Source organism: Malus domestica, chromosome 07, assembly GCF_042453785.1.
Source record: "Malus domestica chromosome 07, GDT2T_hap1".
Taxonomy (NCBI): domain Eukaryota; kingdom Viridiplantae; phylum Streptophyta; class Magnoliopsida; order Rosales; family Rosaceae; genus Malus; species Malus domestica.
Genome location: NC_091667.1, coordinates 11,449,424 through 11,521,512, shown reverse-complemented (window position 1 = coordinate 11,521,512; position 72,089 = coordinate 11,449,424). Strand labels below are relative to the sequence as shown.

Sequence of the window (72,089 nt, the reverse complement as noted above, 5' to 3'; positions counted from 1 at the left end):
ATTCTAGGATTGAGTTTTTGCAACATAAGAGAGTTTCCATCTTTCTTACAATATCAGAAACGTTTGGAGCGTTTGGACCTTTCTAGAAACAAAATCCGAGGCCAAGTACCAAAATGGATGTGGAACACAAGCATAGAAACTTTGCTATTGTTAGACATTTCTAGTAACTTCATTTCAGACCAACCTCCACTTGTCCTTCCTTGGGTGAAACTGTTATGTATAAGGTTTTCGGCCAACATGTTTCATGGATCACTACCGATACCTCCACCAACCATGCGAGAATATGCAGCTGCAGACAACAACTTTACTGGAGAAATCTCACCGTTGCTTTGCAATGTGAAAAATCTTCAGTATCTTGACTTGTCGAAAAATAACTTGAGTGGCATGCTTCCTCAATGTCTCGGAAACTTTAGTGATGATCTGATTCTTTTACTTCTTGGAAACAACTCTTTTCACGGAATTATTCCTCAGACATACAACAAAGGAAGCAAGTTGAGAATGATTGATGTGAGTCATAACAAGTTGCAGGGGCAGTTGCCGAGGTCATTGGTCAATTGTATAATGCTTGAGTATCTTGTTTTGTCAAACAATCGATTCAATGATGTTTTCCCCATTTGGTTGGGGACTCTTCTAGAGTTAAAACTTTTGGCAATGCGCCATAATGGATTCCACGGTGTGATTGGAAAGTCTAGAAAGAATGTCGATTTCCCTAAGTTACGCATTCTTGATTTGGCTTACAATGATTTTACTGGTGCGGTTCCATCTGTGTTTCCAGATATTACTGTAAACAAGTCAACATATATGTACACAGACGTAGTTTATGATGTCAATGGATTCACGATTGTTAACAGTGTTGATTACCAACTCACTATAGCAACAAAAGGTTTGGAGCAATACTACCCAAAGATTCGAGAAGAATTCGCATCCTTCGATATCTCATGCAACAAATTTGAAGGGAAAATTCCAGAATTCATCGGGAATCTTAAGGAGCTTCGTTCGCTGAATCTATCCCACAACTTTCTCACTGGTTCTATCCCATCATCCTTTGGAAACTTGATGAAGCTTGAATCGTTGGACCTTTCACAAAACAAGCTCTCAGGACGTATCCCCCAACAGCTGGTGCAACTTAATTTTCTTTCCAGTTTCAATGTGTCTCACAACAATCTCACAGGTTCTATACCACAAGGAACCCAGCTTACTTCTTTGAATGTCACTTCATACGAGGGGAACCCAGGGTTGTGTGGAGATCCATTGCCAAAGAAATGTGGAGATCCCAAGGCCCCTGAACTTCCACCTTCAACCATCGACGAAGGTGATTCTAGCTCAGAAGGCATATTTGAATTGGATTGGAAAATTGTTTCGGCCGGATGTGGAAGTGGGTTGGTAGTGGGAGTAGTTCTTGCGGATGTTGTGATCACAAGGAGGCCCGACTTGTTTCTTAAGATTGTTGGAATGATCAGGCAAATGATAAGGAAAATTTAGAGTACTAGTGGGGGAAGTAGAAATTCAGTTTGTTACCGTTACGCATTTCTTGTTGTCGTTTGTTTTCTCTGTTGTGGTTTCTTTTCTTCACTTTCTATATGTTTAGTTATAAGTTTGTGTCAGGTTATGTAAGTGTATGTCCCTCCTATTTTCTTGTACTTTCGGTTTCTTTATTTTGAAGGGTAAGGTTTATGTCCCCCAGACTAGGTGTAACTTTTTTTTTTATTCAATAAATTTTCCCTCGTACCGTCGAGGTTTCTTTAAAGAAAAAAAGATAGAATGTATTGGTGCTTTTTAGCTTTTAGTTGATTGTGTTGTTCAAGTTCAAGACTCAGCCCTATATATCATATTGTTTTTAAGTTATATCAGTTTGCTTGTGAGTCGTGAGTGAGTGAGTGAGTGAGTCTTACAGACTCTGAAAGTGAGACAGCGCGGGGGAGAAAATACGAAGAATGAAAGGAATGAAGGGGAAGGCTGCCAAAACGAAGAAGGGAAGGAAGTAGGACGTCGCGCACAACTTAGGGGTAAAAAGGATGTTTTCTTCTCTGTGTTGGTCTCATTCTCCCGTTTTCTTTTTCTCATTGCTTCTGAAGAAACCAAATTGCAGATTACTTTTCAATTTCTTATTTACATGTTTTAAATTATCTCTGTAAATTTAGGTGTTTTTTATCCCCTTTTTTTTTTTGTTAAGCTTTCATTTTGAAAAAAATGTGAGGTTTTACTATAAAATCAATTGGTAATACGAGGAATAACTTAACTTCCTATAAGCTCATGCAAGGTCCCTCCTCCCATTGACGTGGAACTCATTCTCAACACACTATTTCATGTGTGGTGAATTTTCAAGCCTAACACGTGAACAACACAACAGGATAACGTGAAATGCGTGTGGCCATTTGGCTTCACACGTGGGACGACATGCTCTGTACCATGAAAAAAATTAGAATTCCACCCTAAAACCAATCATTCTAAATTTAGGTGTTTCGTCTCTTTGTTTGTTGGTTCTTCTTATGCAAATATTGATATGCTTAAAAGCCTGCTGCATACGTGCAGTGGAGCACCACAAATTTCTATGTATTATGGTTGTTAGGACAATAGATTAGGGTGCACAATACATTACCTGCTTCCTCATGAAGAATGGTTGTTTCTTATCAATCATTATTTGAAGGAAAAGACCCATTAGAAGCTTTTTAGTTGCTTGGTATCCATTCACACATCCTTAATTCCTATTTATCTCTTTTATACATGGTCCATATTAGCTTATGATGATCTTCCCCATTCAGGTTCATTTTTTGTGATATGTGCTTTGCTTAAATGTTTTAGAAGGTTATTGGAGCTCTCTTTGTTAAAGTGAAATCTTACAAAGGCCTGTGAAATTTCTCCGAACATGGGTAAATTAGTCAAATTACATGCTACATATGTTCTTTCACTAACTGCTTAAATCATTTAGTCCACTTATTAGATTGTGAGAAAAGATAGGCGAGAGAAACATTAGCTGTGTTATAGTTTTACTAAACAACCATAATTATATAACACATATTTTGTATCCTTCAGCTCATCACACTAATCATAGTTGGTCAGTTTAATAATTAGCAGCTGATAAGTGTTTGTAAAGAATTTGGTTTAGCCATGGGAATTTAGATTCAAATTTATAGATTCCAATGGGTCAAGGTTGATGTGGTAAGGAATTTATGGACACACACATATATATTTTATATATATTAGTCCACCCTATACGTATTCCTTTGTCAAGCATTACCCGTCTATAAATAGTTGTGTCACTTTGTACTTCCATACATAGCTAAGAGTGCAAAAATTCAAAAGATTATTGTTGTGGAGTTACTTGATATCACTACAAGAAAACACCATTTTAGACGAAACCGTTTCGTCAGGTAAAAGTAAGTTTTCAATGCTTAAGCTTTTACCTAACGAAATTTACAATTTTCGATTATGATACGCAAGTTGGGAGTTGTGGATCTTCACTCTCTAACTTGAGACGGAATGTTAGTTAATTAGGTTCAATGAACAATTAGGCTTATTAAATCTTCTACATGGATTCATTAACGTTTCAGCATTAGGCTCATTATATAAAAGAGTAAATACGTTTTTCTACAGTTTGAGAATGAATGAAAAGTACAATTGAGTCAAATACGTTTTTCTACAGTTTTCCTATGTTTGGGGCCTCAACTCCAACTCGAAGTATTTCTCCTCTTCCTTGCTTTCTCTTGAGTTAATGAGATATTCCTTTTCTCAAGAAAAGGACTTGTAGTTTGAAAAATGCAACATAGACTAAATCCAACATGATAAATTTCGTTACACCGCACTCTTGACTTAATAGATATTAGGAGTTTGAAAGTCCTAAAATGATGAAGAAATTGGGTATCGAATAAAAATTTCGGGCCTCAAATCCATTGCACTTCAAGCCAATGCAGGAATTGAAACTGATGACTAATAATTTGATGCTGAGAGTCTGAAACTCTCATCCCCTTTACTATCTACTGGTAACCTGTAAACGGGTTCGGTTTATTGGGTTTAGGTCATGTTTCACCTGACCCGTTAAGCTAATGAGTCACCCCCGACTCGTTAAGCTAATAAGTCATCCAAACTTAACCTGTTAAGCTCATGAGTCACCCATTAACATTGTTTTTTTTTTTTTTGTTTAATTTTTCATTCCAATACAAATTACATATTTTTGAATCAAGATTTCAAGCATGAAGGTCCAACACATTTAGAAGTACCCAAATGTGAAGTTGATAAGTCTTGCAATTAGCCATATAAATATGATAAAACCTTACAAGAGTGTCAATACAAATATCATAAACCCTTACGGAAGGAACTCATGAGATCAACTATAAATGTGTTACATATATGCAAAAATTAACTTTTTTTTTTTTTTCTGTTTTTTGCGGAAAAAATTTCAAGCTTAACATGTGGACAAACAACGGAGCTACGTGGAGTGCATGTGACTACTACGATATTATGGTGGAACCTCAACTTCTTAAACAGAAATCCATTAAGTGTAGAAGAATCGGGTGTACCAAGTGTCGAAGAGTCATATCAACCAAGTAAGACTAGTGAATGCCGTTTCTCTCCTATTTGACGTCAACAAGAATACCTACACTTCCTAGAGACATCTGTAGTTGGGGATGAGTAATGAGATATTTCTTTTCTGATGACAAAAGAACTTGCAGTTTGAAAAAATCAACATAGACCAAAAACAAAGCACAAGTTCCACACATAGACCAGTATCCACTCCACCGGTCGAATTAAAACCTAATTACTATATTTGGTTGCATTCATTATTTGTTCAGTCTTGTCGACTTTAAGAAAAGGAGTACTATTCAGTCAATCTACACTACTCTCAAATCCTTCTGTGCCACATGATCTTAGGTTACTTTCCTATTTAGGAGGGTTTACGATTGCTTTCATGTTTGTTAAGAATTGGGTCTTTATAAATACACCATGTAACTTGGCTGGTGTTAAGTTTTTGATAAGATGTAGTCATTTTGCGTTATGTAGCAATTTTAGCAGAGTTTTGTAACCGGTTTGTACTTCTTTTTCTCTTCCCTTTATTTATTTATTTTTTACACACTCCATTATTCTGGATCTTGAGGTCGAAGATCAAATGGTTGAGGTCAAGTCAAGTGATGTAAGACAAGATATGAGTCACTTCCTATCAAGAAATATAAATAAAATAAAATGTTTCAAGAGAAGAAGAAATAAAATTGGAAAATATTGAATTCAATAAATATGACGACAGAAACGACAACAAGAAATATTCCGGTGTCATAATTAGGCATATAATATATCGTTTTGAAGAGAATCGCGAGTAGAACAAGAGGAATGATATCATGAGCCAGTCGTGTTTAAGAGGAATTAGGCTTCCAAAACCAAAAATTAAAGTTTGTAATAAGTTTCAGACTTTTCAATTGTCGTCGGATTAATGTCATTTACTTTCGTTTTAATTCTCTAAGCCTTTTGAGTTGTCCAAAAATGTTGTAAATGACTTATTTAAGTCATGGGTGTGTAATCACCAACTCATCAATTAATCAAATTATCTTTTTAGAGTTTCTATCAAACTGGTGGGTTCCAAAAACTTTGTTTCTTCAAGGATTTATATTTTTAATCCTTCTACACTAGTGCTGCGTCATCAAGCCTTGTTTCTTGTACGGTGCTGCTCATTTTTCTAACTTCTGATTTCACACAATTTCAAAAGTTGAAGACGACTTCAAAAGTTAACTCATGAATCAATTAGTCAAGAGCATCTCTTCTTACGCATGTAGAAGAAATGCGATGCACTTGTTCCCTTTACACTCGTCTCTATCACTTTTTAGAAATTATATTGCAGAATAATTTTATATTGATGCCAGTCTACAAATAGTTATGTCATAAAACATAAAACATAAATATAACATATGTAATTTTTTCTACGAAACTTTAACGAAAAGCTTCCGGTACTGTTCACTTTAACGAAAAACCATATTTTTACACTAAAAAGTCAATTATGATATTATTCGTTTTACCCTTTATTTTGTCCTTATCGTTAAAACTCAAAGTTTTCAAACCATTTTCATTAATTTTCCTTTTTTTCTATCATTGATTAATTATACAATGTCACATGATGGTAAACAAATGGACACAAATACAAATAAAGCTTTAAAAAATATGGGCACAAAAAGAAATTAATATATGAGTACAAATTAAAACTGAAAAGAAAATTGGTACAAATTGAAAAAGGTTTGCAAATTAAAAATGGTTACAAACTAAAAATAAAAATATATGATAAAAATTTTAACCATAAATATAAATATATTAATTGTAAAATTTTTAACACTAAAGGAATATATTTAAAAAAAATTATTATTGAAATAATTAATGATATTATTAATATCCAAAGACCTTGATTAAAAATTGAAAAGGAATAATGTTTTAACCAATGGAGTAGCAAAAAGAAGGATGTGAATCTAATTTCTTCCAATGTAATTCACACATCCCACTTTACTTCCTACACACACTTGTTAATTTTTATCAAGATTCTAAAAAACGCTAGGCGCTAGTCGAGATGTGGGCTAGCGCCTAGCGCCTAGGCGGCTAGGCGGCCTATGCGGATTTAGGTAATTTTCTTGTATATCTTGTAAATAAGTGCATATTGACACTTACAAAAAATTATACTTGTATGAAATCTATGGATAAGATAATAAAAGAATGATAAAATGCAAAAAGAGTATCCAACAAGTCCAAAATTTAAAAACACATTAAGCATATATGCCTGTAAACACGAAATTTTCCTAAAACGAAAGCGACAAGAACAACGTGCACAAAATAATATTTGTATTTGATGATTTTGGGTTACAATCTCTCTCTATTTTGATCCTCTGATTCGATCTCCGTAAGGTGTTGATTTGTGGATGTTTCGTTGATCCAAGGACCGTCGAGGCTTGATTTTGGATGAACTGTTAGAAGTTTCTTCAAGGAGTCGTTGGGGCTTGATCTTGAGGATGAGTGTTTCTTCAAGGGCCGTTAAGGCTTGATCTTAAATAACAGTGATGAACGGATCTTTCAAGGGGCTTTTGGGCTTGATCTTGAAGAACAATGATGAACGGATCTTCAAAGGCTTTTGGGCTTGATCTTGAAGAACGGTGGCTTGTTGATCCAAGGACCGTCGATGCTTGATTTTGGATGAACTATTGGAAGTTTCTTCAAGGAGCCGTTGGGGCTTGATCTTGAGGATGAGTGTTTCTTCAAGGGCCGTTGAGGCTTGATCTTGAATAACGGTGATGAGTGGATCTTCAAGGGCTTTTGGGCTTGATCTTGAATAACAGTGATGAACGGATCTTTCAAGGGGCTTTTGGGCTTGATCTTGAAGAACAGTGATGAACGGATCTTCAAGGGCTTTTGGGCTTGATCCTGAAGAACGGTGGCTTGTTGATCCAAGGGCCGTCGGGGCTTGATCTTGGAAGAAGGATGAACGAAGAACGAAGAACACTTTCTTCAAGGGCCGTCGGGGCTTGATCTTGGAAGAAGGATGAACGAAGAACGAAGAACACTTTCTTCAAGGGCCGTCGGGGCTTGATCTTGAATTGGTGGATGATTGTTGATCCAAAGGGCCGTTGGGGCTTGATCTTAGGATGAACGATGAACGAAGAACGAAGAACGAAGAGAGCTTTCTTGATTCTTCGGGAACCTGGATACTTGAGAGCTTCGGAGTTTCAGAGCTTCAGAGCTTCAAGAATTTTGCCTAATGATTTTTTGGTCCCCTCAAATGAATGAAATTGGCTTTTATTTATAAAATTTTCCAAGGCCTAATTTTGAATATAATATTCCAGATGAAATAAGTCGTTTCTGCCAGGTGTTGACATGTGTCATGTTTGATGACTTTTCCGATGATTCTCGATTTTTTGTTTAGACACACGCTACGTGTAAAATTTATGTAATACATGAGCGTTGAAACTTTGATTTATCGGTCAACATTTATTTACCGAAATTTCGATGTCTTTGGCGAGTTGACGACGTCGTACGGCACCAGCATGAGCAAGTGCATAACGCCAATCAAGTGCAGCATGCAAGGTCAGAGCATAGGTGGGAGTGGCGTTGTAAAACTCTTGCGATACGTTGAAAGCGGCGGGACAAGATTGTTGAACATGGGCGTGCACACCATGTGTAGCAGGTGGAGTTTGGGTTTATGGTTTCGAATGGCTGAGAGAAACGATGCCGAATCATCGAATTGCTTCTGTTGAGAAAACCATCCATGGGGACCTTCTGGTTTGAAACCCTTTAAACCACCAGCAACCTCGATGCATCCATTGCTTCTTTATACAAACTGCTTAGCCCCTCCTTTTGCTCTAGAATCTGAACGATCATCGACTTCGGATCGCGGCCGGAGTTGGCGAGAGGTTGGAGTTGGCTAAGGAGACTATGGATCCAAAGCCCCGACTGCGGTGGGAGACGGAGCTTCATGAAAGGTTTTACAGGTGCGAAATCACAGGAGAGTCCAAATCGTCGTTGGACTTCAACGCCTCTGGCGGCGGCATGGCTGCTGCTTCTTCAATGGAGGGGATGAAGAAAATTGAAAGGAAGGTCGAGTATGAAGCAGACTTTGAGTCGGAAGCCATCGTCTCTTGGGTCGACGAGCGGCTTCGCGGTGCTACGGGAGATGGTAGAGAGACTGGGCGATGAGTAAGGGAACTACGAAGGATCTCGATGCCGACTTGAAAGAAAACCGGATTGATGGAATGGGTGCGAGAGTGAAAGCAGGGATGGAAGCGGTTGTGAGTGATGAGGTCGAGCTTCGAATCTCTCTGCACACCCATTTTCAAAAGCTTCATCTGGCATGGACTCTGTGAAATGGAGGAAGGCTTGGGCTTGGATTTGGGCTGCTTCTTTCTGTGGACTCCAACTTGTGTTTCTTTGATTTGGCACGGGTCTTAAGTGCAAGAAGACCCACTTTATCATGTATACATACATATATATATATATATATATATATATATATATTTTAATACAAAGAATATTGTTTTTTTTTTTAATTTGTAATAAAATTGACTCTCAATAGTCAATCATTTAATAAGACCTTAATTAATTAATTTTTTTTTTTTTTGTTTTGACATGACTGTACTCGAAGTTGAACGTTCGAGTTGCCTACGTACCCTTCCAAAGAAGAGATCAAGTCATAACGTAGTTCAAATGCATACATATTTTTTTGGGTATTTTCTTTTCGTGCCGTTTGCAGTTTTAACTCGTGCAGGCAAGGAGAATTTGGTGCCGTTTGCAGTTTTAGCTCGTGCAGGCAATGAGCGTTGGTTATCACCTTTTATGCTCATGCAGACCAGGAGCATTTGTTGTCGCTTTTTATGCTCGTGCGAACAAGGAGCGTTGTGCCATGCAGTTTAGGCTCGTGCAGGCGAGGAGCTTCGTGTCCTACAGTTTAGGCTCGTGCGGACAAGGAGCATTGTGAATTTGTCAAACGATCCTGGAGAGGCTTTCCTTGTAATTTTCATAGCAAGGAGTCTTGACAGAGTGATTGAAGAAGTCTTCAGGAAAGAAATCGCGCATCGTGATGGGGATAGACGATCTATGTGTCGAAATTTCATCATCTTCAACACGTTCATGTTGCTTTGAAGGTTGACAAGAGCTGCTTTGCCCCCTTTACGATTGGCGGACTTGTGGAGGAGACGTATGCTTCTTGTGCAATTTTTTAGGAGTGACTTGAGTCCATCCTTTAACTTTGCTTGTCTTGGAGGATGCCCCCAGTGGTTGAGGTAAAAACCTTGAGTTGGAAGAGCCAGAAGTGATGGTGGTATAGTTTGACTTCACAACATCGTCAAGATCTAGCTCGATGATTCCTTTCTGAGCCAGCTTCATGATGAGATCTTTCAGCACGAAGCATTTTTCTGTCGGATGACTGATGAAGCGGTGGAATTTACAGTATCTTAGACTGTCGGTACGATTCATCTCTTCCGGCCGTCTGCACTCAGGCAAACCGATCACCTTCTTGTCCAACAAGTCATCCAGCATGGCAACCACATCAGAGTCGAGGAATGGATAAGTCTTCTCCTCAAGCTCCTTCAAACTGCGTCTACGCATCTTTTGATCATGAAAAGCTTCGGTTTGAATCGCCTTGCCTCGTGTAAGGATTTTGACGGGAGTTGTGTTGACCGTCATTGCTTCCTTGGTGGATTTACACGCAGCCTTCTCCACCTTTGTCTAAAGAACTTTGTCAATCTTGTAGTCAGAGATCGGTTATTTCTTCCCATGATGAGCGATGTTTAACTCCATGTCATGGGCGCGGGTGGCTAGCTCTTCGAAGGTTCGTGGTTTAATGCCTTGAAGGATGTATTGCAAACCCCATTGCATACCTTGGACACACATCTCGATTGAAGAAGTCTCCGAGAGCCTGTCTTTGCAGTCGAGGCTTAGAGTGCGCCATCTGTTGATGTAGTCAATACCGGCTCATCTTTCCATTGCTTTGTGCTCGTTAGCTCTAGCATGCTCACAGTGCGGCGAGTGTTGTAGAAGCGGTTGAGGAATTCCTGCTCCAATTGCTCCCAGCTGTTGATGGACTCAAGCTCTAGGTCCGTGTACCACTCAAAGGCGTTTCCTTTCAGCGAGCGCACAAACTGCTTGACGAGGTAGTCCCCTTCGGTCCCTGCGTTGTTGCAAGTTTCAACAAAGTGGGCAACGTTTTGTTTCGGGTTTCCTTTTCCATCAAATTGCATGAACTTTGGCGGTTGATAACCCCTCGGCATCCTTAAGGCGTCGATCTTCTTTGAATACGGCTTCGAGTACAACCCGGAGGTATTTGAGCTCCCTTCGTACTGTGTCTTGATGGTGTTGGTGATCATCTCTTGCAGCTGTTGGATAGAAAGAGATCCCATGAGTGCCGCTGCTTGGTCTGGCTCTGGCTTCGCATCGATTCTCTCCACCGTAGGCTCATCTTCTAGGTTAGGCTTCTCGCCGTCCTGTGGCTCCAGTCGGCTGACGAGTGCAGTGATTTGCAAGTCTTTTTCTTCCACAGTTCGGGTTAGCCTTGCGATTGCTTCATTCATTTGAGCCAACTGCTCATCGATTGAAGTTGCTCCAATGGTCATGACTTGCATGGCTGAACTGCCGCTCGAATCGGCATCGGAGAGCATGGATTCGGAGTATTTCCTTGGACTTTCGCCCCTTGGTGCCCTTGGTGAGGCTAAGGTGATCAAAGGCTCGTGCCTTGGGTGCTCTTGTTCCCTTTGCAGAGTTGATGCAGAGGTGAAAGAGGCGGCAGAAGTAGCTCTTGCCTTGCTTCGAGTCGTGATGCCTAAAGTGACACCACTTGCGACGAGGACACTCTTGTTCTTTGCGCCAGTTGCGGGAACAGTTTGAGCCTTCCTTGATGCCATTAATTTTGGAAGTGTGCTCGAATTTCTTGAACGGAGAAAGAGATGAGAGGTAGAGATTGTCCCACTGGGCGTGCCAATTTGTAAACACGAAATTTTCCTGAAACGAAAGAGACAAGAACAACGTGCACAAAATAATATTTGTATTTGATGATTTTGGGTTACAATCTCTCTCTATTTTGATCCTCTGATTCGATCTCCGTAAGGTGTTGATTTGTGGATGTTTCGTTTAGGGCTGGTTCGGGTCGAGATCCCGAACCGAAACCCCGAACCCGATTCCCAAACCAAAACATTTCGGGATGGGATTTTATATCCCGAAACCGAACCAAAATTATTGGAATCCCGAAATTCGGGATTCCCGAAAGTGTTTCGGGATTTTCGGGAAACTTCGGGATTGGGCCTTGAAGCCCAAAATGGTGGGCTTTTATAACTTTTTACAATTTTAAGCTTTTTACAATTTGAAGCCCAAAATGTTGGGCTTTTAAAGAGTAAGCCCACCCTTTAAAGGGAAAGCCCACCCTTTTTTCATAAATAAAAAAAAAAAAGGTTACAATTGGCAGTTGTAACCAGCCACTGCCCACACAAGCACAGGCTGCAGAGCCCACCTGTTTCAAATTCATCACAATATCACAGATTCACAATACCATACCTATTTCAATTTTCATACCAAGGAAGCAACAACTAACAAGTTAAGCTTAAGTTCACAATTGTCTAACAAACTAGTTAATTAAAAGTGCATGCAACCAAAATGAAATAAGTTAAGTTTTACAAACCAAACTTCCGAATGAATTTAGATTAAATTACAAACCAAAAGCAAAACATAGTTAAATAGTTTATAAGCAAGAAAGTGCATGCAACCAAAACATAGTTTATAAACGTAGTTCCTTTCCTTTAGCCCCTTCGGCCTCTTCCACTTGTTGATGAATGGCCTCTTCCTTTAGTTCCTTTCCTTTATCCTGACAATGCACAATAATATATCACAACACAGTTCAGCATATATATAATATTCATATACTGATCCATAAATAAACTGATCCATAAACTGATCCATAAATTAATCCATAAACACATGTATATCAGATTACATATATTGACAGAGTGCACATATATAAAAGTGTATATAAACTTAGCTGGCATCGTTATTCATTTGTGGGGAAATATACAGGATATTTTGTGACCTTGAAATTAATCCCAGATGGCAGATGCTTCCCCCAGTGTTTGTTAATCATTCAAATATGGTGCAATGTTTATGTGCCACTACTACTTATATTTACAATTAGGTTATTTTCATCCACTTAAATAAAATCAAGTCATTGAGATGTAATATTTTTCAATACAAACAATATATCACAAAGTGCACATATATATCAGATTACATATATTGACAGAGAGTGCACATATATACCGCATTATATATATCACATTACATATATTGACAGAGAGTGCACATATATACCACATTATATATATCACATTACATATATTGACAGAGTGCAAAATCTGACCTGTTTGTTATTGAGCTCTTGTTTAAACTTAGAAGTTAGAACCTACCTGCTAGTTATCTCTGATAGCTGTTTTAAAATCTGACCTGAATACAAAATCAAATTGCCAAAATTAAGTATCACACACACTAACCAAGTCTTCACAATCGTTGCAGGGCATGGAAAGGGAAAAATATTTGCTGCCAAATAGCAGGGCATGCAAAAATGAAAATATTTGCTGGATTGAAAAATGAAAAATGGCAGGGCATCCAAATAGCAGGGCATGCCAAATGAAAAATGGACCGGAGAAAGCAAAAACAAATTAAAACTTAACATCCATATGAATGAGTAAAACGTGTTCGAAATTGAAGCCCAATTGCTTTTCAATCCAAACGGTGACAAATTCCAATAGATTTAATGCAAAAAACTAAAGAATCTGAAAATGGTACACCCAATTACTGGTAAAGTTTCAACATTTACCTTGGACTTGAAGTTGGAAGGAGTTAGCTGAAGAACTGGCAATGATGGTCCGTATAGAGCCCTAAACAGATACTGAAGACGAAGAAAAACAAGAAGATGATTAGGAGGAATGCTCGAAATTGATTCATTCTCATTCTCTCTCTCTCTCTCTTACACACTCCCACTCTTTCTCTCTCTCTGTGAGATTTGTTATGCTAATCAGTGAAGAAATTTCTCGAGGCACAGAGATGAAGCATTGCATGCAACTGGGAAAGCTTCTAGGCCTACTAACCTGGATTTTGGGACTCGATTGGTGTCGGATTCGAGTGTGTGAGTCGATGGAGAAGCGTCAGTCCATGGAGAAGCGGCGTGAGTCAATGGACGACGAGGACCGGCATGGATTCGACGGAGGAGTGGAGCAGCGTAGAGTGATGGACGATGATGAGCGGCGTGGATTCGACGGAGGAGTGGAGCGGGGGGACTGTGGTGAGAGTGACTGTGAGAGTGAGAGTGTGTGTGAGTGAGCCAGTGAAGTGAGAGAGCGAGAGCGACTGAGAGAGTCTGATAACCTAACAAACAAATGACCTAACTATGGACGGTTGGATTAGATTTTAACAAATCCAACGGTTCAAGTAATTTCTAATTAAAAATTAAAAATAAATAAATAAATATATATATATAATATTCGGTTCGGTTCGGGATTCCCGAAAGCTTTCAAAGCTGTGGCCGAATCCCAAACCGAAACTTTCGGGTCGGGATCGGTTTCGGGTACCGAATGTTTCCAGAAATTCGGTTTGGGAATTTTTCGGGTTAATTTCGGGACGGGATCGGGACGGTTCGGGATTTTCGGGAAAAAAATTCCACCCCTAGTTTTGTTGATACAAGGACCGTCGAGGCTTGATTTTGGATGAACTGTTGGAAGTTTCTTCAAGGAGCCGTTGGGGCTTGATCTTGAGGATGAGTGTTTCTTCAAGGACCATTGAGGCTTGATCTTGAATAACGGTGATGAGCGGATCTTCAAGGGCTTTTGGGCTTGATCTTGAATAACAGTGATGAACGGATCTTTCAAGGGGCTTTTGGGCTTGATCTTGAAGAACAGTGATGAACGGATCTTCAAGGGCTTTTGGGCTTGATCCTGAAGAACGGTGGCTTGTTGATCCAAGGGTCGTCGGGGCTTGATCTTGGAAGAAGGATGAACGAAGAACGAAGAACACTTTCTTCAAGGGCCGTCGGGGCTTGATCTTGAATTGGTGGATGATTGTTGATCCAAAGGGCCGTTGGGGCTTGATCTTAGGATGAACGATGAACGAAGAACGAAGAACGAAGAGAGCTTTCTTGATTCTTCGGGAACCTGGATACTTGAGAGCTTCGGAGTTTCAGAGCTTCAGAGCTTCAAGAATTTTGCCTAATGATTTTTTGGTCCCCTCAAATGAATGAAATTGGCTTTTATTTATAGAATTTTCCAAGGCCTAATTTTGAATATAATATTCCAGATGAAATAAGTCGTTTCTGCCAGGTGTTGACATGTGTCATGTTTGATGACTTTTCTGATGATTCTCGATTTTTTGTTTAGACACACGCTACGTGTAAAATTTATGTAATACATGAGCGTTGAAACTTTGATTTATCGGTCAACATTTATTTACCGAAATTTCGATGTCTACAATGCCATATAACTATATTGAGGAGTATTGTAGTATGACACATGTACAATAAGTTCACATTTTAAAATAACATAAAATGGAAAATAGGAGGAAAATACGGAAATTTAGTAATGTAAGATACTTATCTTTAGCATCCCGGAATTTAAGTTGGTACACAACACACCTATTCTATAAAATTAATAAAATTTCAAGGTATAATTAGAACTTAGACTTTAACATTTAAAAAAAAAAAAAATCATCCAGCCACCTAGCCTGCCTAGAGCCACCCCAATTTTTCTAGCCTTTTTGCACAAAATCGCCTCGGTTCCAAGGCACCTAGCGCCTAGGTGGCTGCTTATGGCGTTTTTTAGAACAATGATTTTTATACATTGATCTTCTACCATTCACACGATTTGACTTCTAATATTGGACTTGGCTATATATATATATATATATATATATATATATATTGTACATTTGAGAATGAATGAAAAGTAGAATTGAGCCAAATACGTTTTTCTACAGTTTTCCTATGGTTGGGGCCTCACCTCCAAGTGGAAGTATCTCTCTTCCTTGCTTTCTCTTGAGTTAATGAGATATTTCTTTTCTGATGAAAAAAGGGCTTGCAGTTTGGAAAATGCAACATAGACCAAATCCAACATGAAAAATTTCGTTACACCCGCAATCTTGACTTAATATATGCTAGGAGTTTGAAAGTCCTAATGATGAAGAAATTGGATATCGAATGAAAAGTTCTTGCTTCAAATCCATTCCACTTCAAGCCAATGCAGGAATTGAATCTGATGACTCTAGTGTCTTAATTTGCTGTTGAGAGTTCGAAACTTTCATCCCCCTTACTATCTGCTAGTAACCTATAAACGGATCGGGTTTATTTAGTTTGGATCGGATTTCACTTGACCATTTAGACTAACGAGCCATCCACACCCAACTCGTTAAGCTAATAGTTACTCAAACTCAATCTGTTAAACTCATGAGTCACCCATTAACATTTATTTATTTTTGTTTAATTTTACATTCGAATACAAATTACACATATTTTAATGAAGATTTCAAGCATGAAGGTCCAACACATTTAGAAGTACCCAAATACAAAGTTTTGATTAGTCTTGCAATTGGCCATACAAATATGATAAAACCTTACAAGAGTGTCAATACAAATATCATAAACCCTTACAGAAGGAACTCATGAGATAAACTATATGTGTGTATGCAATTTTTTCTTTTCTTTTATGGTGCTGCTCATTTGTCTAATTTCTAATTTCACGCCATCTCAAAAGTTGAAGATTTGACTTCAAAAATTAACTCACGAATCAATTAGTCAAGAGCCTCTTTTACGCATGTAGAAGATACGATGCACTTGACTTCAAAAAGTTCTTGCCCCGTTACACCTATCTCTATCACTCTTTAGAGATCAACTAGTAAGAGATGCCCGTTACACCTATCTCTACCAAAAAATAACGGAAGGGCATGCCATGATCTCTAGAAAATGATAATCGCATTTTTTTTTTTCTGAAATTGCTCACCTTCCTTAATCTTTTCTAAAGAAGCAATGATTTGCATCCTGTAACCAAATCAGAAAATAATACATGATTACCCAAAACCCATCTCAGGTAAACTAATCGCAAAAAAATTATAAAACTCATGCATTCAAATTTCGAAGAGCAAACAAAATTAATAATAATAAAATTAAGAAGCGAAAGCTGACAGACTTTGAGATTGAATCTGTCCTTCCTTTTGGGTCTCTTGTTCAATAATGCGTCAACACAGTGAATACAATCTTTTTACTTGCTCTCCCTGCATATCCTCGACAACTAAAAAGCAGCAGAAGCACAACAACTACTGAGCATTAAACCTTAAACCCACTCGGTCCTTGGGCCGCTTCAACTTTGCAAATACACGACCTTCTGTCCTTGCATTTGACAATAATTCTCATGTCTCATAGTTTTTAACTACCCATACCTATACCCAACTGTCAATTTCCTAGTCAGTGCACCAAATTGTGAGGCTGTTATAGGTTTTTGTTCTTGATATTTACAAAAATGTGAAACCTTATAAGTAAATTGAAAAATAAGGTATGATATTGTTGCTAAGTTCTTTTGGCTTTATATTTCTTGCACTTATGACTATAACTTTTTCTTGTTTGCACTTATGACTATAACTCACATCAGGTAGCATTTTCCAGATGCAGAAAAAAAGAAGAATAAATGAATTCCCACGAATGTAACTCTTTAAAAAATAAAAAATAAAAAAAAAACTTAATTCTACAACAAAACCCAAAAGCGGGCAACCAAAGTTTCTCACCTTAAGCATAAATGTCTTCCAAAGCTGCATACAAAAGTTCCAAAAAAATTAAAAACCTGAATCCCCTGAAATTCAAAAGAAAACCTGATTATACACCCACATGCAAAAACCCGATGGCACAAAAAATAAAAAATAAAAAATAAAAAAAATAAAAAAAACCAAAAATGAGAAGAGAAACAATTTCAACAAAAAATCCATTTGTCAGGACCCACAACACAACTTAACTAAAACTCACGGATTAAAAGTTTTTCCCCAAAAACCCCCATCTCTGTCATCAAACGAAAACTCCGAAAGCAACAACCCATTTAAAATTGAACCCAAAAAAATTAAAAGCTTCTAACATTTGGGCAAGACAACCAAAAATGAAATCAAACTGCAAAGGAAAACTTAAGTTTAGAAATCACTAACCTTAATACGTAAAAATTCTCTCAAAAGAGAGGCTTGAAACAAAACGGTGAAAAAGGCGAAATCGATCCAAAGTACGGATGGCAGCCAAAAACAGAGAAGAACGGCCAACAATGGTTGCAAAAATCAAAGATCATGTCTCGCCGGACATAATTTCGCAAAACGAAAAGGAATAAATTGAGAGAAATCAGAGCGCACACCGACGACGAAGGAAAACCCAGTTGAGGAAAGCAGAAAATGGAGAGCTGAAAGGTAAAGTGAAAGAGATGAATGGAAAGAGAGAAAGAAACGACACAGAACCCTTGGGATCAATGGGTAAAACCGGCAATTGACTGCACACATGAGGGCAAAGCTAGGAAAACCCGAGGCCATTACCGTCTTTTCACTGTTCACGAACAGTGAAAAACGGTGCTTGGGGGAACTGGGTTTTAGTATATGTATAATTTGCGGAAGAATTTTATACTGATGCCAGTCTATAAATAGTTGTGTCACTTTGCACTCCATACTCTGTACTTTTCCAGATAGTGGGATAATGGGTATATATTATACTCTGTATTTGTCCCCTGCCATGAATGATTAAAGTTCATCTTGATCTTATTTTATTAGACAATGGAGTGGGCAGCCGTGCTCTCCACTTTCTCCTCTCGGCTTTTCTCCACCTCCAGACACCCTTTTTCTTTCTATATTCTTTTTCTCCATTTTCTACTTTTGTTTTCTGCTGCATTGCTGGTTGTAACTCCACTTGCATACATGAAACCGTGGGTGGCTGGTCCCCGTGGTTGAGGTGGCTACACATTGAAGGTAGTGGTGGATTGAGGGTTGTAGACTTGTGGGATGCCAGGTGGTGTTCGAAGAAAATGTGGTGCTGCCATTCTGTTCGTTGAATTGATTGAGACTGAGAAATTTTGGAATGATTGATTTGGTGGGTCGGGAACTGTTGTGCCAGCCATCCCCGCTGCTGGTGCAAGTGAGATTAAAGTCAGTAAAAAGAGGGGGAGGAATGAGGTGACAACTGAAATAATTGAGGTTAAGCAGGAGGAGTTGATGGAGAATCGACCAAGAGAAGACCAGGCTAAGTTAACAGGAATAGCCTTTGGACATTCTTATGGTATCAACGCTAGGTCCTTGTTTTTTTTTGTGATCTTTTAGTTCTATCAATTGAAAGTGATTTATATATTTTGACTTCTGCATTAACACCTGTTTTCTTTCATTAATAAATTTATAATGTTGAGAGCTCAAGGAATTGTGTTGATAAATTTTAATGCATAGTGAAATTGTTTGCAGTATGTTTTTATTACTATGCTATGAATTTGAGATAGATAAAGAGAAGTTAAGGAAGGCTTTTGAGACCGAAGATGAAGACAACATAGTAGGCCGTAGGATAAAAAAAATAAAATATCATACACAAACATGACATATTCGTTCAGACAGGTCCTATACCAGAAGGAACCCAGCTTACTTCATACGAGGGAAACCCAGGGTTGTGTGGAGATCCATTGCCAAAGAAATGTGGAAATCCTAGGGCCCCTCAACTTCCACCTCCAACCGTAGACGAAGGTGATTCTAGCTCAGCAGGAATATTTGAATTTGATTGGAAAATTGTTTCGGCCGGATGTGGAAGTGGGTTGGTAGTGGGAGTAGTTCTTGCAGATGTTGTGATCACAAGGAGGCCCGATTTGTTTCTTAAGATTGTTGGAATGATCAGACAAAAGATATGGAAAATTTAGAGTACTAGTGTGGGGGGGGGGGGGGGGGGGGATGTTATGCATCTGTTGTTGTCGTTTGGTTTCTCTATTGTGGTTTCTTTCCTTCTCTATATGTTTAGTTATAAGTTTGTTTTATGTTATGTAAGTGTATGTCCCCCTACTTTCTTGTATTTTCGCCTTCTTTTCTTTATCCTGTCTTTATTTTGAGGAGTAAAATTTATGTCCCCTCGACTAGGTGTAACTTCTTCTTTTTTACTCAATAAAATTTTCTCTCATACCGTCGAGGTTTCTTTAAAAAGAAAGAAAGCTTCATAGCTTTTAGTTGATTTTGTTATTCAAGTTCAAGACTCTGCCCTATATATCCTACTGTTTTAAGTTATATCAATGTTTGTTCGTATCCTTTAACAAACAAAATGGAGATGAAAGTGATATCAATAAAGATAGTAGAGTGCTGCATATGTTTTCATGGATTTGGATTTTCTGAAATTAGAATGAAAGCAGCTATGTTTGTTTAAAAGGATTCTTGTTCATTCGATTAATTGGAGACACTCTTTTCAATCAAATCAAATCAAAACTTTCCTATGCCTAAGTAACTAAGAATACTTGTACAACAGTTACATATTCAAGAGTAATGTGTATAACTAGAGTTGTATAAATTCTAAAACCAAAGCTACGAAATTTGTAAAACATTTCGTAGACTACAAGGGAACTGGTTTAGTAGGAACTGCTTGTAAACTGAATATTAACATCCATCAGTTGTGCAGTGCAATAGGCAACAAATGCAAAAAGATTGGCGGACTTTAAGTGCAAACACAGAAAACATCAATGTCGTTCACCCTAAAACTTGCGTTATCGTTGATGAATAGTAGTGTTATCATTTGTACAAATATTTACCTTACAAATTCTCCTCAATAGTTTCCATGCTTATCGTGACTTAATTCTCTTTTATTGTATGAGGACCGCCTAGTAGATATTGTTTTCTATTTTTATCCTAATCTTTGGTATAATTATTTGTTATTTTGAGAGAATTTTGATACTTTCTTCTATGCTTTAATTGGAGGACAAGCAGAATCTAGTTTGCTTAAAAAGTGACGAAACGATGGAATTTTGGAGTGATTCCAATTAGAACTAATTCATCAAGGAGTAAAGAGGATTGTGCTGCTAGATTGACGTTTTGAGCTTGTTTTGATCACAAGTCTTTGAAAATTATGTATTTTTTTTAGAAAAGTTCATTCTACAAAGTTGAAAGGAACGTTTTCATCTTTCCAACACCACTTCTTAAGCCTGATTTGGTGCAAATTTGACTAGGAAATGTGTGGAATTTATGGCTGCCTAGTTTACCAAATTAGAATAGGGATATGTGTTTTCTAGTTTTATTATTTTATTTTGTTTTCTAGTTTTATTATTTTATTTGGTTTTCCATATTTGAGGGATGTTATAAGAGTACTTTTATGTACCATTTTCATAATTATTGACATATTTTAACAAGAAAATTAATGGGAAAAAACAAGTTATTGGAACATTAGGTGAAGGTGTGAAGGTGTGAAGGCTAAAGTCCCATTTCGACGAATAACAAAACCTTGCATGGACTTATAATAAGTTAAATCACTTTTTATATTGTTTCATTTTGTGGTCATATTTTTTTGGAATGTCAGAACAGATTGGTCCACATGTAAAGCCCAACACCGAATTGGCCAAAGTACTCAACGTCAAGTTTTGTGCTGTGCTGTCCATCTGATAGCTCCGGATCCGTGATTATTGCCTCTTGGTGACTTCCATTTGATCGTTTTGTTCCGTATGCTAGTTGTAGGTTTTGAAGAAAAATTAATCTGTTCTTTAAACAATTGTTGGCATTACACTTGACTGACTAAAATTTGAGAAAGCTTCCATGACTGAAGGAGATATTACATGTGTCATGCAACCACCAAATTAATCAATCCCTCTCTCTACAGACACGCCTCGATAATCGCCTAAGATCAATTACACCCGCCTAAGATCAATTCGACGGTTGTTATCGAGCCACGTCATATAGAGTCGTTTGGCTCCTCTATTGGGGCTGCTGCAGAGGGTCTCACGCCAGCAGGCACTATTGGCACCAGGGGTTTTGATTAGGTGCGATCACCAGGTCTGTTGACCTGGTTAGGTGTCACGACCCGGGCTTGGGATCGGTAGAAATTTTATATAACTTAGCACTCAGGACCAAGTGGTATAAGTACGGAATGAGACGTACGAGGTCTGTGTGTTTTGTTATACGAATTAACAAGTATAGGTAAAGTGCTTTACGTTGAATTCATGCATTGTTATCAATAATGATTTGATACCTGATGTGTATGATGCCATGACATCTAATTTAGCTTGGTTATTTTACTATTTAAGATTATGTCCCTAGTGAGTTGTTGAAGTTCACCCCTTTATTGTTATGCAGGTTTTCGAACTAGACAGTCATGAGTGTAGGCGGAATGAGATTGAATTAGATTTGAGATCTCTAGAAGTTTAATTTATTTATTTTCTTTGTAGCCTTGTAAAGAATTCTTGTGAAATCCCGTCCTCGGAATTTCACTATTAATTACGTATCTCGTTATTCAAATTCATATTTCACGTTTACGTTATTTTTATTAGTTAATTTTAATTTCATTGATTTTTGGAATTAAATCAAATAATTATCGGGGTTGAATTTTCGTAATCAATCTTTGAAATCCATAGACCTTTCGAGGTTACAATTTATATTTTTGAATAGAGCTTGATATCACAAACGTGTAGGAGCAAACCGTTCGTGAAACATAGTTATAATGAAAGAGTTATTAACATTTAAAGTTAAAGACATTTTGGTAATTTTCTTTAATTTGGAAGGCTCCAGATTTCTGGAGCAAAGATTTGTGAAGCCACTTGTGTGGCTGGGATGGAAGGAAAGAAGAGAAAGGAGAGAGCTGGATGGTTTAGATGAAAGGGGAGGAAATGAGGAAAATGAGGGAGAGGGGAAAGGCACGGGAGGATGGACCCGTTCCCTTTATCCCGATCCGGCCGGTTCCGTTTGTCTTCTCCGATGGTTTTTGTCGGTTTTTCCAGAGAACCACATGATTTAATCACCTAGAAAACATTCCTTATTGTTCCATCTTTCCTTTACACTCCAAATTTGATGGAAATTAGGCCGATTTCGTGATAACCGCACCAGTGGGTGTGAGGGAAGTTTGTCGGCGATCCACCATTTGTGGAACAATCTCCACCAGTTACCACCACCAAAGCACTTCTCTAGAGGCCAGGAACAAAGCCCAAACAGTTCTGGGGGCGGCGGAGCATCGGTGGTGACAGATCGAGGCACACCCATTTCTAGGGTTCCGGGCGGGTTTGGGTGAAATTGGAGCTTTTCTAGGCCAAATTGGACTTGGCCACATGTATGAAACTTACTCCACTCATTGAGATCTACATTTCTGTGAAATTTGATAAATTTTGGAAATAGTTGAATTTTCCGACGAATCGAGACGGTCGACCGCCACCAGCGGCGGCGCGTGGCCAGTGGGCCGACGATATTTTTTTAAGTACTATTAGATGCCCTGAGTTCATGTTTGATATCCGTATGACATAATTTGATTGTTTGAACTTAGTTTCATTACCATACCTTACTTGATCAAAATATGAATCGACGATCCGACCGTTAGATTGTCACCAAACCTTAATGCATTATAGAACATAATATTTGAGGATAGCTGGAATTGACGGATCAGGAATCCGAAGTATGGATCATCCCGACAAGACTTTTAAGTTAGAAAAATTAATTATTGACCCCACTTGAATTTGTGATTAGCGGAGATCTGACCGTTGGATCGCGATGAGATTTTAGCATGTTGTTCTTTGAGCATAATGTGGACCTTAGGAAGTTACGGATCTAGATTATAATGTGCGGATCTTCCGGATTAAATTGCTAGGGTGTGGATCCCACCGTTGACTTTTGGTCAACAGGTCTTGAACCATTTGAATTACTAAAATTAGTATTACTAGAGACTCAGTGAAGCTTTGCGGATTTGTCTCGGTGAGTGACTTTAATATATGTGATATGGTGGTTACCCGATTCTTTGTATTAATATCCTTTGTGGATATGACATGGTTTTATAAATGTGTTTTTTGTTAAAATGTGATTCTTTTATAATTGGCCATCAATCTATTTTTATTAAATGTGATTTGATTCATGGATTGGTAATATTTGTGAAAAAGTGATTCAAATTTTATATTGAAATGTTTTGTAAATTGAGGGCTAGTAGGGGACTAAGACCCTGCTTGGTTAATCCGCATTGGGGGGTCACTAGTGGTCTTGCTTGGTTAATCCGCATTAGGGGATCATACTATATATGGATCACGCTTGGTTAATCCGCGTTGAGCGATCCTTATGGCCATTTATACTTAGGGGTGATCATGCTTGGTTAATCCGCATTGGGTGATCACTACCTAACAGTTATGTAGGTGTGACTCTGCTTGGTTAATCTTTGTTAGGGGGTCACTACCTACTTGGTTATCTTGACCCTGCTTGGTTAATCAGCGTTGGGGGGTCACTAGTGGTCCTGCTTGGTTAATCCGCGTTGGGGGACCATACTATATATGGGTTGCTCTTGGTTAAACCGTGTTGGGTGATCCTTATGGCCATGTATACTTAGGAATGATCATGCTTGGTTAATCCGTATGAGGTGATCACTTCCTAACAGCTGTAGGAGTGACTCCACTTGGTTAATCTGCATTGGGGGGATCATTGCCTACTTGGTTACTTTCTTAGGGGTGGCTTTGCTTGGTTAATCCGCTTTAGGGGGCCATTTCCTATTTGGTTACTTATGTAGGCTTTGGCCGAACTGCATCCCTCTAGCCCTAGTTTTTAATGTACATATGAACGATGGTTTTTAAGAATCTTGGTGGTTTGAATGGGAAAAACCGTTGGATATCTGGGTGACTCATTAGGAGTTGTTAGAGAATTGACTATGTTTTCATATTTATGCACTTATATTTGAGGTTTATAAACTGTGATCGAGGGTCTTTCTTTTTATTGAATATCACATACTTGTATTATTGTCACTCACCCGAGCTCCGTTTGGATGGTGCACCATTTCCATGATGTAGGCACTGATTTTACCTATGACAGGTTTGGGTAGATTATGAGAAACCGCTTAATACTCTGGTTCCGTTGAGTGGTCCAGAACCCGGTGTTGTTGGATTCCGTTGAATGGTCCGGAATTCTTGCTCTCGCTCATTCCCATAAGGTTAGTCTATAACCCTATATTCGAGTGAATGAGAATTACCCACAATAGACCTTGTGAATATCAAATAGATTTACCATGTTATTGCTCATAATACAAGTAGGAAATTATATAGAGTTCCTTGGTTAAATTTGTGAAATGATATGTTACTGCATTCATTGATTAACATAATTAAATGCTAAGATCATGTATCTTTGATTCATGAATTGATTAATAGACGGGATTGTGGAATGTGGCTTGAGAATAATATGTGTATCGTTGGCTATTTGATATGTTACATGTTGTGGATGGAAGTATCGTGTTGAAAACATGGAATTTATATGATGGATGGAATGAGAATCTTGAACTACCTGTTGGTTTGTTTTGTAGCCTTGAACTTGGTATTGTCATGCATGTCAAGTTCTAATAATTAATTACAAAATGCTATGTATTCCTGTTAGAACTCATTGGAATAAATGTCTAAATTAGTGAACGACGAACTACGAATGGCTTGATCCCTAATGAGGGTATGTAGGCAGTCTAACGAGGAGGTTAGATGCAGCCATAAAGTATAAGATAAATTACTATGTGATTTGATTATCGAGTTCTGGTATGCCATATCCCGAAGGCGGGGTATGTTGAGATACGAGTATTTGGTGACGTCACGTGTCGATCCTGGACGTATGTCGGGATCGGGGCGTGACAATTCTTAAGTTTCTTTCCAAGAGGAATTTATTTTCATCAGGTTTTAGTTTATTTTTATTTATTTAATTTTTAGCTCGTGTTCCAGATTTGGGTTTGAATTTTCTACTGACCCGAGTTTGGAGCATGGTAGAATGGTATCAAAGCATTTGGTGCCTACCACCCAGATTCGGTCCCTTGCCTCCTCCCGAGGTATTTTCCTTAAATGGAGGCTTGATTCATGATTTTGGATTTGGATTCGTGGTTGTTGGTGGGTCGAATCCACCTGTGGTGACACTCTCGTGTGGCTGCGCTGCCTGAGGCACCCAGATTTGTGGCGGTTCTGCTTGCTTGTCTCGTAGAAGCTACGAATCTCACTTATGTGGTGAAGTTGCAAGTGGTCTTCGATTGTGTGTCATTGTCCTCCACCAAGATTAGGGGACCGGTGGATTCTATTACTGGATTAGTGTAGATTTTGTTTGTGCCGCATTTGGCGGAATATGTGGACCTGCTATGAGCGTATTGATGTGGTCTCGCCTTCGAGCAATGATTTTTTGGTTTCGTCTTTCAGTTGTGACTTTAGGTGGTCTCGCTCTCCTGTGATGACTTTGTGTGGCCTCGCTCATCAGTGAACATCGATGAGTGCACTAGTATTGGTTTGTTGCGTGTATCGTTCTTGTGACAAATTTGTATTGGTGCACCTTGCTTGTGATAGCCGTGTAAGGGTTTTTAATTAATTGCTTCTTTGTGCAAATTCACTCCAGATCAATGTATTGGTCATTGGAGAAATGTACCCAATTGACATCTATGTATTTGTTTGTAATGATTAATGAAATACCGCCATCGCTCTTGTAAAAAAAAATTACAGCCTGAAAAATCTACTTCTCAATTTTGTGGGCCCAATACCAAAGAGTTGGACTATTGCAGAGACTCCATTTTTCAATATCTCTATCAATGGAAAACCGAATTGTTGATCTTTCCGTGCAAAGTTTTGCAAAGATGAAATTTTTGCGATCGAATTAATATGTTGTTGCATGTCGTTATTGATCAAGACTTCTTGACTTGACTTTAGAACACAAAATAGTCAATCTGCAGTTTTTAACACTTGGCCTCAAATCTTGGAGCTCTCCAAACCATTGATCTTCATCATTTTTAATGGACTGTACTATATGTTTCAGAACATGGTGCATACCATCAAAGATCAGATGGAACTGGTCAACTTTATTTATTTATAGGAAAGAGATCCTCTCCGAATCTCTTCCATCAAAATCACCAAATCAAGTGATCCGAACCCTTAAAATTTGATCCAATGGCTAAAATTATTATAACTTTTAAAAGGGATCTCTGTTTTTAGTTGTTGGATCAAATTTTAAGGGCTCAAATCACTTGATTTGATGGTTTTAGAGGAAGAGATCCGGAGATGATATCTTTCCTTATTGTATGATTGACATTGGGAAGGGTGGAATGAATCATGGATCTCAAGTGCAGAACTAAATGCTCTTAACTACTTGAGTTATAATCTGCTAATCAAACTGTCTTTGGATGAATGTTTACTTATGTATGATCAAAGTACATACAAAACAGATAAAACCAAACACAATTAAATATTTGCAACTGCACAAGATCAACAATAGTACTTTAGGGGCAAGCATGAGGGCAATTTTTATTCAATTACTATGCCAATGCTAAAAGTCGTCATTCTTTATCTAAAAAAAATGACTTAATCCATGACCAGGCATTAAATCGTGTATTCTTACATGAAATTATATTCTTAATCTAACATACAATTAATAAGCGTAGAAGAATCCTCCAAGTGTAGAAGAGTCCTATTAAACAAGTACGATTATAGTGGATGGCGTTTCTCTCCTACTTGACGTCAACAAGAATATCTACACTTCCTAGAGACATATGTAGTTAGAGGAGGTGTCCCCATTGTTAGGGCCTCATCTCCAAGCCGAAGTATTATCTCCTCCTTGCTTTCCCTTGAGTTAATGAGTTAATGAGATATTTCTTTTCTAATGAGAAATGAACTTGCAGTTTGAAAAAACCAACATAGACCAAAACCAAAGCACAAGTTCCACGCAAATAGGCCAGTATCCACTACACCGGTTAATTATTATGGATGGTTCTTTCTTTGCAAGTTGCAAAAACATGACATGACAACGATGATTGATTGATGTTTAGCTGCATTCATTATTTGTTCATAAGAATACTTTAGATTAGTTTAGACTTTATATTAGAAGAGAATGCTTTTGGAATAGTATTGTGTGTCTATTCATCTCTCAAGGAGGAATTTATAGGATGTTACAATCATTTCAATAAGGAAAGAAATAATTACATGCAATCATACTATGCTAAGAATTCCAAGATTACAGAAATATACACAAAAGTCAACACTCCCGCTCAAGTTGGTGCATATATGTCGCTGTTGACCCTAAAAACTACCAAATCTATGTGGCGTGCATGCCGAGTAACTAGTGAGCTAACTACGTCATTTGGTTGATGCGGGGCATGCCAACTCGTCGGCCAAGCTCGGCCGAGGAGTAAAATATGTTGATGTTGTGTCGGGTGCGCTGCTGACTTCTCAATCTTGCGATTGCGATCGAGGAAGGTACACTCTCAGCCTTCGGGTTCTAGAGCTTGAAGACAAGGCTACTAGTTCTGCGAAGTTCACAAATCATCGGCGTCGGATTCGGTCACAGTGATTATATTCGTAAGAGTATAAGCACGCCAAATCAACACCAATGTATAGGGGCACAGATACTCAAAACAAATATATGTCTTGATGGTGAACATGGTTCGGCCGTCAGAATGCCGAACTCTAAAACCTACTTGTGAGTATCCAATCATAAAGCAACTCGGCGTTCAATGTGCCGAGCCTTAGTAAACTGTAACACCTCACCCTGCCAAAAAGGCTAATGAGATGACCTCTGCCAATAAAGACCCGAAAGTATTTTTCGACCAAGACTTGGATAGATAACCAGTCGACCTCGACGCAGTGCTGTTTATCCAAACTTAAGGTGTTTCGTGGTCGACTGGTTCTACAACGACAGTGTTGTTTATCCAAACTGAAGGTACCACCGGTTGCCTTCACAGTGCTGTTTATCCAAACTGTAGATGTGTCCACGGAAAAAGAAAATAAAAATCTTAAGGTTGTTGAGAGGTTTCGCGAAAGCGAAGGTTTGCGCAGGGCAGTTTGTGTGTTGAATTGGAGAGAGCCTTAATGATGTCCTTCTCCCTCTATTTATAGTAGTCAACCTGCTTTCGATCAAATCACAATCATACTCGGATTAGAACTCCTTCCCTCGATCCAACCTTATCTCGGCAAGTCCTACTCATACTGGGACTTTGAACTCAACCCCCTTATCAGGCCGCATTCAATCCCAAAATTCAACATCCTGATCTTGTTGAAACTCCTTCTCGTATCAGGATTCAACTACCCATGGATTCCTAATAGGACACGGCCGGCCTTGGCTATGTGGACCATAAGTCGAATGACCCCCAGCTACTCCTAAGTATGACCTCTAGGCCGAGAACAATTCTAAACTCGGTCCAAACCAATATTTTGGGCCCAAACATTGCCCCCTCGCTTCTGAGGTCGTCGACCTACCCTCCTTGGTTCGAGCCTCGACCTTGAAGAAGTGAAACCGACCTAAAGACAAACATTGAATCCTCTTAAGAAATACCACCATACGCATTTATGAGACATAAACCCACGATCTCGATTCTCCCAACCGTCCTGCCACATGTCGGTCCCCTGGTTAACCTAGCAGCCCTTAATCATGACCCTCAAAAACATGCGACTGCCTAAATGTCTCTCTTCCACTAAACCCGCCACAACACGCAATCGTGCGTCCTTGAACAGCGAAAACCTTGGTCTTTTCGCCTAGATTCTCTGAATATCTACAATGATTAGCAACTTTCCCGCTCGATTCTATCTTAATTTTGAAAATCAAACGTTTAGCCTTCCTTCCCAAATGCCTATAAATACCTGAATCCTTTCCATTCGTACCTTACGCTTTCCAAAACCCTTGAAACTTCCTTGCCACTTTGCTTTCAAAACTTTCAAAACCGAGAAAATCCCAAGCTTTCATCTCATAAATCTTTAAGCCTTCATCTCAGAAATCTTTAAGTCTTCATCAATGGCCTCCTTCATCTCCCATCTCTCCAACGAGAGCAACAAGTGCAAGGACTTCATCGATCGGAACGCCATCAAGACTATACACTTCGAGAGTGACCTAAACACTAGGCCTGGCAAACGGGTTGTGTCTGTCATGTTCGTGTTGTTTTCGTGTAACACCTATTATCTTAACGGGTTGTGTCGTGTCACACCCGTTATCTTAATGGGTTCTTAACAGGTCGGGTCACTTTACCCAATGGGTAAAGTGACCCGACCTGTTATGACCCATTAAGACCTATTAAGAAAAATATTTTTTTTCTTCTCAAATTTGCACATACCAGACATTGCCACATAAATATTGCTTCAAAACATTAAAACACATTTGTCGTTTAAGTACTACATCTACACTCGAAAATAAGAGCCTAATAAACAAACATCCATACACTACTAGTCTATTACAAAATATTAAATGTGCAAGGATACGCAAAATGAAAAAGTTTTTGCTTTCAAGGTTGTGAAGCCTTTCTCAAAAGTTTAAACCTTGCCAATGGAACTCAAACCTTGCATGTTATTTCTTTTACAAAATCCTCAATTTTCATCAATCATCATGGCATAAGATTTTGTGGTATCCACTAGTGTAAATATTTTAAATTGAAGATCAAATTCATTCATTGTATTCATGTAGGGTTAAGGAGTGTAGCTATAAAACATCATCAAAATCAGAGTTAAAATAACCGTTAAATCGTGATTTTTAGTTGATAACTGTCAAAAAGTTTTGTCCCGTTACTTTATCTTTGAATGTTTGTTTTTTGCAATTTTTGGCGTATGCGATCTTGAAGCATATACAAACAAGTTTGATGGTTGGATCGTTGAAATTAGTTTCGTAGAATGCGTATCCCATCAAAACAATAGATTCACTAACACTTAGAGTTTATTTATACTTTCATTAAGTATAACATAAGATTTTGTGGTATCCACTAGTGTAAATATCTTAAATTGAAGATCGAATTATTCATTGTATTCTTATAGGGTCAAGAAGTGTAGTTGTAAAAAATCATCAAAATCGGAGTTAAAATAACCGTTAAATCATGATTTTTCGTTGATAACCGTCAAATTTTTTTGTCCCATTACTTGATATCTGAATGTTTATTTTTTGCAATTTTTGGCGTATTCGATCTCAAAGTATATACAATCATGTTTGACGGTTGGATCGTTGAAACTAGTTTCGTAAAATGTGTATCCCATCAAAACAATAGATTCACTAAAACTTAAGAGTTTATTTATACTTTCATTAAGTATAACATAAGATTTTGTGGTATCCACTAGTGTGAATATTTTAAATTGAAGATCAAGTTCATTCATTGTATTCATATAGGGTCAAGGAGTGTAGCTATAAAAAATCATCAAAATCGGAGTTAAAATAACCGTTAAATCGTGATTTTTCATTGATAACTGTCGAAACGTTTTGTCCCGTTACTTAATCTCTGAATGTTTGTTTTCTGCAATTTTTGGCGTATGCGATCTCGAAGTATATAAAAACATGTTTGACAGTTTGATCGTTGAAACTAGTTTCGTAGAATGCGTATCCCATCAAAACAATAGATTCACTAACACTTAAGAGTTTATTCATACTTTCATTAAGTATAACATAAGATTTTGTGGTATCCACTAGTGTAAATATTTTAAATTGAAGATCAAGTTCATTCATTGTATTCGTATAGGGTCAAGGAGTGTAGCTATAAAAAAAATCATCAAAATCGGAGTTAAAATAACCTTTAAATCATAATTTTTCATCGATAACCGTTGAAAAGTTTTGTTCTGTTACTTGATCTGTGAATGTTTATTTTTTGTGACTTTTAGCTTATGCAATCTTGAAGCATACACAAACAAGTTTGACGGTTGGTTTCATATAATGCGTATCCCATCAAAACGATAGATTCACTAACATTTAGAATTTAGGGTTAAACTCTGTTTACTACCCTCATGTTTCGTGGTTTTCAACATTTGGTACATCAAGTTTTTTTCGTCCTAGAGTCATACCTAAAGTGTAAATTTTGGGACAATCTTATACATCCGTTAGTCAAACTGTTAAGTTTTCCGTTAATTGATGACGTGGCACCCACGTGGACAATGACTGGGCGCCACGTGTCATTAAAAATATTAATTAAAAAAAAATTCTTTCCTGCAACCCGCACCCTCCCTAGCTTCTTTTCTTTTTTTTTCCTCTCTCTTCTTCTTCTTCTTCCCATATTCAGTTTTTTTCTTCTTTTCTTCTTCTTCTTCTTCTTCTTCTTCCTCCTTCTTCTTCTTCCGGGTTTCCTTCTTCTTCCCAGATTCGTTTTTTTTCTTTTCTTCTTCTTCTCTTCTTCTGCCGGGTTTCCTTCTTCCCATATTCGTTTTTTTTTTCTTCTTCTTCCCAGATTTGGTTTTTTTTTTTCTTCTTCTTCTTTTTATTTTCTTTTTCTTCTTCTTCTTCTTTTTCTTCTTCTTCCCAGATTCGTGTTTTTTTTCTTCTTCTTCTTCTTCTTCTTCCCAGATTCGGGTTTTTTTTCTTCTTCTTCATCTTCTTCCCAGATTCGGTTTTTTTTTATATTAATATTTTTAATGACACGTGGCGCCCAGTCATTGTCCACCTGGGCGCCACGTCATTAGTTAATAGAAAACTAAACAGTTTGACTAACGGATGTATGAGACTGTCCCAAAATTTACACTTTAAATATGACTCTGGGATGAAAAAAAACTTGATGTACTAAATGTTGAAAACCACGAAACATGAGGGTAGTAAACAGTCTTTTACTCTAGAATTTATTTATCTTTCATTAAGTATCACATGAGATTTTGTAGTATCCTCTGGTGTCAATATTTTAAATTGAAAATCGAATTCATTCATTGTATTCATATAGGGTTAAGGAGTGTAGCTATAAAAAATCATCAAAATCAGAGTTAAAATAACTGTTAAATTGTGATTTTTTGTTTATAATCGTCGAAAAGTTTTGTCCCGTTACTTGATATCTGAATGTTTATTTTTTGCAATTTTTGGCGTATTCGATCTCAAAGTATATACAATCATGTTTGACGGTTGGATCGTTGAAACTAGTTTCGTAAAATGTGTATCCCATCAAAACAATAGATTCACTAACACTTAAGAGTTTATTCATACTTTCATTAAGTATAACATAAGATTTTGTACTAGTGTGAATATTTTAAATTGAAGATCAAGTTCATTTATTGTATTCATATAGGGTCAAGGAGTGTAGCTGTAAAAAATCATCAAAATCGGAGTTAAAAAATCGTTAAATCGTGATTTTTCGTTGGTAACCGTCGAACAATTTTGTCCCGTTACTTGATCTCTGAATGTTTGTTTTCTGCAATTTTTCGCATATGTGATCTCGAAGTATATATAAACATGTTTGACGATTGGATCGTTGAAACTAGTTTCGTAGAATGCGTATTGCATCAAAACAATAGATTCATTAACACTTAAGAGTTTATTCTTACTTTCATTAAGTATAACATAAGATTTAGTGATATCCACTAGTGTAATATATTTTAAATTGAAGATCGAGTTCATTCATTGTATTCGTATAGGGTCAAGGAATGTAGCAATAAAAAATCATCAAAATCGGAGTTAAAATAATCGTTAAATCATGATTTTTCGTTAATAACCGTCGAAATTTTTTCTCCTGTTACTTGATCTCTGAATGTTTATTTTTTGTGACTTTTAGCGTATGCAATCTTGAATCATACACGAACAAGTTTGACGGTTGGATCGTTGAAATTAGTTTCGTAGAATGCGTATCCCATCAAAATGATAGATTCACTAACACTTAGAGTTTATTTATACTTTCATTAAATATAATATAAGATTTTGTGGTATCCACTAGTGTCGATATTTTAAATTGAAGATCGAATTCATTCATTGTATTCATATAGGGTCAAGGAGTGTAGCTGTAAAAAATCATCAAAATCGGAGTTAAAATAACCGTTAAATTGTGATTTTTCGTTTATAACCGTCGGAAAGTTTTGTCCCTTTACTTGATTTCTGATTGTTTATTTTTTGCAATTTTTGGCGCATGCGATCTCAAAGTATATACAAATATGTTTGACGATTGGATCGTTGAAACTAGTTTCGTATAATGCATATCTCATCAAAACAATGGATCAACTAACACTTAAGAGTTTATTCAAACTTTCATTAAGTATAACATAAGATTTTGTGGTATCCACTAGTGTAAATATTTTAAATTGAAGATCGAGTTCATTCATTGTATTCATATAGGGTCAACGAGTGTAGCTGTAAAACATCATCAAAATCAGAGTTAAAATAACCATTAAATTGTGATTTTTCATTGATAACCGTCGAAAAGTTTTGTCCCGTTACTTGATCTCTGAATGTTTTTTTTTTTGCAATTTTTTATTGATGCGATCTCGAAGCATAGACAAACAAGTTTGATGGTTGGATCGTTGAAATTAGTTTCGTAGAATTCGTATCCCATCAATAAATGGTATATATATATATATTTATTAAGTAGATTTAAATTTATTTATTTTGTACATATAATACTTAATAAATTGAATGATATGTATATTTAAGCCGATCCAATGGTCACCAATTTTTAATATTTAATTTAATATATATATATATATATAATTATAGTTCTAAGGGTATAAAATTGTTAATTTAATATATATAATTATTATAGTATTTTTTTAGGGTTATAAAATTAATATTTTGCATATCGTGTATCATGTTACTCATGTGTATACCCGAACCAACCCATTATCTTAACAGGTTCTTATCAAGTTACCCGATAACGACCCGATTCATTATCGTGTCGACCTGAACACATGTTAATTTCGTGTCGTGTCATGTCGGGTTATCGGGTCGTGTCAGCAATTGCCAGGCCTACTAAACACTACTCATCAAATCCTGGGACCACTCTTTAAAGACGCAGTGCCATTGTCCATCACCAACCTATTCAAAGAACATTGCCTGGCACATTTGCTGCAAGGATTTGATTGGTCGAAGTGGTGCTTGACAAAGCCTCAATAAGTCTGGCCTTCGACCAAAGCGAACTAGGCGGCCTGGGTAGTACGAATGGAAAAATTCTTTGGTAAAGAGTGGGAGGCTCTCGGCATCCACAACGCCATTAAGGTTTCGACCATGAAGATTACCATGGATAAAGAACTCCTTATGTCAGCTCTAAGCCTCTGGTGCTTGGCCACCAACACCATGGTCCTTCTGTTCGGCCCTATCACCCCCACCATCCTCGACATCTCGGCTATCCTCAGGACTCCTCATTCTGGCATTCCAATAGACGCCGCCTTTATTGGATGCTCATCAAACCTCGACCTCAAGGTACTATTTAACGAATGGGCAGTCGAGACGTTGAGCCAAGAAGGTCAAGAGCCTTCAAAAGAGGAAGTTCAGAAGTTGCATAAGAATTTTCTTAACTACAACACCCTTATCCTCCATTTTGCTGGCCGAGGGGAGGTGAGTCTGCAGAGGGGCGAGCACGAGGCTTTCTTATTTTACTGGTACAACAAGTTTATCTGTTGTACCAAGTCGAATAAGTGTTTGGTCAAAAAAATGTCGTGGCGGAAACCCTGGCTAGTGGTCATTCTCTGGCGCTCAGTCCGGCTATCTTTGCCAACCTTCTGCGCTACCTGGCTGAAACGACCGCCGCCACCAAGATCGACCTGTACCAGAATGGACCTCTCTGGGTATTCTAACTCTGGCTGCAGGTTTATTTCTCCACACTTCGGCCAGAAATCCCCAACCTCCAGTCCACTGTAGCACTCGGCCTTCAGTTGGCTCCTTGACCATTGCCTCCTCACCGAGCTGACGAAGTCTTCAAACACTTCTTCGGCCTAGACGTCTTCTCTGACGACGAATTTTTCATATGTCGTTGTCAGGAATACCTTCACTCCATCAGACTTCCCACATCAACCTGGAATGAAAGCGAAGATACTGGTTTTCGTCAAAACTGGGGTTCGTTCGTGTTAACTCATGACCTTCCGCTCAGTTGCGATGCTCGCCGAGCAAGTTGGGAAGTCTACCATCGCCACTTTGCTGCCCGACAGCTTAGCTACCTCTAAGGTTGCCCGGTGCCTCTACTTACTTCCCACTCTCTTCTAAGCCAATGACGCCTTTCTGGTTTCTCAGAAAGGGAGTGCAAAGACACCGAGAAGGAGTTTCAGGAAAGGTGCAAGAAATTCCGCCTTCGACCAACTGTTCTTGAATCTCTCGGCATCGACACCTTCGGCGACTGGTGGGAAAAATATACCCATAACTTTTTTGGCGTTTCGGTCGAAAACATAGTCAACAAAATTTATGGTGACCGACCCAAAAAAACTATTGCCCCTCAATCCAAAGAGACGCCCCAGGGTATACAATTATCTTTACCTTTATTCTTCAAACACTTAATTGATTTTACTAATTAGATTTCGCTTTCTCAGGCGGTCGAGTATTGAAACAGGCAGACGTGATCACCCCAGCTGTGGCCAAGAAAAAACTGGCCATTTCCTCCAAGAAATCTAAAATCGCTGCGCAAAACGCACCGAGCAAACGGCCTCACCCTGACACCAAGACGGCAGGTGAAGCCCATCGCCCCACAAAACGCATCAAGAAAGTGGCGAAGAAAGAAGCACGGGAGATTCACGTTATCTCCAACCACACTTCCGAAGCGACCGCTCCTAGTGCCTCTCCTCCTGTTCCTGTTGTCCAAGCCTCAACGGAGAAATGGCCAACTCCAACTAGCCTGACACCCCAAGCTCACCTGGCCCCTGAGGTCATCGAGGTCGTGGTCGAACCAGTTGCTGTACTGCTAATCGATACGCCTGCAACTCCGGGACAGACTGTAGCACCCGTCCTGGGGGAGGCAACCCTTTCGATCGGGAATAATCTCCCCAAGAATCCAAAATAATCAGCGATCATTTTAGAAAAGGTATGATTATACTAGCAACTCCCTTCACTCTTTAAATTCAAAAGTACTAACAACTTTTTTGTTTCAGGATGACGAGAGTGACGAGATTCCGCTGGCGAGTCGCTCTCGACCAACCAAACCTCCTTCCATTGATCTTCCCCTTATGGTTGAGGCGACCGATCAGGTCAATCATCCTGCAGCCGATCGTGGAAAAAGGCCTTTCATTGAGCCTGAAGCGATGTCAGAAACTCTAATTCACCCGCAGGACCAAGACCTTGGCATTCCCTTTCAAGAAACGACTTCAGCTTTTGTAAGGCTCGACTACTTTCTCTTGTCAATTGTATTATAATGAGTCTGAATCGAGAAAAATATTAAATGTCAGGTGCCCAGTTATTCATTTCATCAAAAATTCTATGCGCCGAAGGGTGTTATCTATATTTCCTGGCCACCTTAGTGGCCGTCGAACGTAGATAACCTTCATCGGCCGCGTGAATTAAGAAGCAGTCTAAAACACTAAGCTCGACCATTAAGCTCTCTAGGTTCGAGCAACGAACCAGGAGACATGGCCAAAGTTTCATCTCGGCATGTCTAAAACAGACTCTCTCTGCTACATTCTTTTATGATTTTCTTTTCGCCTAAATTCTTTTCGTGTGCAGCCTTTATGGGAAATCAAGTTCGATGCTCTCTTATCAAGTACTTCGGGGGTGGCTGACTCTTCAGCAGCTACACAAGTTCTTGTATGTCAGGGCCTCGATTCAGTGAGTGCATGTTTGAACGATCTCGCAGCTGATGGTCAATTAAGCACTGAAGCTATCACTCAAGCGTCTTCTACCTTGGAATGAACCCAAGAATATTTTTGTATTTTTTAGAAAGCTTTTCGGGCTGAAGACGAATTGAAAGCTGCAATAGTCGCTCGAGATGCTCTTCGTTCATAGGTCAAAGTTTTAAAGGCGAAAAAAATAGCCTGGCCGACCTTGACCGTCAAATTGCTGAACTCCAAAATCAAAGGTCGGCAATTGCTTTCGAGCTTGCAAAAGATTTTGAGTCGAGCGGTAAGTCTTGCTTAACTGACTATGCGACTAGCGTGAAGCGAGTCGAGCAGCTGAAATGGACAAGAGGAATCGGCAAGTTGTGGTCACGATGAGCGAGGTGCGGTAGTTGGAGTTGAAGGCCGTTCTTGAATCTCTCCTACCTTCATCATCCTAGAAGTATTTGATTGTAACTGATCCCCCCACTCCATTTGTACAACTTTTTGCGAACTTAATGAAATGAACTTTTATTCCCGAATCTCCCATGTGACTGGATAGTATTTTTTTTTAAAACCTCTCATTGATTGGCAACTTGTGAACTACACCAGTTTTATCCCTAAGATGGTATGCTCCCTTACCGAGAACCTTATGAATAACGAATGGCCCTTCCCAATTTGGCAACCACTTGCTAAACCTAGGGTCTTTAATTCCTACGGGTACTATGGTTTGCCAAACCAACTCTCATTCACCGAACGTTTTTTGTCTAACTCGTTGCCAAACCAACTCTTCCTCGGTGATCTTCTTTTGTGCCACTAATAAGTTATAAGCATTAAGCCGAGCTTCTTCTAAATCTTCTAACTCTTGTCTTATGACCCGACTGTACTCGGCGCTGAACAAACTACTTTGTTCAATTACTCGCAACGAGTTTATACTTAACTCGACTAGCAATATTGCGTTGTGTCCATAAGTCAAATCGTATGGAGTCGTTCCAGTGGCTGTCCGTAAAGAAGTTTGATAAGCCCATAACGCTTCGTTTATCTTTAAATGCCACATACCCGGCCTTTCTTTTATCATCTTTTCGAGAATACCGATTAAAACCTTATTACTTGCTTCGGCTTGTCCATTCGCCTGCGATAATATGACGTAGATTGCTCGAGTCGAATCCATATATTCACCGAATATTCCTTAAACTTGTCGGATGTAAAGATCGTACCATTATCTATTATGATTGTTTCTGGCATGCCGAATCTAGTCACAATGTTTTCTTCAACGAAATTACAAACTTCTTTAGAGGTTAGCTCGGCATATGACTTGGCTTCGACCCATTTGGTGAAGTAGTCCGTTGCAACGAGTATCCACGCATGTTTGGTTGCACCAGAAGATGGTGTGATTTTCCCGATTACTGAAGGGAAATTGTGAGATTTCATGTGGGATTTCTAGTGACTAGCATGCATATACAATTCAAAATTTATATACGAAAGCAACGGAAGCATGTTATCAAATAATATCAAAGCTATAGTCATGCAAATCCCCTTCAAGATGCATAGGTTTATGTAAGATGCATCAAAAACAATTTATTGAAGAACAAAGTGTAGGAGTAGTTATATACCTCTTGATCTAGACTTTAGACCAAGGATGGACCACCTTCAAGCCCTTTGTTGTTGGAACTCCTTGAGCCTAGCCTCCCTCCTTGCCTCCTCCACTTTGTTAGAATGAGTGCTCCTTGGTTCTCCTTAAGTCTCCAAAGTTGAAGACCTCTAAAGATCCTCACCCACTTGAGTAGTGAGAAGGATGAAGGAATAACCAAAAGGGTGAGAAAATGATTAGCTAAACCCCCCTTTGGTGGCCGGCCCTTTGAGTGTTGAGAGAGATATTTTCTTTTTCTCTTTTGTTGTTTTAACACTTCAAAAACCCTTATGAAACTTTGTGCTATAAAGTTCCTTTTATAACCAAAAAGAAACAAGTCAACATTTGACTCTCTCTCTCCCTCCTTTGGCCGGCCCCTTTAGTGTTGTTTGGGCTTTGGGCTTTTATTATTTCAAGTCATCATATGTTTGAATAAAAGCCTAATGGGTTTAGGCCCAATGGGCCCAATTAGACCCAAACTTTTCTTTAAGCCCAAAACGATCTTTTATTGCTTTTATGATTTCTTTAGACATTCTAATTAATCACAACACTTAATTAATCCAATTAATTATTTCCATCATCCATTAGTTACTCACTACAAGAATGTATTGGTGAACAATCATTTTAGGTTCTAATTAGCAAGGCAGTGAGGTGATTGGCACCAATCCAATTGATTATTTTTAATCCAATCACTTAGTGAATTAAAACTTACTTTTAATTCTCCTTCTTCTTTGACGACTACATTTAATCATCTAGAAGAACTGACAAGTCATGAGTGACATCTAACCATATATCATGGCTACCCAAGTTAATGTAGAATTTGTTCGGAGAACCTATTCAGTTGGAATTACAATGTAATTCGATCATTCTCTAAAACAATACTCTCAATCACATTACTAGGGTATGGATATATTATGTCAAACCCCTAATGTGATTATTCATTCTTATATGATTCATTTGAGTCGTATAGGAACGCTTTCCTTAATTACGCTCGATACTTCGGCCGAAGATTCCTGAATCATATCTTAGAGTATTCATCCTCTTTTAACGAGGATTAGAGATTCCTTGTTGCGCATTCACTTGCCTCCATGACTAAGTGACTTAACCCCAACTATGCCGTGGACACCCGCGGATGGAGTGACTTTGACATAATCAAAGATCAAGTACCTAACCACAAGATAACTATGATGCCTCAGGTCAAAGGACTACTTACATTATTCCAACAATTAGAGTTACTTGCTTGACCATGTGAGTAGACCTCCATGCAAGTACTCTCGTTCGATTGTGTTCAGTGAACTCATTCCCTTAATGAGCACCTACATACCTGTCTTAGTGTCACTACACGAATGGGACGAGACTTTCCATCCTTCCAATTGAAGCGGACATAGTATGTACCGGTTTATGCATTGTCAGTATCCCTCCGACAATCCTATGACCAGGAACCTTTTGGACATGATGGTTATGTGAAGAAGGTCTCTGTAGTCTAACATCATTAGATTGCTTCTTCCATCAATCCATTGTCCATGGATTCACTATTTAGGAAATATATCGTGTGTTGAGATAGTCCTAATTAGTATCTTTGCCATTTGATGTACAAGAATCATCTATACATCCATACATAGAGCGTTATAGTTACATGAGATGTTGAATTTGGATTGTCTTGTTGTTAAACCATATGTTGTGACTCATTTTAAAACTATTCCCTTTTGTTTCATCAAATTTGTCCATACGCTTTGCTATTAGCTTGTTCTCATAAAAGAGAATGATGGACAACTCCCAACATATAACCATTTTATGTTAGGTTGACGAAACCAACATTCAAAGACTATTCTTTAGAATGTTACACAACATAGAATTTTAACTTTTGAAGAGCTTGAGTCCTTTAACAATTAAAATTACAAACTCTTAATAATAGTCAAGTACTATTATTCTTTAGACAACTATAAACCAATCATATTCAAGTTTATATCCTTTTTCACACCTCCCACTATTTCTCATGACTTTAATGAGAAATCACTTCATACATTCAAAATGTATAAACGTGGAGTATACGGGTAGAGGACATTGTGTAGTAGCTTTAAAACCTTTCAAGCTCGTTTGTTTCAATCTTCACTAAGTTAATGTCTCGTTATTAAGTGACTAAAGTCTTTAAATATTTTATAGATTTAGACACTTCTTTCTTGGTTTAATCACTAACACAATTGACATTTTAAAACCAATTTTAAGAATGCCTAATTAGTTGTTCAAAACTACTAATTGAATCAAGAGTGATCTTGATTATTGTGGTTTAAGTGATAACCATATAAGAAACGTTTTTCTTATTACTTATATCATTATAATGTGATCTTCCTTTTTCTTCAAGAAAGGAATTTCTAGACCTTTGTCAATTCATATAGAACTCATAGGTAGACAATTGGAACCAAATCTAAAGATTCATTGTATCATTCTATGTCCAACACGTGAGATCTATCCATAATTGATAAGTCTAAAGTTTGGTTATCACATTACAATAACTGATATAATTCTTGTATCTCTACTAGGATACAACAAGACAATATTCAATTCATAACACTACTTTAAGGAAATAATATATTAGAAAGCATTCATCACATTACATTAATATGATAATTCAAACATTCATAATGTTTAATACAAAAAGAATTAGCTCTATACATTTAGAGACTAATTAAATACCTTCATACGTTTAGGCACTAATAGTGGTCTTCCATCATATGAAGCCACTTAATAAGTTCTTAACAAAATAAGAAAGTTTAAAGACTATCTTTAAATGCCTAACAAACTTCCTAAGTCGTAAGCAAAAAACATGGTGGCCAAACCCTTCTCCACACTTTTCTTTGCTTGTTCCTCTTCTACTTGGCTCCTCCACCTATATACAATTATACAAGTGATTAGCCCTTTATATCAAATATAAATTTTTAGAAGATCTAACAATTAGAATTGAAGATAAGAACATAAACCATACCTTGTGGCTTGTCCTTAAGAGTTGCAAGGTATAACCTGCAATTCCTCTTCCAATGCCCCTCATTTCCACAGTGGTGGCAAGTCCCCTTGGGCTCCTTTGCCTTCTTTTTCCTCACTCCTCCTTGCGGCTTAGGAGTGGGTGACTTCTTCTCCTTACCTTTGCCTTTGCCTTGCGGCTTAGCCTTGGAAGAGGATGGCTTGTTGTAGGCTACTGCAGAAGTCCCTACAACGTTCTCTTTCTTCATAGTCTTCTCGGCAGTTATTAACATGTTTAGTAACTCAGAGAGAGTACTATCCATCTTATTCATATTGTAGTTCATAACGAACTGCGATAATGAATCAGAAAGAGAAGCCAAAATGAAGTCCTGGGCCAATTCCCCGTCAAGTGGAGTACCTAGGTTCTCCAATTGTTCAATGAGTCCTACATCTTCAGTACATGTTAATGCATTGGAGCCCCCTTGACCATCTTGGTCTTCACAAGTTCACTAACAGTGCTAAAGTGACGGTTGCGCGTCCCTTCACCATATAACTCCGTAAGATAGAGTATGATGGAAGCTGCACTGTCCATGACCTCGTGCTGTCTCTGTAGCTCCTCGTTGATGGAAGCCAACAGATAGCACTTGGCTTGTGTATCATCCTCAACGTGTTTGTCATACTTAGCATGTTCATCCTCAGTGGCCTCAGGGCCAAGAGGTATGTGAGGTGGAGCCTTGTCTAGTACGTAAACAATCTTCTCCAAGGTTAGGAGAATCTTGACATTACGATACCACGATGGGAAATTGTGCCCCTCTAGGCAATGTTTGTCGAGTATTTTCGCGAGTGTGCTTCCAACCATATCTAAATACATAAACAATAAAAATAATTAGTTTGATTGTTGATTAAGTCAAACGATTCGGGTCTTTAAACCGAATGACACCACCCACCATTTTTGGCAAATTCCATATCCCTCAAGATGGAATCCGGGAGATTTCAAAGAAAGCTCCTAGCGGGTTACGGGAGGCTCACTATTACCAAGCCCACCTCACGATGATACGATGTCGGCTAGCAAAAATAATAATGAGAGGGTACACTTACCCATTCACAACAACCTCTTGTGATTACCCATCTATTTGGCCTCTAGAGAACAATGCCTCACGATGATACGATGTTGGCACTATTTCTCTTAGTTAAGTTTCGACCCACCATGCCGGTTTAGATAGGGGTTCAAGTATGACCTCACGATGATACGATGTTGGCCACACTCGTTGCCTACCTTCACCTCATCAAATGTTTATATAGACTCCTCCTGAGTATAAGCATGCACTTTGCACTTCCCCATGATAGGGTGAAGGCGGTGTACAAGTCATAGACGATTGGAGCCTACCATGGTGGAAGGCCACGAAGAAGTGTTCAAAGCACCTCCCGCTTTCAACTTAATATTGGATATTGGTTGAGGGATTTTAAGGTCTCATCATTTTATTTATTTCATCACATTAAAATAAATTGTGTCCTATTATAACTACTAGTCCAAAGTTAATGAAATTGGTAGCATATGATATCCCCACTATTTGTTTTCATAAAACAAATCAATATCAAAACATTTTTCAAAATATTGGAGATATATATAACTACTAATTATATTCATTATAGTTTAGTAGCGTATGATACTCCCACTATTTGTTTTGAGAAAAACAAATCAATATCAAAAACGAATTTTTCAAATATTGGAAGTAACTACTACTACTATGGTTTTTGCATTCCTTTGAAATTGGACTTTATAGTTATCCTAGGCTCTTGGATGACCATGGACTTATTGGGTTATTGCAACAACGAGCCAACATTGTTGAATGAGATCTAGGGAAGGTTGTGTCGTTTTAATTACGTGCTTTCAATCCAATTAAAACATTTTTCATTGAGCCATTAGAAATGAAAGACAATCATTCATTGCTAATTAGGGCGTTGGACCCAATTAATCTTTAATCTCATGACAAAACCCTCTTTTAATCATGTCACCTTACCAATAGTTAAAGAAACTCTAGTCTAGTACTAGAGGGAATCAACCAATTAAAAGAGATTAAGAAGTAATAAAAATTACAAACCGATTTGTACAAATTCCTACAAATTACATATACTAAGAGGGAGAGAAAGATTAATGTCTATCATGACAAGGTCCAATTGAAACAGTAATTAAAACACATTCCCAAGGTTCAAACAATTTGAGTTTAGCGCCCTTTCTCATAGCTCAATTATCGTTTAAGGCATAAGTCCATAGTCAACCATTTTTCTAACTACTTAATCACATTAAATAATTAATTGGAATGCAACATAAACAATTAGATTTAGTGCATATGGGCATAATAGTATTATGAGTTTAAACAACTAACAAAATTAAAATCAAATATTTTAACTTTCTAGTTAGTAGGGGCCTAAATGCAAATACAAAAAGTTAGGGTTCAAACCGTAAATACTTGAAAGTATTATCAACTTTTTAAAATTTACAAAATAGCCCCACAAGTGGATAAATCCACTAGGGTGGCCGGCCACATTAAGAGGGATGGGAGGTCTCACCCATATTGCATTAAATCAACATAAAGTAGAAAAATTAAATTTTACTTGTCACTTGGTTTTGCTTTAAGGACTTTAGAGTAATGGTGATGGAAATTCACCTAGTCAAGTCTAGGGTTTAATAAATTTTGGGAAAGCTATGGATGGTAAGTTTACCATCCAAAACCACAAAACAATGTATGAAAAACAAATGAAACATTTTTCACCAAAAACCAAACCATGAACACCAAGAACAAAACCATGAATACAATTTCAAGATTTGTACTTTCTTGGTGATTTTTTCAAACCCAAAAACAAAAGTGACAAGATCTATTCTTTCTAGCTTCAAAGTGTGTGTGTGTGATTCAAAATAAAACACAAACACTTAGCCAAAAAACCCCCTTTGTCGTGCCCCCTTTTTGGAACAAAACCCCAAAATTTTGTTCTAAACTCAATCTTCATTCATGCATCCAAAACACTTTTGCATACATATCTTTTCAACTATTGATTCATATTTTTCAACATTTGAAAAACAAAAGATAAACATACTTTGAATGAAGCAATAACATGTTATACATAAAATTAAAACCCATATGCATAAAATCCAAAAGGACACATCAAACATAAACCTTTGGCTCTGATACCACTTGAAGGGAAATTGTAAGATTTCATGTGGGATTTCTAGTGACTAGCATGCATATACAATTCAAAATTTATATACGAAAGCAACGGAAGCATGTTATCAAATAATATCAAAGCTATAGTCATGCAAATCTCTTTCAAGATGCATAGGTTTATGTAAGATGCATCAAAAACAATTTATTGAAGAACAAAGTGTAGGAGTAGTTTTATACCTCTTGATCTAGACTTTAGACCAAGGATGGACCACCTCCAAGCCCTTTGTTGTTGGAACTCCTTGAGCCTAGCCTCCCTCCTTGCCTCCTCCACTTTGTTAGAATGAGTGCTCCTTGGTTCTCCTTAAGTCTCCAAAGTTGAAGACCTCTAAATATCCTCACCCACTAGAGTAGTGAGAAGGATGAAGGAATAACCAAAAGGGTGAGAATATGATTAGCTAAACCCCCCTTTGGTGGCCGGCCCTTTGAGTGTTGAGAGAGATATTTTCTTTTTCTCTTTTGTTGTTTTAACACTTCAAAAACCCTTATGAAACTTTGTGCTATAAAGTTCCTTTTATAACCAAAAAGAAACAAGTCAACATTTGACTCTCTCTCTCCCTCCTTTGGCCGGCCCCTTTAGTGTTGTTTGGGCTTTGGGCTTTTATTATTTCAAGTCATCATATGCTTGAATAAAAGCCTAATGGGTTTAGGCCCAATGGGCCCAATTAGACCCGAACTTTTCTTTAAGCCCAAAACGATCTTTTATCGCTTTTATGATTTCTTTAGACATTCTAACTAATCACAACACTTAATTAATCCAATTAATTATTTCCATCATCCATTAGTTACTCACTACAAGAGTGTATTGGTGAACAATCATTTTAGGTTCTAATTAGCAAGGCAGTGAGGTGATTGGCACCAATCCAATTGATTATTTTTAATCCAATCACTTAGTGAATTAAAACTTACTTTTAATTCTTCTTCTTCTTTGACGACTACATTTAATCATCTAGAAGAATTGACAAGTCATGAGTGACATCTAACCATATATCATGGCTACCTAAGTTAATGTAGAATTTGTTCGGAGAACCTATTCAGTTGGAATTACAATGTAATTCGATCCTTCTCTAAAACAATACTCTCAATCACATTACTAGGGTATGGATATATTATGTCAAACCCCTAATGTGATTATTCCTTCTTATATGATTCATTTGAGTCGTATAGGAACGCTTTCCTTTATTACGCTCAATACTTCGGCCGAAGATTCCCGAATCATATCTTAGAGTATTCATCATCTCTTAACGAGGATTAGAGATTCCTTGTTGCGCATTCACTTGCCTCCATGACTAAGTGGCGTAACCCCAACTATGCCGTGGACACCCGCGGAGGGAGTGACTTTGACATAATCAAAGATCAAGTACCTAACCACAAGACAACTATGATGCCTCAGGTCAAAGGACTACTTACATTATTCCAACCATTAGAGTTACTTGCTTGACATGTGAGTAGACCTCCATGCAAGTACTCTCGTTCGATTGTGTTCAGTGAACTCATTCCCTTAATGAGCACCTACATACCTATCTTAGTGTCACTACACGAATGGGACGAGACTTTCCATCCTTCCAATTGAAGCGGACATAGTATGTACCGGTCTATGCATTGTCAGTATTCCTCCGACAATCCTATGACCAGGAACCTTTTGGACATGATGGTTATGTGAAGAAGGTCTCTGTAGTCTAACATCATTAGATTACTTCTTCCATCAATCCATTATCCATGGATTCACTATTTAGGACATATATCATGTGTTGAGATAGTCCTAATTAGTATCTTTGCCATTTGATGTACAAGAATCATCTATACATCCATTCATTGTCCTGAAAGGTTTCTTCCAAAGATTGACTTTCAGGGCATATTTCCAACAATTACATCCATGGCCCATCCTCGAAACGGCCATGGTTTAGTGACCGAATGTAGTGATTCGGCCGAAACTCTCTGTATAGGCCCATGGATTTGACACTGTACACAACCCTTTGCGTACTCAATACAATCATTCAGAATACTTGGCCAGAAATAGCTATGCTGCCGAAGCAGCCAATGCATTTTTCGTCTAGATTAGTGAGCTCCGCAAATTCCTTCATGTACTTCTGCCATTGTTTAAGCAGCTTCATGTGGGCCGAGGCACAACAGTAGTAACCCATCCTCACCTTTTCAATACAACTCATTCTGGTATAATACGTAGTTTGTGGCATGAGCCATTGTCTATCGATCGTATTTTTCGTTAGGGTTATCAATGTATCGCATAATCGTCCTTCTTCAATCGTCTGGTAATGCATCGACAACACAAACCTCAACAATGTCCTTCCGTTCTAACAATGAAGGCAAGGACATAACCCGTGTACAGATCACGCAATCACGTTGGAGAACTTGCTGATTAATCAAGGCCGAATGTGCTTGTCGTGACACAGGTATTTCTCGGCCTAATTTGCCCCCCATGAGTTGTGCTCCGGAGGCTATTTGAGCTAATTCGTCGGCGTCAGTGTTATGAACTCGTGAAATGTGTTTGAAAGTAACATCGTCGAAAGATTCGGTCAAATAGCTAGCAACCATATGGTAAGGCGCCAGAGTACAACTCATGCAACGAAAAGTACATCGAGGTAGATGACAATTTCAGAGTCACCAAGAACAAGGACACGAGTTGCCCGCAAATCATGTAGTACACCGAGGTAGATGACAAGGGCTTCGTATTCGACTTGATTATTCGTACAATTGAAATCAAGCTTAAGAGAAAAATACCAACGATTATGAGTGGGGGATTGAATAACAATCCTAACGCCAGTCGAGACTGAAGTACTGGAACCATAAAAGTACATTGTCCAGTAATTACCACGTGTTGCCACCATGCCGATGTCAACGTCATTGCCCCCGAACTCATACGAGGAAGGATGTTGGGCAAAAAAATCGGCTAAAGCATGACCTTTGACAGCTTTCTGGGGCATATATTGCAAGCTAAACTCAGAGAGGGCCATCGTCCACTTTCCAATTCGGCCTTTTACGATCGGTCGAGTGAGCATGTAACGAATGACATCGGCCTGGGTGATGACTTGAGTGACTGACGAGAGCATGTAATGTCTGAGTTTTGACGCAGCGAAAAACAGGACAAGACAAAGCTTCTCGACAACATAGTAATTAATCTCTGGTGGATTGAGATTTCGGCTAAGGTAAAAAATGACCTGTTCTCGCTCAGCGTCATTGTCTTGTGCAATAAGGCATCCGATGGATTCTTCAGCCGTCGAGATATATAGCTTAAGAGGTCGGCCCCGTCGTGGTGGGACGAGGACATGCAGAATTGTTAAGGAGACCTTGATCTGTGTAAATGCCTCTTGGTGTTCTGAATGCCATTCGAAGGTGTCGGAGTCCTTAAGTTTCAAAAGCAAGGAGAAGGCTTTCATTTTCCAGTCCGAATTGGCAATAAATCGACGAAGAAACTTGATCTTGCCGAGCAATGATTGTAGTTGTTTCTTAGTCATTTGGGGTGGAGCATTAATGATTGCGCGAACCTTGTTGTCGTCCACCTCAATACCACGGTGATGGATGAGGAATCGTAAAAAAATTTCGGCTGAGACGCCGAAAGCACATTTGGCAAGATTCATCTTAAGATTATGCCAGTGCATGCGCAGGAACGACTGACGGAGGTCATCCAAATGTGTCTACTGACGTGCTGACTTGATTATCACATCGTCGATGTAGACTTCGACGATGGTACCAATTAAATCATGGAAAATAGTGTTTATAGCTCGTTGGTATGTGGCACTGGCGTTCTTAAGGCCAAAGGGCATGACAATCCATTGTATGTGCCGAGTGCCCCGGGGTAACGAAAGTGGTTTTATGGACATCAGCTTCGGCGATGAAAATCTGGTTATAACCAACATGCCCATCTATAAAGGATAAGATCTCGTGGTGTGCTGCGACGTCAATTAACAAATCGGAGATCGGCATCAAGTATTCATCTTTAGGCGTTGCTAGGTTCAGATTATGAAAATCGATATAGATGCGTAGGGCACCATTCTTCTTTAGCACCAGGACGATATTGGCCAGCCACTTGACGTATCGAGAGGTCCGAATAAACCCAACTGTTAAAAGTCAAACTAGTTCGTCTTTTATGCCGAGTTGTACTTCAGTCGAGATCAACACCGCTAGTATTTTTCTCTTAAGCTTGATTTTGATTGTACAAATAATCAGGCCGAATACGCAACCCTTATCATCGACCTCAGCATCTTTCACAACTTGAGGGCAACCCGCATACTCGTCCTTAGCGATTCGAAACTTGTGATTAACCAACTCAATGAAACTTTCCGTTGCATGAGTTGTACTCTGGTGCCTTATCACATGGTTGCCAGCTATTTGGCCAAGTTGTTCAATGGTATCACGTTCAAACACATCTTCCGTGTTCGAAACACCGACGTAGACGAACTGGCTCAAATAGCCTTCGGAGCATAACTCCTGGGGGGCGAGCTAGGCCGGGCTATACCTGTAGTACGACAATCGCACCCAGCCTTGGTTAATCAACAAGTTCTCCAACACAACTACTTGATCCGTACACGAGTGATTTCCTTACCTTCGTTGTTAGAACGAGGAGATCCTGCAGACGTGTGTGCTGTCAAAACATTACCAGACGACTGAAGAAGATCAATCATGCGATATCTCTATAACCTCAGTGACAAACACGACCGCAAGACACGGGTCCATGCCTTAAATTACGTGTTGTACCAGAATAAGTTGTACTGGAAGGGTGATGATGGTTTATTGTTATTGTGACTCAGCCCACAAGAGGCTGCTTAAGAAATTGCAGAAGTACACGAAGGAATTTGCAGAGCTCATCAATCTGGACGCAAGATTATTTGGCCAAGTATATTGAAGGATTGTATTGAGTACATACGAGGATGTGTACAGTGTCAAATTCATAAGCCTATACAAAAAGTCTCGGCCGAATTACTTCACTTAGTCACCAAACCCTGGCCGTTCAGAGGATGGGCTATGGACGTAATCGGTAAAATTACGCCGTCTTCCGAGTCAGCTAAGCATGTGTGGATACTTATTGTAACAGATTACCTCACCAAATGGGTCGAAGCAAAGTCATACGCCGAGTTAACGTCTAAAGAAGTTTGTAATTTTAGGGAAGAAAATATCGTAACCAAATTCGGCGTACCAAAAATAATCATAATGGATAACGGTACAATCTTTACATCTAACAGATTCAAAAAGTACACAGCGAGTTTAAAAATTTGACTGGAACAGTCCCCGCCGTTTTATTCACAGGTAAATGGACAGGCCGAAGCAAGTAATAAGGTTTTAATCAGTATTCTTGAAAATATGATAGAAGAAAGGCCTGGCATGTGGCATTTGAAATTAAATGAGGTATTATGGACTTATCAAACTTCACCTCGATCAGCAACCAAGGAGACCCTTTACGTGTTAACTTATGGGCACGATGCGATGCTACCAGTTGAGTTAAGTATAAACTCATTACGAGTAATTGAACAAAGTAGTTTGTTCAGTGCTGAATACAATCAGTCCATGAGACAAGAGTTAAAAAACGTTCGACGAGGAAGAGTTAGTATGGCAAATCGTGTTACTCGTAGGGATGAAAGATCCCAAATTTGGGAAATGGTCGCCGAATTGGGAAGGACCGTTTGTCTTCTATAAAGTTCTCAGCATGGGGGCATACCACCTTAAAGATCGAACTGGTCTAATTCATAAACTACTAATCAATGGGAAATGCGAGAATAAAAGTTTTGTTTCATTAATTTTGCAAAAAGGCTTATAAACAAGAATTACAAAAAGAATCCAACAGTTGGTTAATAAGGCCAAAATCCTAAGGGGTCAAAGGAAGGAAGGCTTTAAGAACGGCTTTTAGTTCCAACCACCTTACTTCACCCATTGTAACTTCGGTTTGTCTTGTTCTTTTATCAAGCTGCAGTTGCTGTATCCACTTTGAGTTGGCTATGTGGTCTGTCAAGATGGACTTATTCGCCTCAAAATCTTTCTCGAGCTCTGAAGCAATGATCGACCTTTGACGCTGGAGTTTGGCGATTTGACGATCAAGGTCAACCAGTCGAGTCTTCTTTGCTTTTATGGTTTCAACCTTCGGTTGGCTAGCATCATGAGCTGCCTTTATAGACTTAAGGTTGTCTTCGGCTCGGAGAGCCCTTTTAAAAGTGGCGAAGTATTGTCGAGTCCGCTCCAGGATATTGGATAAGTGGACGACACTTTCGGTGCTCAACAAGTCATCGGCTGCAAGATCGTTTAAGCACTATTTTACAGAGTCAATGCTTTTACATTGAAGGACTTGTGAGACCAAAAGGGATAGGAGTTCCTGAAACTTGACAAAGGTATTGGATTCGATCGCGATTGCTGAAGGCTCGGTCGACACGGTAGAAAGCCCGGCTACTCCAGAAGTACTCGAGAGGAGAGCATCGAGCACGACTTCCCATGAAGCTGCACAAAGAAGAAGTTAGTAAAGAAGAGTCATAAAGAATATCAGACAAAAAAGTCGTGATAGATCTGCCGAGATGAGACCTCGGCCATATCTGCTGGAGGCTATCTACATTCGATGGCCATTGAAGCGGCCAAGAAATATAAATAACACCATTCGATGCCTAAAATTATCGGTGAAATGAACGATAAGGCACCTGGAATTTTCATGGTTGCTCTTGGTTCATAATTCAAAGGTTAGGAATTGAAAATGGGACATGGTGACGGTTCTTACAAAGGTTAAAGTAACATCATGGGGAGGGATATTGAGATTCTGGTCCTAGGGATGAATCGGTATCTCGGCTGTTGCTTTTGGCTCGACATGGAGTGATGTTTCATAACCCGAACCTGCTTCAGCTGTGGGAGCATCGGCTTGATCCACCGCCTCGACTGCCAGTTGAGAAGTGATAGTCGGCAGTTCGGCTGGTTGAGGATGTTTTACCGGTAGGGGCCCTTCACTTTCATCCTCCTAGACAATGGATTAGTAGTTAGACAAGGAGTTCGAGATAAAAAGAACATTATAAAATTTTATACCTCTTATTCTAGGATGATTGTTGAAGCATTTTTTGGATTCGGGGGAGATTTTTTTTTGCTACAGAAGTTGCTCTCTCTGGGGTAGCAACCGCCGGGCCGACTTCAACGTGAGTAGCGGCCGGTGTTGAAGTTGCAGGCTAATCGACAGCCGGATTGGTGACCAGCTCAATCACTAAGTCTCCCTACACCATGGCCGAGACCTTGACAGCAGGGGAAATAAGAAAGGCATTGGGAGTAGTTGCTCCCGTGGTTTGGCTAAAGATAACATGGATCTCATGTTCCCCTTTCTTTGCCAATTTCTTGACACATTTTCTCGCCCGGGGAGCTTCACCAACCTTCTCGGCATTCGAACGAAACCGTTTGCTTGATGGGGTTGGTGCAACAGTTGCAGTTTTCCTCATGGGAGTGGCAAGTTTTTTCTTAGCCGTGGCCATCCCAATCACCTAAAAACACTGAGCTTGAATAAAAAAGAAGTCCGAAATAAAAAAGCAAGAAAAATAAAAAGGAAAGTTGTATACCTTGGGCCATTTCTCTGGATTTTAGGGCGAGAGTCTTTTTGGGGTCGTCGCCAAAAAGCTTTTGTGAGATTTCCTCGACCGAAGTTCTGAAGAAATCCTTAGTATAGGTATCCCACCAATCGGCAAAGATGCTAGCACAACGGGATTCTGGAGTTTTCGGTCGAAGACGGAATTTGGCACACCGCTCCTTGAAATCCTTCTCAACTACTTCACACTCCCTCTCTGAAGAGCCGGAGAAGCGTTCTCGGCTCAAGAGGGAGAGAGAAGTAAGGAATGGCATATGGCATCCTTGAAGAAAACCCAGTTGACGAGCCAATAAGTTTGGGTGATAAACTTCCCAGCTTCCTCGTCGAGCCTTGCAACCATAGGGCATGTTGCGAGTGATGATAAATAACCCCTAGAAATTTTGGAGATCAGCTTCGTCAGCATCTTCCCATGCCGATGTTGAAGGATGATGGAAGGGGGTACGCTCGGCGATGGCAAATCTGGAATTCGTCGTCCGACAGGTCTTTTAGGCCAAAGAAATATTTGAAGATCTCTTTGGCCAAGTGGGAAAGAATGGGTCGTGAGGCCAACTCAAGGCCTATGGCTTTGGAAGAGTTGAAACTTGCAAGGTCTGGCCGTAGCGTAGAGAAATAGACCTGCAACCAGAGCTGAAAAACCCAGAGCGGGCCGTTTTGGTGAGGTTAGCAAGAACGGCCGAACTAAGGGCCAAGACATGACTGCTAACCAAGGCTTCGACAATAGGCATATTCTCGGCCAGGCATTTATTTGACTTGGCACAAAATATATATTTGTTGTACCAGTAGAATAAGAAGGCCCCGTGTTCACCCTTTTTAAGATTTTCCCCTCTCGAGCCAGTGAAGTGAGTGATTAGGGTGTTATAGTTGAAGAAGTTTTTGTGTAGTTTATACGCGTCTTTATTCGGCAGCTTTTGGTTTTCCTTTGTCAGGGCTTCAATGGCACTCTCCTCGAAAATGGTCTTCAGGTCAAGGTCAAATTGATACCCGGAGAGAGAATTGTCGACTGAGAGGCCGATAGGAGAGGTGCCAAGTATGGTTGTGATGTCCATCACTGTTGGGCCAAGGGGGCCGAGGGGGAGAACCATCGTATTGGTAGCCGAGCACCAGAAGCTCAAAGCAGCCATCACGAGCTCTCGATCTAAGCTCATCTCAATGGTCGAGAGTTTAATGACATAAAAAATGCCTAGAGCTTTCCATTCGTCGCCGAAATGTGGCTTCATCCGAGTGAACCAGGCAACCTAGGCCGCAGTGATCGAAGGCCAAACGCCTTGGGGTTTGGCCAATTCCCATTTCGACCAATCATACCCTTGGAATAAGGGTTTCAAGCAATGCTCCTTGAGCATTTCGGTGATCACTTCTAGAACATCGTCTTTGAACAATGGGCCGAGGGTTTGATGGGAAGCATTTGGATCATCCTCAAATCAGATGGTTTTGATAGTGTTTCGATCAGTGATGCTTTGGCATTTAGTGCATTCCTCGACCAACTTGGTGATGAAAGTATTGGCGGCCATTGAAGAAGATGAAGGTTTTATAGGTTTCAAAGGAAGGTTGGTTTTTCTAGGTTTGAGAGCAAGTGGCAATGAGATTTGAGATTTTTAAAAGCGTAAGGTTTGAATGAAGGAGAACTAAGTATTTATAGGTGTTTTGGGAGGAAGATCAATAATTCTTAGGGGGTAAAATCGACCGGAGGATTTTGTAATCATGATGGATATTCAAAGAATCCAGGTGAAGAGACCGAAGACCAAAGAACTCGTGGATTGAGGATGCACGTTTGCATATGACAGCAAATTTAATGGCGAAGAGACATTTCGATGGTTGCACGTTTCAAATGTTATTATTAATGGCAGACGAGTAAGCTGAGGAATCGCCACGTGGCAGAGCATCTGACAAATTAAGATTGTGCAATCGTGCTTCATAAATGCACCTGAGTGGGTAGAATATTTGAGATTTTTCGTAGTCTTTCGAAGATATACTAAAGGTTTGATTCACTTTTTCAAGGTCGAGGCTCAACCAGATTTTTAGGCCGAGGACCTCAGAAGCAATGGACCAATGTTTGGACCCAAAATGATATTTTGGGCTGAGCTCAGAAATATTCTCGGTCCAATGGTGTTTATTTAGAATCTTGTCATGGGCCGGCCCTGTCGAGGTTGGCCGAATCTTGCTACGAAGAGGATTATTTCGAATAAAGGTGAAGTAGTCGAATCCTGGTATAATAAGGAGTCTCAAAGCTAAATTACTTGGTATTAGGAGATGAACCTGTTTGTTTGAAGGTTTGGTTCAAAGTCCTATGAAGATTAGGATTGGTCAAAGTTTTATTAGATTGGTTTAAGGAGTTCTAATCCTAATATATTTCTAGTTTGGCCATAGGGGTTCTCGCTGCTATAAATAGAGAAAGGAGTGCATCATTCAAGGGCTTCTCCAATTCAACACACAAACTGTCTTACGCAAACTCTCGCTCTACGCGAAACCTCTCAACAACCTTGAGATTTTTATTTTCTTTTTCTCACGGACACATCTTCAGTTTGGATAAACAGCATTGTGAAGGCAACCAACGACATCTTCAGTTTGGATAAATAACACTGGAGCCATAGAATCAGTCGATCAATGAGCACCTTCAGTTTGGATAAGCAGCACTGCTTGTCGGCCAATCGATTACCTATCCAAGTCTCAGTTGACAAGGATTTTTAAGTCCTTGTTGGTAGAGGTCATTTCATCAGCCTTCTCGGCGAAGTGAGGTGTTACAGGTTACTACATTCGGCACATTGAAAGCCAAATTTGATATTTGAACTTCGCAGAACTAGCAGCCTTGTCTTCAGGCTTTAGAACCTGAAGATCGAGACGTGTTCCTTCCTATGACACCGGAATATTTCTTGCTGCCTTTTCTCCATATTTATTGAATCCAATATTTTTCAATTTTAATTCTTCTTCTCTTGAAACATTTTATTTTATTTATATTTCTTCATAGGAAGTGACTCATATCTTGTCTTACATCACTTAACTTGACCTCAACCATCTGATCTTCGACCTCAAGATCCAGATTAATGGTTGGAGAGCAAGTGTGTAAAAAATAAATAAATGAAGGAAAGAGAAAAAGAAGTACAAACCGATCGATTACAAAACTTTGCTAAAATTGATACATAACACAAAATGACTACATCTTACCAAACTCAACTCGAGCGAAGTTACATGGTGTATTTATAAAGACGCAATTCTTAACAAACATGAAAGCAATCGTAAACCCTCCTAAATAATAGGAAAGTAACCTAAGATCATGTGGCACAGAAGGATTTAAGAGTAGTGTAGATTGACTGAATTACTCTTTCTTTTCTTAAAGTCGACAAGACTGAACAAATAATGAATGCAATCAAACATAGTAATTAGGTTTTAATTCGACCGGTGGAGTGGATACTGGTCTATGTGTGGAACTTGTGCTTTGGTTTTGGTCTATGTTGATTTTTTCAAACTGCAAGTTCTTTTCTCATCAGAAAAGAAATATCTCAGTAACTCATTAACTCAAGGGAAAGCAAGGAAGAGACAATACTTCGACTTGGAGTTGAGGCCCCAACCATGGGGAAACCTCCTCCAACTACATGTCTCTAGGAAGTGTACATATTCTTGTTAACGTCAAGTAGGAGAGAAACGCCATCCACTATAGTCTTATTTGTTTGATACGACTCTTATACACGGACGATTCTTAAAATAATGAATGCAACCAAATATAGTAATTAGGTTTTAATTCGACTGGTGGAGTGGATACGGGCCTATGTGTGGAACTTGTGCTTTGGTTTTGGTCTATGTTGATTTGTTCAAACTACTGCAAGTTTTTTCTCATCAGAGAAACGCCATCCACTAGTCTTACTTGGTTGATATGACTCTTCGACACTTGGTAGACACGATTCTTCTACAATTAATGGGTTTCTGTTTAAGAAGTTGAGGTTCCACCATAATATCTCAGTAGTCACATTTGCTCCATGTCATCCCGTTGTTTGTCCACATGTTAAGTTTGAAAATTTTTCCGCAAAAAACAGGAAAAAAAAAGAAGAAGTTAATTTTTGCATATATGTAACACATTTATAGTTGATCTCATGAGTTCCTTCCGTAAGGGTTTATGATATTTGTATTGACACTCTTGTAAGGTTTTATCATATTTATATGGCTAATTGCAAGACTTATCAACTTCGCATTTGGGTACTTCTAAATGTGTTGGACCTTCATGCTCGAAATCTTAATTCAAAAATGTGTAATTTGTATTGGAATGCAAAATTTTAAAAAAAAAAACGATGTTAACGTGTGACTCATGAGCTTAGTAGGTTGAGTTTGGATGACTCATTAGCTTAACGAGTTGGGGGTGACTAATTAGCTTAACGGGTCAGGTGAAACACGATCCAAACGCAATAAACGGGACCCATTTACAAGTTACCAGCAGATAGTAAAGGAGATGAAAGTTTCAGACTCTCAGCATCAAATTAAGGCATTAGAGTCGTCTGTTTCAATTCCTGCAGTGGTTTGAAGTGCAATGGATTTGAGGCCCGAAATTTTTATTCGATGCCCAATTTCTTCATCATTTTAGGACTTTCAAACTCCTAACATATATTAAGTCAAGAGTGCGGGTGTAACAAAATTTATCATGTTGGATTTAGTCTATGTTGCATTTTTCAAACTGCAAGTCCTTTTCTCATCAGAAAAGGAATATCTCATTAACTCAAGAGAAAGCAAGAGGAGAAATACTTCGAGTTGGAGTTGAGGCCCCAACCATAGGAAAACTGTAGAAAAACATATTTGGCTCAATTGTACTTTTCCTTCATTCTCAAATGTACAATTGTTGACCTTAAAAACTACCAAGCATTCGTGGCACGCATGCCAAGTAATCAATAAGCTAACTACGTCCTTTGGTTGTGTGTGGGGCTTGCCAACTCTTGTGACTGTGGCTTCCAAAACCGAAAAATAAAGTTTGTAATAAGTTTTGGACTTTTCAATTGTCGTCCGATTAATGTCACTTACTTTCGTTTTAATTCTCTAAGCCTTTTGAGTTGTCCAAAAGTGTTGTAAATGACTTATTTAAGTCATGGGTGTTATCCATTGTAATCATCAACTCATCAATTAATCAAATTATCCTTTTAGAGTTTCTATCAAACTGGTGGGTTCCAAAAACTGTGTTTCTTCAAGGATTTATATTTTTAATCCTTCTACGCTAGTGCTGCGTCATCAAGCCTTGTTTCTTGTATGGTGCTGCTTATTTTTTTGACTTCTGATTTCACGCTATTTTAAAAGTTGAAGACGACTTCAAAAGTTAATTCATGAATCAATTAGTCAAGAGTATCTCTTCTTATGCATGTAGAAGAAATGCGATGCACTTGTCCCCTTTACACCGGTCTCTATCACTTTTTAGAAATCATATTGCAGAATCATTTTATACTGATGCCAGTCTACAAATAGTTATGTCACTTTGTACCTCCATACATAGCTAAGAGTGAAAAAATAAAATAATTAAAAAGATTATTGTCATGGAGTTAATTGGTATCACTATAAGAAAACACCTTCTGAGATGAAATCATTCCGTCAGGTAAAAGTAAGTTTTGAGCGCCTAAGCTTTTACCCAACAAAACTTGAGGGGCAGTGTTAGTTAATTTGGTTCATTGAACAATTCGACTCATTAAATCTTCTACATGGGTTTGGTTCATTGAACAATTCGACTCATTAAATCTTCTACATGGGTTCGTTGACTTTTTTGCATTACGCTAATTGTATGAAAGAGTAAGGATAATGTTATGAGATACTTTGGATGGGGTCCCTAATCTCTAACACTTTTTAACTAAAACCTTAATGGTATTCAAAGTTTGATCAAAGTCCATTGACTTTGTACATCTCATTATATGACTATTAATATTTATATTTTTATAGTTTTGACATTAATTGTTTGATATTTTATAAGATTTATAATCCTATAAATTTAAAATCCCTCATTATAATATTATTAGAAACGGCTACAATGAAAAATTCAAACATTTTGATGAATAAATGGATAAAAACTATGTAACAATAACAAATAATAAATGGCAAAAGAATTAATGTATCCATAGTGTTAAAAAAATTGGTACATTTTACAAAACAAATTGGTACATTTCACATATAACAAAGTGGTACATTAATAAAGAAGAATGGGTACAGTATAAATAAATTAGGGTACAGTTAAAAAATTAAAAAATTATGTGTACAAATGAAATTTTTAAAAATATGGGTTCAAAAAAAAAATACATGGGTACAAATTAAAACTAAAAAGAAAATACAACAAATTTAAAAAAAGGTTGCAAATTAAAAGTGGGTACAAACTAAAAATATAAATATATGATACAAAGTTTAGCCATAAAACATAAATATACCATATGTAATTTTTCTATTATTGATTAATTATACAATGTCACGTGATGGTAAACACATGGACACAAATACAAATAAAACTTTAAAAAATATGGGCACAAAAAGAAATTAATATATGGGTACAAATTAAAATTGAAAAGAAAATTGGTACAAATTAAAAAAGGTTTGCAAATTAAAAATGGTTACAAACTAAAAATAAAAATATATGATAAAAAATTTAGCCATAAATATAAATATATTAATTGTAACATTTTTAACACTAAAGGAATATATTTAAAAAAATTATTATTGAAATAATTAATGATATTATTAATATCCAACGACGTTGATCAAAAATTGAAAAGGAATAAGGTTTTAATCAATGGAGTAGGAAAATGAAGGATTTGAATCTAATTTCTCCTAATGCTATTCACACACCCCATTTTATTTCATACACACACTTGTTAATTTTTGTACATTGATCTTCTACCATTCACATGGCCCGACGTCCGAAAATTGGGAGTGGTGTGTGACAGGTAAAAATGGGTGTGTGGATAGCACCACACAAGAGTAAATGGTGTGCATTTGTAAATAATCTATATATTTGTATTTAATATATATTGTACATTTGAGAATGAATGAAAATTAGAATTGAGCCAAATACGTTTTTCTGCAGTTTTCCTATGGTTGGGGCTTGGGGCTTCAACTCCAAGTGGAAGTATCTCTCTTCCTTGCTTTCTCTTGAGTTAATGAGATATTTCTTTTCTGATGAAAAAAGGGCTTGTGGTTTGAAAAATGCAACATAGACCAAATCCAACACGAAAAATTTCGTTACACCTGCACTCTTGACTTAATATATGCTAGGAGTTTGAAAGTCCTAATGATGAAGAAATTGGATATCGAATGAAAAGTTATGGCTTCAAATCCATCCCACTTCAAGCCAATGCAAGAATTGAATCTAATGACTCTAATGTCTTAATTTGTTGTTGAGAGTTCGAAACTTTCATCCCCCTTACTATATACTGGTAACCTATAAACAAGTCAGGTTTATTGGGTTTGAGTCGGGTTTCACCTGAACCTTTAAGCTAATGAGTGACCCACACCCGACTCGTTAAATTAATGAGTCACTCAAACTCAACCTGTTAAGCTCATGAGTCACCCGTTAACATTTTTTTTTGTTTAATTTTGTATTCCAATACAAATTACACATATTTTAATGAAGATTTCAAGCATGAAGGTCCAACACATTTAGAAGTACCCAAATACAAAGTTGATAAGTCTTGCAATTGGGCATACAAATATGATAAAACCTTACAAGAGTGTCAATACAAATACCATAAACCCTTACAGAAGGAACTCATGCGATAAACTATATGTGTGTATGCAAATATTTTTTTTTTCTTTTATGGTGCTGCTCATTTGTCTAACTTCTAATTTCACACCATCTCAAAAGTTGGAAGACTTGACTTCAAAAATTAACTCACGAATAAATTAGTCAAGAGCATCTTTTATACATGTAGAAGATACGATGCACTTGTCCTCATTACACCCATCTCCATCACTTTTTAGAGATTAATTTGCGGAAGAATTTTATGCTGATGCCAGTCTATAAATAGTTGTATCACTTTCCACTCCATACATAGCTAAGAGTGCAAAACAAAAAAAAAAATAAATAAATCAAAATATTGTTGTCATGGGGTTTCTTGATATCTCCACCATTCGCATTTCAAAACCAGTACTAGTTTTGTTGCTGTTTCATCATGTGGTTATTGCTAACTCTTCCTACTCTTCGCAGAAGCAGTATCCATCTTGCCCTGATGAGGAGAAGTCCGCCCTGCTGCAATTCAGAGACAGCTTTACTATTGACAAATCTGCTTCTAGATCTCCCGATGCTTATCCAAAGGTTTCATCATGGAAACCAGCTGAAGGAGGAAATAGCACCTGCTGCTCATGGGAAGGTGTCAAGTGTGATGAGAAGACGGGTCATGTGATTGGCCTAGATCTTGGTAGCAGCTGTCTCCACGGCTTTATCAACAGCAACAGCAGCCTCTTCCGCCTTGTTCATCTTCAAAGGTTAAACCTATCTGACAATAACTTCAATTACTCTCAAATTCCTACTAGCATTAGGAATTTTCCAAGCCTTACTCATCTTGACCTCTCTACCTCTGTCTTTTCTGGTCAAGTCCCTTCTGAACTTTCACTGTTATCCAAGTTGACATACCTTAATCTAGCTCTCAATCTCGATAGATTGTCAGAAGATAAGGATCATCAGTCGTCAGAAGAGGAGAATTATCCCTTGTTGAAACTTGAAGCATCAGATCTTGGAAGCCTAGTTCAAAACTTAACCAGTCTCGAAGTACTTTCTCTCAGTTTTGTAAATGTATCTTCGGCAATTCCTCATTCCATGGCTAATTTATCATCTTTGACAACCCTCTACCTCAGGGACTATCACCTGTTTGGTGAATTTCCAGTGAGAATTTTCCAACTGCCAAACCTAGAATCTCTTAGTGTGAGATACAACCAAGATCTGACTAGATATTTTCCTGAATTTAATCAAAGCAGTCCTCTCATCTTACTGAAAGTCGGCTTTACTGCCTTTTTTGGAACAATACCCTCTTCAATTCAAAACCTTCATTCACTGCAAAACTTCGATGTGGCTCAATGCAATTTTTCGGAAGGGTTGGTTCCATCTTTTCTTGGGAATCTTAGGCAGCTCACTTATCTAGACATTTCAGCCAATAAATTTGGAGGTCTAATTCCTGATTCCTTGGCAAACCTTACCCAACTGGCTACTTTTAGGATTAGTACAAGTCGATTAACTGGTCCAATCCCACCTTGGCTAGGCAACTTTAGCAAACTAGATTACCTAGATTTTGCTTTTAATGAACTGAATGGTTCAATTCCTGCGTCATTTTCCAATCTCACAAACCTTCAGATCCTTTATCTACATTACAATAGTCTGAGTGGTGTAGTAGAGTTTCAAATGTTTCAAAATCTACACTTTCTTTACCAACTCCAATTAAATTGGAACGGTTTAGAATTTGTCACTGAATCCAGAATTTTGAATTCAACAGTTCAACAGTTCACCATTCTTGGATTGAGTAATTGCAGCCTAACAGAATTTCCAGCCTTCTTACAATATCAGAAGGGTTTGCAGCGTTTGGACCTTTCTGGAAACAAAATCCGAGGCCAAGTACCAAAATGGATGTGGAACACAAGCATAGAAACTTTGGTCTTTTTAGACATTTCTCAAAACTCCATTTCAGACCAACCTCCACTTTTCCTTCCTTGGGTGAAACTGATATGCTTAAGGTTTACGTCCAACATGTTTCATGGATCATTACCGATACCTCCACCAACCATGAAAGAATATGCAGCTAGAGACAACAACTTTACTGGAGATATCTCACCGTTGCTTTGCAATATGAAAAATCTTCAAATCTCACAAACCTTCAGATCCTGTATCTACATTTAGCAAACTAGAGTACCTAGATTTTGCTTTTAATAGATTAAATGGTTCAGTTCCCGCGTCATTTTCAAATCTCACAAACCTTCAGATCCTGTATCTACATTCGAATACTCTGACTGGTGCAGTAGAGTTTCAAATGTTTCAAAATCTACAATCTCTTTACCAACTCGAATTAAGCGGGAACGGTTTAGAACTTGTCACTCAATCCAGAATTTTGAATTCAACAGTTAAACAGTTCACCGTTCTTGGATTGAGTAATTGCAACTTAGGAGAGTTTCCATCCTTCTTACAATATCAGAATGGGTTGACACGTTTGGAAATTGCTGGAAACAAAATCCGAGGCCAAGTACCAAAATGGATGTGGAATACAAGCTTAGAAACTTTGCTATTTTTAGACATTTCTAATAACTTCATTGCAGACCAACTTCCACTTGTCCTTCCTTGGGTGAAACTGCTATGTATAAGGTTTTATTCCAACTTGTTTCATGGATCACTACCGATACCTCCACCAACCATGCAAGAATATGCAGCTGCAGACAACAACTTTACTGGAGAAATCTCACCGTTGCTTTGCAATATGAAAAATCTTCTGTCCCTTGACTTGTCGAAAAATAACTTGGGTGGTATGCTTCCACAGTGTCTCGGAAACTTTAGTGATCATCTAATTCTTCTACTTCTCGGAAACAACTCTTTTCACGGAATTATTCCTCAGACATACAACAAAGGAAGTAGTTTGAGAATGATTGATGTGAGTCATAACAAGTTGCAGGGGCAGTTGCCGAGGTCATTGGCCAATTGTGTGATGCTTGAGTATCTTGTTTTGTCAAACAATCGTTTCAATGATGTTTTTCCCATTTGGTTGGGGACTCTTCTAGAGTTAAAACTTTTGGCAATGCGCCATAATGGATTCTACGGTGTGATTGGAAAATCTAGAAAGAATGTCGATTTCCCCAAGTTACGTATTCTTGATTTGGCTTACAATGATTTTACTGGTGTGGTTCCATCCATGTTTCCAGATATTACTGTAAACAAGTCAACATATATGAACACAGGCGTAGGTTATGATGTCGATGGATTCCCGGTTTTTAGCAATGTTGATTACCAACTCATGATAGCAACAAAAGGTTTGGAGCAATACTACCCAAAGATCCGAGAAGAATTTGCATCCTTTGATATCTCAAGCAACAAATTTGAAGGGAAAATTCCAGAATTCATTGGGAATATTAAGGATCTTCGTTCGCTGAATCTATCCCACAACATTCTCACTGGTTCTATCCCATCATCCTTTGGAAACTTGATGAAGCTTGAATCATTGGACCTTTCACAAAACAAGCTCTCAGGACGTATCCCCCAACAGCTGGTGCAACTTAATTTTCTTTCCAGTTTCAATGTGTCTCACAACAATCTCACAGGTGCTATACCACAAGGAACCCAGCTTTCTTCCTTGAATGTCACTGCATACGAGGGAAACCCAGGGTTGTGTGGAGATCCATTGCCAAAGAAATGTGGAAATCCTAAGGCCCCTGAACTTCCACCTTCAACCGTCGACGAAGGTGATTCTAGCTCAGAAGGCATATTTGAATTGGATTGGAATATTGTTTCGGCCGGATGTGGAAGTGGGTTGGTAGTGGGATTAGTTCTTGCGGATGTTGTGATCACAAGGAGGCCCGACTTGTTTCTTAAGATTGTTGGAATGATCAGGCAAATGATAAGGAAAATTTAGAGTACTAGTGGGGGAAGTAGAAATTCAGTTTGTTACCGTTACTCATTTCTTGTTGTCGTTTGTTTTCTCTGTTGTGGTTTCTTTTCTTTACTTTCTATATGTTTAGTTATAAGTTTGTCAGGTTATGTAAGTGTATGTCCCTCCTATTTTCTTGTACTTTCGGTTTCTTTATTTTGAGGGGTAAGGTTTATGTCCCCCCAGACTAGGTGTAACTTTTTTTTTATTCAATAAATTTTCCCTACCGTCGAGGTTTCTTTAAAAAAAAAAAAGATACAATGTATTGGTGCTTTTTAGCTTTTAGTTGATTGTGTTGTTCAAGTTCAAGACTCGGCCCTATACATCATATTCTTTTTAAGTTATATCAGTTTGCTTGTACTGGGGAGCTTCTTTAACAACTAAATGGAGATAGAAAGTAATGTAAATAAAGGTAGTAGAGTGCTGCGTGTTTTCATGGATTTGGATTTTCTGAAATTAGAATGAAAGCAGCTATGTTCATTTGAAAGGATTCTTATTCATTCGATTAATTGGAGACAATCTTTTCAATCAAATGAAATCGAAACTTTCCTATGCCTTAGTAACTAAGAATACTTGTACAACAGTTGCATATTTAAGAGTAATGAGTATAGCAAGAATTGTCTAAAATTCTAAAACCAGAGCTACGAAATTTGTACAACATTTTGTTCCAATCATCGGAGGGAATGAATGAGAATCGTGGATTACAAGGGAACTGGTTTTGCAGGAACAACTTGTAAACTGAATACATCAGTTGTGCAATAGGCAACAAATGCAAAAGGGCTGGTGGACTTGAAGCGCAGAAACAGGAAACATCATTGTCGTTAGCCCTAAAACTTGTGTTATATCATTGATGAAATAATAATGTTATCATTAATATAAATATCTATCTTATAAATTCTCCTCAATAGTTTTCATGTAATTTCTCTTTTGTCGTACAAGGACAATACATCTTTATTCTTGCAAAAAACATTTTCACGTGAAGATATTATAACTTTATAAGAGTACTTTTATTTTATGTACCATTTTTCAAGATTATTGACATATTTTAACAAGAAAATTAATGGGAAAAAACAAGTCATTGGTACATGTGAAGAGGTGAAGGCGAAAGTCCCACATTGGAGAATAACAAAACCTTTCATATTATTGACATATTTTAACAAGAAAATTAATGGGAAATAACAAAACCTATTTGTGTTTTTGTGTGATGGATTCGTACTTACAAATAGAGAAACAAGACTGTTAAAGCAGAAATGACAGAAAAGGTTTCCAATCCAAATCCCTAATCGGAAAAATATATCATACAAAAACACAGCTGTGATCCAAATTTTAATCAGCAGAAAGACCCAACTATAGTTGTGGATCCAAATTTTAATCCAGCACAAAGACTAACCTTTTGGAATCGAGGAATCAAGGTGGGCTGTCGAGACTCGAAACGGCGAGAGGAAGCTTGTGGGCCGCGAGGGTGAGTGCGAGGTGGGCGAGTGGTCGACGTCGAGGAAGGACTGAGTGAGGCTGAGATGGGGTACAAGTCAAGCTGAACAGCTGCTGAGTCGTGAGTGAGTCTCACAGACTCTGAAAGTGAGACAGCGCGGGGGAGAAAATACGAAGAATGAAAGGAATGAAGGGGAAGGCTGCCAAAACGAAGAAGGGAAGGAAGACGTAGTTTGGGAGTGAGATGCTTTTCGAAGAATGAAAGGAGTGAAGGGGAAGGCTGCCAAAACGAAGAAGGGAAGGAAGACCTAGTTTGGGAGTGAGGTGCTTGAAAAAAAAGCACATATGAAAAAAAGTTGTAAGGGTTTTAGGTGTTTGGTAAACTGAAAAAAAATGGCTTATTTTGGAAGCTGCTGTGAGAATAAGCTGAAATCAAAGGAAAAAGCTGAAGCTGCTATTTGCAGCTTTGGAAAACTGGCTTTTTTTCAAAGCACACAGAGCTACAGTGCTCCTTTAATGAAAAGATCCACTATTAAACTGTTTTTTTTTTTCCAAAAGCACTTTTACAAAAAATTTTACCAAACGCTCTGCTGATTTATTTCACAGCCGCTTATTCTCACGGCAGCTTTTTTTTCAAAGTACAGCAATACCAAATCAGCCCAAAGTAGGACGTCGCGTACAACTTAGGGGTTAAAAGGATGTTTTCTCTGTGTTGGTCTCATTCTCCCATTTTCTTTTTCTCATTGCTTCTGAAGAAACCAAATTGCAGATTTCTTTTCAATTTCTTATTTACATGTTTTAAATTATCTCTGTAAATTTAGGTGTTTTTTTTATTTTTGTTAACCTTTCATTTAAAAAAAAGTTGAGCTACCATAAAACTAATTGACAATACGAGAGGTAGCTTAACTTCTTATAAGCCTATGCAAGGTCCCTTCTTCCATTGACGTGGAACTCATTCTCTTCTTATAAGCTTATGCAAGGTCCCTTCTTCCATTGACGTGGAACTCATTCTCAACACATTCCCTCACATGTGGTGAATTTTCAAGCCTAACACATGAACAACACAACGGGATGACGTGGAACTTGTGTGGCCGTTTGGCTTCACACGTGGGACGACATGCTCTGTACCATGAAAAAAAAATTAGGATTCCACTATAAAACCAATTGTTTGTAAATTTAGGTGTTTCGTCTCTCTGTTTGTTGGTTCTTCTTGTGCAAATATTGATATGCTTAAAAGCCTGCTGCATATGTGCAATGGCGCACCACAAATTTCTATGTATTATGGTTGTTAGGACAATAGATTAGGGTGCACAATACATTACCTGCTTCCTCATGAAGAATGGTTGTTTCTTATCAATCATTATTTGAAGGAAAAGACCTATTAGAAGCTTTTTAGTTGCTTGGTATCCATTCACACATCCTTAATTCCTATTTATCTCTTTTATACATGGTCCATATTAGCTTATGATGGTCTTCCCCATTCAGGTTCATATTTTGTGATATGTGCTTTGCTTAAATGTTTTAGAAGGTTATTGGAGCTCTCTTTGTTAAAGTGAAATCTTACAAAGGCATGTGAAATTTCTCCTAACATGGGAAAATTAGTCAAATTACAAGCTACATATGTTCTTTCACTAACTGCTTAAATCATTTAGTCCACTTACTAGATTGTGAGAAAAGATAGGCGAGAAAAATATTAGCTGTGTTATGGTTTTACTAAACAACCATAATTATATAACACATGTTTTGTATCCTTCAGCTCATCACACTAATCATAGTTGGTCAGTTTAATTATTAGCCGCTGATAAGTGTTTGTAAAGAATTTAGTGTAGACATGGGAATTTAGACAAATTCAAATTTATAGATTCGAATGGGTCAAGGTTGATGTGGTAAGGAATTTATGGACACACACATATAACACGTATTCCTTTGTCAAGCATTTTCAAAGTTCTATTAGCTTAAATACAAATTGTTTTTCAGAAATCAAACATGCAAAATTTCTATGCGTGTTTTAAATTGGTTGTAGGAAGTAGGCTTCAGAGTGGACATTCTGTGTGAAAGTTGTTTTCGTCAGATATGCAATAGAAATTTGCATAATTGGGGAGTCTGGTGTTTGTCAATGTTTAATGGACTTCTAGCTTTAAAACCCCACAATTAGCAAGCAAGACGAGGCTTAATTTGTGGTCATGTAGGTTAGGTTAAATTCTTACCTTAATAGGTTTAATTTGTGTTCTATTACATCCCATTGTGCTTTTATTTATATTTATAGGGAATGTTAAATTCTTACCCTAATAGGATTACAATTCTAATACAATAATATCAAAATAATATCTAGTCTAAGAGATATGAATCCCATAAGAATATCCTAGATATATTAGAATTTACACAACCACATTTCTAATTTAATAGGACTACAACATAAAGTTTGTTATTACGAGTGTTTATATATATATATATGTATATCCTAGATATATTAGAATTTACACAACCACATTTCTAATTTATTAGGACTACAACATAAAGTTTGTTATTAGGAGTGTTTATATATATATATGTATGTATATATATATATTTTTTATATTTTTAAGACTTTTATGTTAATAAAAAACTATTATTAAAGGTTGCTACAACCATCTTACTTACCAGTGTTCTAAAATCAGCCTAGGCATTGCCTAGGCGCTCCACGGCTGACTGCCGATCCGATTAAGGCCTAATCGTTAGAAAAATCGGATAAATAATTCGGCTGCGTTTAGCCAAGACCTATGAGGGTTGGGCGGGCAAGGCAGTGTTGGACGGGCGGCAGGCAAGCTGAGTCTTATTAGAAATATTGGAACTGCAGCTGTATAATCTTCCAAGCCAACTGGGTAGAAAAGCATGCGCGGCGGCGATCGAGAAGGGACGAAGATGATGATGAATAGTAAAACACTTTAGAATAACCCAACCAAACGACATCGTTGATTTTAAGTGAATTCCCATAAAGCATCTTTGCATTGAACTTTAATAATGAGCTTCCGCACAATTTGGGCTTGTCACCAAACTAGTAAGGTCCAAAGTGAACTAAAAAAATATCTATAAATAAAAGTTTTTACTTAATGAATTTTTTATACTGTTTATTAATAATAGAACAAATCTTTATCAATGAAAAGAAAAAAAGGAAAATGCATGTTTTAATCTAAATAGCCACTTATTTATATTTATATGATATGTAATAAATTTATTTAAATTCGTTTAATTCACCTTACTCCTGTGGCCTTGAGTTTTAACCAACCTCCAGACTGGCACCTAACGTTTTTTAAAATCATAATCTTTATTATTGGATTCTTTGATCTCTTTTACGTTTTTCTTTCATTTTTCATTAATTTAACATTTTTTTAAAATAACATGTAATGTCATATTACGTGTTAATATTAACTACCAAATTCGGTCAGATTATATTACTTATTTATTTTAATAAATATAATATGACATGATAGTTAAGATATGGAGATGTCTCGATGTGAATGTCAGGTGCCCACAATAGAATCTGACAATGCATCATTCTGCCCTTAGATCCTTTCTTCGAGATGAAAAATTTTTAATTGTAACAGAAACATAAATAATACAGCACATACTTTTATGTAACGGATGAAATTTTTGAATTTTTAAGTTATTAACCTCCTATGCAACGTAAAACGTAGTGTACCAATTCGAATGTGTGACGCAAAAACTGAAAAATCTCTACTCCGAAACCCCTATTTTCTCCTCACTCTTCCCCGAAATTCAAACCCACCAAATCCCTAGCTTTCCCACTGCTGAACTTTTCACCGTCTCGTCTCGATTTTTCCATCGTTGCAATTAGTAATTTCTGTTGTTTTTTGAGATGGAGATTGAGCAAAAGCAAGAGGAGGTCATTGATCACTACGTGAAGCAAGCCTCATCACTCGATGGCTCCGCTCTCGGCCCCCTCGTCGCAGAAGTCACCTCCCACCCTGCCCTTTTTGCCTTTTCGGAAATTATCGCTGTCCCTAATGTTCTTCAGGTTCCCATGTTTCTATTTATTTATTGTGGAATTTCAGTTTTCTGTGTATATTTTGGTCGTGTAGTTTCTGGGTTTGAGCAAAGGATGTATAATCAGAATTTGTTGCAGCCAAAGAGAAAATAAAATTATTGATTGTTACTGGGTTTTGTTTCATACGCATTTGTTTTTTGACTGTGGAATATATGCAGCTTGAAGGAACTGGAAATTCTGTGTACCTCGATGTACTTCGATTGTTTGCACATGGCACATGGAGTGATTACAAGAGTAAGCACGCAAAAATCGCTTCATCTTTTGGTCGATTTTCTAATGGGTTTGTTATTCTCTAGCTGTTGGTTTGATTGCTTTGGTTATCTTGCACCAAATCGATTAATGCTTGTTTTCCGCTTCCATATCTGTGATAAAGAAATCGAACAATAACCCCTAAAATTTAAATATCAACAAACCCTGTGCAACATGAAAACAAAACTCAGAAGGAGAAAAACCCAAAATTTGAGCCACCATTGGAACGTCTGTTGGCTCATTGTATGAAACATTGTGCGCAGCTTCATTCTCAAGACCATGAGGCAGGGTTTTGGGTGCCAATGCAGTTGGTGCTTTTGTCATATTAATGTCGCTTCAGGATATAACTGACCCATGTATACTTCTATCAAGCTCTGCTGCAGAGTCATCACTTCATCACCAGTTTTTGTTTCTTACTGTTGCTTTGGAGATGTCAAAGAAGATATTTTCTTATACTTGTTCACTGATAAGATGAATAAATGGAGGCAGCAACATATTTTCATTAGAAGAAGTGTAAACTGGGCAACTGGCACATTTGTTTTAAATCAACTGCTGTATCTTTTATTAAAATCTACAACTGTGTCTTTTATTATTCCCTCCATAACATTTAAGCTTTTCCTTACTTCAATAATTTTGAAATTCGGGAGATATTGTCAATTCCCAGGAGAACTACTTCCCATAAAGTTTCTGAGTATATTTTCTATGAAAAAAGAAATTAAGCATCTCTTTGGCATTGTTATGGAATTTAAGAAACTGAAATGTATTGTTGGTGATGCCAGTCGTCTTCCACATTTGGTCCCTGATCAAGTCTTAAAGCTGAAACAGCTTACTGTTCTTACACTGGCTGAGACAAACAAGGTATGTTTCCTTAAATGCATAATCCTTTGAAAAGTTGTTGGTGATATACATCTCTGATTGCGTAGTAATGGTTATGGCTGGATGGTTTTCCAATGTGAATATATGGAGCTTGTCACCTTTGGTACTTGATGTCCTCCATGCTTCAGAAAATATGTCATCAAAAATGAAAGGAGAGGAAAAATTATCATCACTTTTAGACAAGTCTTATGGACAGATATTTGTTTTAGTTGCACTTGGTGGAAAGACTGCAGTTACCAATTGAATTCTGAATGTAATGGATGATGGTGCCTTTTACTGCAAACGATGATATGAAAAGTTATATGGAATGCCAGAAGCTTATTCGTTCCAATCAAAATTCAGAACAATAGTGGACGTACAGGTCTTAGTGTTGAACATATCATGAGATTGTTGTGCTAAAAGACCATGGAGAGAGTCTTCTAGAACCTTTTTAAGTATTTGTAAAGTAGTGATTCATCATATCATGATATTAGGTGTCTAGGACACTATTGTGTTGATATCCGGTTTTTATATACACAGATGTCCCATATTGTGCATTCAGTTTTCTCTTATATTCTTGAATTATTTTCCAGGTACTACCGTATCATCAACTTATGCAGGAGTTAGATGTTATCAATGTACGAGAGCTTGAGCATTTTCTCATTAATGAGTGCATGTATGCGGTAATAATTCTTTCATCCGTCTACCTCTATTTTTTCCCAGTTGCATTGAAATATGCATCTTTTACTGGACAAAAAGGTTTCTTTAGTGAAGGTTGTGGAGTGAATAATCATAACTTTAACGAATTGTTATTCAAATACAGTACAAATAAACACTCTTCTCCCATCCATCTGTCCACCAATTTGACTCAGTGTGCATGGGCGGCAGGACTCTGCTATGGTTCTTGCCCGTGTAAGAATTTATTTTTGAATATCGGACAGTACCTGAAAATTGTTACTGTTAGTTTGGTCTATGAAGCACAGATATTCCAAATTTTGCAGGTGTGGAGTATCGTGTGAGGATATGGCCCTGATGCCCCCCAATAACACCCCAACAGTTATCGTATACAGATTTGCAGTATTCATTGACATTTTGTAAGTTTTGACTTTTGGATATAGTGCGACATGCGTTGTGTACATACGCATCCAGATGCCCTTGGCATTTTTTGTGTGAATCTTTTCCTTAAAAATGGGGGTCGTCCATTGGTACTTTTAAATTACAACTCACTTCTGACTCTCTTATGTAGATTACTTATGCACATATACGTGTAATGTGATATATACTATTTTATTATCCCATCCTTGTTATATAGTAATTTATCCTGTATTTGTATCTGTGTAACATAGTTAAGTGGATAGAGAAAACATGAAGGAGATGTCTGATTGTAACTTTATATGTTTTCTCTTAGGGCATAATAAGAGGAAAGCTGGACCAGTTGCGAAAATGCTTTGAGGTTTGTGTTTATTACTGCTGCCTTTGCTTCAAATTATTTTTAATTTTTGTGTTGTTTTACTTGTTTTCGCTTGCGT

At 38.0% G+C, this 72,089-nt stretch overlaps 4 protein-coding genes and 1 long non-coding RNA gene across 12 annotated transcripts in view; 4 read left to right on the top strand and 1 right to left on the bottom strand.

Annotated features, from left to right (window-relative positions):
* The window catches only part of LOC139197369 (receptor like protein 22-like), a 3,231-nt gene extending 1,445 nt beyond the window's left edge, over nt 1-1,786 (top strand). The window contains exon 1 of the mRNA XM_070824649.1: nt 1-1,786. This exon is cut by the window's left edge and continues 1,445 nt beyond it. Coding sequence (XP_070680750.1) covers nt 1-1,482 — 1,482 coding nt within the window. The 3' untranslated portion in view covers nt 1,483-1,786.
* Nucleotides 1-1,786, top strand: part of LOC103419464 (receptor-like protein 6) — a 3,190-nt gene extending 1,404 nt beyond the window's left edge. The window contains exon 1 of the mRNA XM_008357559.4: nt 1-1,786. This exon is cut by the window's left edge and continues 1,404 nt beyond it. The gene's annotated coding sequence lies outside the window, so the exon portion shown is untranslated.
* Nucleotides 1,787-60,466: 58,680 nt separating this feature from the next.
* Nucleotides 60,467-63,965, top strand: LOC139197689 (receptor-like protein 6). Its single transcript, XM_070825641.1, has 2 exons — nt 60,467-62,184; nt 62,282-63,965. Exons 1-2 carry the CDS (start codon nt 60,467-60,469, stop codon nt 63,963-63,965), a joined length of 3,402 nt encoding a protein of 1,133 aa, XP_070681742.1.
* A 461-nt stretch (nt 63,966-64,426) lies between these two features.
* On the bottom strand, nt 64,427-65,638 carry LOC139197368 (uncharacterized). The gene is made up of 2 exons (XR_011582728.1): nt 65,371-65,638; nt 64,427-64,768 (listed from the first exon to the last, which is right to left on the bottom strand). It is a non-coding gene; the product is annotated as an uncharacterized lncRNA (long non-coding RNA).
* Nucleotides 65,639-69,094: 3,456 nt separating this feature from the next.
* The window catches only part of LOC103433523 (COP9 signalosome complex subunit 7-like), a 4,541-nt gene continuing 1,546 nt past the window's right edge, over nt 69,095-72,089 (top strand). For 6 of the 8 annotated variants that reach the window (XR_011582730.1, XM_070824661.1, XM_070824663.1 and 3 more), the window contains exons 1-5: nt 69,095-69,426; nt 69,615-69,692; nt 70,477-70,563; nt 71,154-71,243; nt 71,969-72,013. Coding sequence is in view for 7 of the 8 variants with exons in the window: in XM_070824661.1 (XP_070680762.1) it covers nt 69,268-69,426; nt 69,615-69,692; nt 70,477-70,563; nt 71,154-71,243; nt 71,969-72,013 (459 nt within the window). In the remaining variant the exon portion in view is untranslated. The remainder of the gene's footprint in view (nt 69,427-69,614; nt 69,693-70,476; nt 70,564-71,153; nt 71,244-71,968; nt 72,014-72,089) is intronic. The other 2 variants (XM_070824662.1, XM_070824666.1) reach the window with 1 other exon arrangement.

What these genes read in the sequence shown, in the direction of transcription:
- LOC139197689 (XM_070825641.1), top strand. Translation starts at nt 60,467, where the DNA reads ATGGGGTTTCTTGATATCTCCACCATTCGCATTTCAAAACCAGTACTA. An exon ending in TTTACTGGAGATATCTCACC is followed by an intron (nt 62,185 to 62,281) that starts GTTGCTTTGCAA and finishes TGCTTTTAATAG; the next exon opens with ATTAAATGGTTCAGTTCCCG.